The 72089-nt window shown below is 41.5% G+C and overlaps 1 pseudogene; it reads left to right on the top strand.

The window, feature by feature from the left end:
* Positions 1–38254: 38254 nt before the first annotated feature.
* LOC119540198 lies at positions 38255–62586 on the top strand (annotated as a pseudogene).
* The last annotated feature ends 9503 nt before the right edge of the window (positions 62587–72089 follow it).

Raw genomic sequence — 72089 nt, 5'->3', positions numbered from 1 at the left:
TATTCATATTGTTGCATGTAGTTGTAATTTGTTTATTCTTATTGCTGTATAATATTCCGTTTGGTTACTGTGCCACAATTTATTTATTCAATCTATTGTTCAGGAGCATTTGGATAGTTTATACTTTTTTTTATTAGAAAACTTGTTGATTTACAGAAAAATCTTGCATAAAATACAGAGTTCTCATATACCCTCTTATTACTAACACCTTGTATTATTGTGGTACATTTGTTGTAATTGATGAAAGCACATTTTTATAGTTTACTATTAACTATAGTACATAGTTTAACTTAGGGTTCACTGTTCATGTTGTACCGTTCCATGGATATATTTTTTTAATTTTCATTCTCACAACATATATGCAGCCTAAAATTTCCCCTTTTAAATGACATTCAAATATATAATTCAGTGCTGTTAATTACATTGTTAACAACAAATGTTGTACTGCCATCACCACTATCCATTACCAAAACTTTTCAATCATTCCAGGTAGAAACTCTGGACATTTTAAGGATTAACTACCTATTCAGTATTCCATCCCCCGGTAAAATTTATTCTAGATTCTGACTCCATGAGTTTGCTTATTCTAATTATTTCATACCAGTGAGATAATGCATTTGTCCTTTTGTGTTTGGCTTATTTCACTCAACATGATGTCTTCAAGGTTCATCCATGTTGTTGCCTGTATCAGAACTTCATTTTTATGGCTGAACAATATTCTATTGTGTATATATGCCACATTTTGTTTATCTATTCATCTATTGATGGACACTTGGTTGATTCCATCTTTTGGTAATTGTGAATAATACCACCAAGAACATCAGTGTGCAAACATCTGTTTGAGTCCCTGCTTTCAATACTCTTGGTTATATACTTAGAAGTGAGATTACCAGTTAATATGGTAATTCTATACTTAATTTTCTGAGGACCTACCAAACTGTCTTCCACTGTGGCTGCAGAACTTCACATTCCCACCAACAATGATTGAGTGTTCCTATTTCTCCACATCGTCTCCAACACTTACAATTTTCCATTTTTTAATAGCAGCCATTTTAATGGGTGTGAAATGGTATCTCATTGTGGTTTTGAGTTGCATTTCCCTAATGGCTAATGGCACATCTTTTCATGTGCTTTTTGGCCATTGAGGAAATGTCTATTCAAGTCTTTACCCCGTTTTAAAATTGAGTTGTTTGTCTTTTTATTGCTGAGTTGTAGGATTTCTTTATATATTCTGGATTTTAAATTCTTATTGGATGTGTGGTTTCCAAATATTTTCTTTCATCGAGTAGGTAGTGTTTTTACTTTTGTGACAAAGTCCTTTAATATTTAAATGTTTTTAATTTTTAGGAGGTCCCATTTATCTATTTTTCTTTCATTGCTTGTGCTTTGGGTGTTAAGTTCAAGAAGCCATTGCCTAATGCTGGATCATGAAGATGCTTCCCTACATTTTCTTCTAGGAGTTTTATAGCTCTGGCTCTTATATTTAGGTCTTTGATCCATTTGGAGCTAATTTTTTAAATATGGTGTGAAATATGGGTCCTCTCTCATTCTTTTGCATATGGATATCCAGTTCTCCCAGCACCATTTCTTGAAGAGACTATTTCCCAGTTGAGTGGATATGGCAGGCTTGTCAAAAATCAATTGGCCATAGATGTGAGGGTCTATTTCTGACTCTCAGTTTGATTCCATTGTTCAATATATCCATCCTTGTGGCAGTACCATGCTGTTTTGACCACTGTAATGTAATATGATTTGAAGTCAAGAAGTGTGGTTTTATGATTTAAAGTCAGGAAGTGTGAGTCTTCCAACTTTGTTCTTCTGTTTCGAGGTGATTTTGGCTATTTGGGGCCCCTTACCCTTCCAAATAAATGGGAAAATTAGCTTTTCCATTTGGGCAAAGATGATTGTTGGAATTTTGATTGGAATTGCACTGAATCTGTAAATCATTTTGGGTAGAATTAACATCTTAATTATATTTATTCTCCCAATCTATTAACATGGAATGTCCTTCCACTTATTTATGTCTTTGATTTCTTTTAGCAATGTTTTGTAGTTTTCTGTATACAAGTCCTTTACATACTTGGTTAAATTTCTTCATAGATGTTTGATTCTTTTAGTTGCTATTGTAGATGGATGTTTTTTCTTGATTTCCTCCTCAGCTTGCTCATTACTAGTGCATAGAAATATTACTGTTTTTTGTGAGTTCATCTTGTACACTGCCACTTTGCTGAATTCATTTATTAGCTCTAGTAACTTTGTTGTTGGTTTTTGGGGACTTTCGGTATATAGGATGATGTCATCTAGAAATAGTGAAAGTTTTACCTCTTCCTTTCTAATTTGGGTGCCACATTTCTTTTTCTTTTCTAATTGCTCTGGCTAGAACTTCTAGTACAAAGAAAAATAACAGTGATGACAGTGGGTATCCTTGTCTCGTTTCAGGTCTTAGAGGGAAAGCTTTCAGTCTTTCAACATTGAGGTTTCTCTAGAGAACCAACAGGAGATATCTGTAAATATAAGATTTTATAAAAGCATCTCACACAACTGTGGGGATGCATGAGACCAAATTCTGTAGGGCAGGATGCATGAGTCCAAATTCCATAGGGTAGGCAGTGAACTGGCAACTCTGATGAAGGTGTTCAATGAACTCCCCAGGAGACACTGGCTAGTTGAAGAAAAAGGTTCTCTCTCTTTCTCCCTTAAAAGTTTTCAACTGATTGGATGAAATCCAGCTGATGGAATTCTCTCATTGCAGAAGACACACCCTTTGTTGATGTAATCAGTCACAGGGGCAGTCAGTTGTCTAATGATTTAATAAACCAGCCTTCTGATTTATTAACCAGCCACAAGTGTCCTTGTAGTAATGTTTAGGCCAGTGCTTGCTTTACCAGACACCTAGGCACCATTACTGGCCAAGCTGACACATGAACTTAACCATCACAAGTATGATGTTAGCTGTGGGTTTTTCCATATATGCCCTTTATCATGTTGAGGAAGTTTCCTTCTATTCCCAGATTTCTAAGTGTTTTCATTAGGAATAGGTGCTGGATTTTGTCAAATACCTTTTCTTTGTCAATTGAGATGATCGTATGTTTTTCTCTATTTTTTTGATGTTTGTGTATTGCATTAATTGATTTTCTTGTGTTGAATCACTCTTGCATTCCTGGGACAAATCTCACTTGATCATGGTGTATAATTGTTTTGATGTGTTGTTGAATTTGATTTGCAAGTATTTTGTTGAGGATTTTTGCATCTATATTCATAAAAGAAATTGGTTTGTAATTTTCTTTCCTTTTAGTATCTTTATCTGGCTTTGGTATTAGGGTGATGCTGGCCTCATAGAAAGAGTTAGGTTGTGTTTCCTCCTCTTCAATGTTTTGGAATAGTTTAACAGGATTGGTATTAATTTTTCTTGGAATGCTTGGTAGAATTCACCTGTGACATCATCTGGTCCTGGGCTTTTCTTTGTTGGGAGGTTTTTGATAACTGATTCAGTCTCTTGTAATTGGTCTGTTGAGATCTTCTATTTCTTCTCAAGTCAGTGTGGGTTGTTTTTGTGTTTCTAAGAATTTGTCCATTTCATCTAGGTTGTCTAAGTTGTAGGCATACAGTTGTTCATAGTATCCCCTTATAACACTTTTTATTTCTGAGGGGTCAGTACTTATGTCCCTCTTTTCAGTTCTGATTTTCTTTATTTGCTTCTTATCTCTTATTTTCTTTGTCAGTCTAGCTAAGTGTCAATTTTATTGATCTTTTCAAAGAACCAACTTTTGGCTTTGTTGATTTTTTCTTTTTCTTTTTTATTCTCATTCTCATTTATTTCTCTTCTAATCTTTGTTATTTCTTTCCTTTTACTTACTTTGGGGTTAGTTTTCAGTTCTTTTTCTAGTTCCTACAGGTATGGTGTTGGGTCTTTGATTTTAGCTCCTTTTTAAAATGTAAGCATATAGTGCTATAAATTTCCCTCTCAGGACTGCCTTCCCTACATCCCATAAGTTTTTATATGCCATGTTCTTGTTTTCATTTGTCTCAAGATACTTACTGATTTTCCTTGCAATTTCTTCTTTGACCCTCTGATTATTTAAGAGAGTACTATTCAGCTTCCATATATTTGTGTGTTTTCCAGTTCTCCACCTGCTATTGATTTCCAGCTTCATTCCATTATGGTCAGGGAAGATGCATTGTATAATTCCAATCTTTCTAAGTTTATTGAGACCTGTTTTGAGACTTGTCTATCCTGGAGAATGACCCATGTGCACTTGAGAAGAATGTATATCCTGCTATTTTGTTGTGCATTATTCTGTATATGTCTGTTAGTTTTAGTTCATTTATCATATTATTCAAGTTTTCTGTTTCCTTATTGATTTTCCATTTAGACATTCTATCTATTGATGAGAGTATTGTACTGAAGCCTCCAATTATTATTATAAAGATGTCTGTTTCTCCCTTCAGTTTTGCTAGTGTTTGCCTCATGTTTTTGAGGCACCATGGTTATGCTCATAAATATATATGATTATTTGTTTTTGGTGGATTGCCCCACTTATTAATATATGGTGTCCTTCTTTGTCTTTTATAACAGCTTTCGATTTAAAGTCTACTTTGCCTGATATCAGTATGGTTTTTTTTGGTCACTATTCCCATGCAATATCTTTTCCATCCTTTCACTGCCAACTATTTGTCTCTTTGGGTCTAAGGTGAGTCTCTTGTCAACAACCTTTAGTTGGATCTTGCTATTTTATTCTGCCAACCTGTATCTTTTGTTTAGGAAGTTTAATCCATTAACATTCACTGTTATTACTGTAGAGGCAGTACTTACTTCAGCTGTTTTATCCTTTGGTTTTTTATATGCCATATCTTTTTATCCCCCTCTCTTTTCTTTTATTTCTCAAGCTGTATAGTTGATCTTTTGTGTTGTATCTGACTGATCTTTTTCTCATGTCTGTTTCTGTGTATTTTTAAAACACTTTCTTTGTGGTTACCCTTGGGTTTATATTAGATAACCTACTAATTTGAAAAGATACCAACTTAGCTTCAATAGCATACATGTTCTCTTCTGTCTTTTCCTTTCACCTTCCAGAACTCCCTTTAGTAATTCTTGTAGGGCAAGTCTTTTGTTGATGAAGTCTCTCTGTTTCTGTTTATCTGTGAATATTTTAAACTCTCATTCATTTTTGAAGGAGAGTTTTTCTAGAGAAATAATTTTGGGCTGGAAATTTTTCTCCTTCAGTACTTTAAATATATCATACCACTGCCTTCTTGTCTGCATAGTTTCTGATGAGAAATTGACACTTAGTCTTATTGAGGACTCTTGTATGTGTCTAATTGCTATTTTCTTGTTGCTTTTGGAATTTTCTCTTTATCTTGGCATTTGACATTTTGAATATGTTTCTCAGAATAGGTCTATTAGTATTTATTTTGTTTGGAGGATGTTGTGCTTCTTGGACATGTATATTTATGTCTTTCATAAGAGTTGTGAAATTTTTGACCATTATTTCCTAAAAAAATATTTCTGCTTCTGTGACACCCATGACACATATGTTTGTGTGCTCCATGCTGTCACTCAAATCCCAGAGACTCTGCTCAATTTTTCTATTCTTTTCTCTATCTGTTCTTCTGACTGCATGGTTTCAATTGTCCTCTCTTCTAGTTTGCTGATTCTTTCTTCTGCCTGTTCAATTCTGCTGTTGTATACCTCTGGTGTATTTTAAATCTCTACTATTGTGCCTTTTAGCCCACAATTTCTATGTTTCTTGTTATAATTACAAATTCTTCTTTATGCTCACACATTGTCTTCTTAATATCTTTTAGCTCTTTATCCATATTTTCCTTCATCTCCTTTAATTGATTTAGGAGATTTAATTGCACATCTTTGATTATTCCAATTTCTGAGTCTTCTCTGAAGTTTTAATTTGTTCCCTTGACTGAGCCATATCTTCCTGTTTCTTCATATGGTCTGTAATTTTTTTGCTGATGTCTAGGCATCTGTTATCTTGATGTGTCAACCCTGAAGGTATGTTTTTCCCTCTTGTCTAGTGTTTCATTGTTTATTGGCTTTGTGTTAAGGCTTTTCTTTGTCTCTTGGTCTAACTTACTCCAGACATTTAGAATAGTCCATGTTTTACTGTTCAGATTTTCTCACCTCTTCTTAATCTGATTCTTGCCCTTGATATGCAGTGCAATTTTTAAGATTACACTTTTTGTACAATTGTTTCAAATCCAGGAGAAAGCTTCCTTTCCTCTGTTCCTTCCCCAGGTATCTGATCTTATCTGTTTGTTTTTGTGTGGAATTTTCTCTCCAGTGCCTATGATTTGCTTAAATTCTCTCCCTCACTCAGTGCCCTGTTTTTCTTATACTTTTCAGTTCTGGGACCTGTCCTATCTTTATGGAGTTCAGCTTAAGCCCCTCCTTTTTTTCCTGTGAGGCTTTTCTGTCTCTTGTTATGTATTCCACCCTGGGGAGCCAGATGGGGTCAATTCAGAAAGGTGAGTCACTTCAGAAAAGTCCATTTTGCATTTATGTGGTCCAATCAACTACAACTGGATTGAGTGAGGCACAACAGTTGTATCCAGCAATTCTGTTGTGGTCTCTGTCTCTTTTTTATCCCCTCTGGGGACCTTTTGTATGCAGCACTCCTCAATGGCTTGTGTTCTGCCCTGGGTTTCTGAGGAACTTAGGTTCCTGTGCCTGGATATGCATAGAGTTCTAACTTGCTGCTGTGAGTTGCTCTACAGTCTCTGTCCATGGTGGGAGGTACCCAGTCCATGCTGCTTCTACACAACTCACAAGCTGCATGGGACTGAGTGAGGGGGAGGGGAATGGGAATGGACCAGTCATCTTGGATGGAGTTTTCCTACCTGATATTTTTCTTTTTCTTTGCTTCAATATTTGTGGAGTCCTTCTCCAGTCTTTACCAACCTCCAGAGTTCTAAGCAAGTGGGATTTGTCCTTTTATTTGTAAAATCTCTGAGGAGGCTTTTTCAGGAGATGTCTTACATCATCAGGTTTATCACATCAGTTTTCTAATTTATCTTTTATGCCCCAATCTTTTTCTCCTCTCCTTCTGGAAATCTAACAACACAAACGTTAAATAGTTTAATACGGACCTACAGTTTCCTGATCCTCTTTTCATTTTTTTCATACTCCTCTCTCTTTCAGGTTGTATAATTTCTACCGATCTATCATCAAGTTCACTGGCTCTTTCCTTTACATCTTCTTTCTGCTATTGAAACCCCTCCCCAAGAAATCTTAATTGCAGATGTTGTATTTTAACTTTAAAGATTTCCATTTTTGATGGTTTCTAATTTCTCCACCAGCAATTTTGATCATCCATTTGTTTCCAAAGTATTCATCTTTATCTTGTAGAGTATGGTTATAATAACTGCTTTAACAAATTCTTTTCTGTTAGTTCCAACATCTGAGTTGTCTCATTTGGAGGCTATTGACTGTCTTTTTCTGTAGATAACTTGGGCTGTGGTTTATATTATAGTCTGACTTTTAAAATCTTTGTTATGTTTCTTTGGGTTTGTTCCATGCTTGCACAACTCAGAGATGATATCAGGACTTATATTGGTTCATTCACAGAATTAGAAGTCGCACATCTCTATCTCTATCCTTACCAGGATTTCTCCCACACTCTTTTTACCAGAGTACCTATTTTCTGGTTTCTCTGGCTAAAGAGACAGGGTTTTCTTGTATTTCAGCTACATATGCTGTGGTGGAAGCAGTGGTACTATTTTTGCAACTGGGGCTGTCCTTGGGGTAGAGCTGCACAAGAAAGTGAGAAAGAATAAAAGAAGAAAGAAGTGAAAATGGGGTATAATCCCCTCACACTTAAGCTCACAAAAATCCCTTTTCCTGGTCCTCTGATTAGAAAGTGTGAGTGACTCATGGAGTTTTTCTGTCTGCACCTTCTTTGTAGTTCTAAGTCTTTGGCCTACTCATGGGTCAAAGTCAAGAGATAAAGGAACAAATAAGGACTAAACGCACTGCTGTGAGTTCTGACTCCATTTTAGCTCCTTGCAATTGCTATTTAGTCAGGATATTAGGGGTATCAGTTAGGAAATTGGCTTGGCTGTAAGTAACAATGCCCTGAAAAACTGGTTTTAAACAATTAAGGCTTTTATTTTTCTTCACTTAACTGAGTACCCTCAGTTACAAGGGACATTGGTACCTTTGTTTTTTTCAGCTGTGTCTCCATTGCCCTTCCTACCCTCAAAAAAAATTAAAGTTCTGTTGGTAAGAAAGAGGGAGAATGGATCTTGGGTTGACACCAACAGTCTGTGTCATATATGATAAACAAAAGTTGGCTCAAAATCTCTGGAATGGCTTGAATGATAAGAGGAAAATATGAATTAAAGTTTTAAGTTCAAAAAAGGGTTTTCAACAGGAAATAATGAAATGTTGGAACATTCTTGCTGATTAAATAATCGTTCTTCCTGGCTTTCTGGTCACCATTGGACATGTCACCAATCCAAGCTGGTCTTAAGATTTTGTTGGCATTGATCACCAGTGGAAATAAGAAATTCAACTCCAACAACCTAGGCTGTTAAAGTTCATTTGCAGTCATATTTTTTGAGGACTTGGACTACTATCTGATTTTGAAAGACCCTCACAAGGATGATAAAGGAAGGACATTCAGTGATCTGTTGATATTCAGAATGGATTATCTGTACCTGCTTCCCCTTTACCTCCTAGATAACACTTAGGGCTAAGCCATCCATACATCCACCCATCCACCCACCCACCCATCCATCCACCCATCCATCCATCTACCCATCCATCTACCCATCCATCCACCCATCCATCCATCCATCCATCCATCCATCCATCCATCCATCCATTATTCATTGAGTACCTACTGTGAACCAAGTCTGGGGCTAGACTCTAGGAATTCACAGATGACTGTGGAAAGCATGTCTTTGTTTCTGAGAACCTCACAGTCTACGAGAACCACTAAATAAATAAATTTTGTTTGGCATTGAGAGGATTAATGAGCAAGTGTATTTGTGTGTAAGCTCCTTTATCTCTTTTTTCCATAACCCAGGGTAAATGATTTCAGCCATAGCTACCCCCTCTATTCCCTTCTATTTGTTTACTCAGGGAGAGACAGAGAGAGAGATAGAGAAATTGAGGCTTTTCTTTTCTACATAAAACCCCTAAATCTTAAAATCCAAGCCAAAGCCAGTGCATTCTCGCACCTTAAAATGACAAGAGGGAAAGAAAGCAGCCAGTCTTAAAATCCTTTCCTGTTTTGAATGAGGATTGGATTTTATTTTTGTTCCACATTTTCCTTTGTTCTTTCCCCAGTTTCTCTGTCATTTTCTAAGGAAAGAGAAATCTCCTTCAATTTTCAACCCCAGCACAGTGGAATTTATACCCAAATATCCTCATGGGATTGACAAAGCATCCCACAGGAGCCTAAAGGAGCCTCGTTAGTTCCCTGATGTCCAGGAGAGATGGATAAGCATCACGGAGGGTGGGGCCCTTGCAGGGATTTCTGTTGGTGCGTGGCTGCCTTTTGTAAACAGAGAGGAAATGGCATCTCTGTTTTTTACCCTTTTATGAGTTTAAAAGCTAATTCTTAGACCCAATGGGGAGTTATTTCAGGAGCAGAGTTCCATAGTAATCTGAGAGCAAAATGAAGACAAATGACACTAATGATGTGTGTACCTCTTGTCTGGAAAGAAAGCTCTGGTTTATTGCTGCTGTTTCTCTTTTTATGCATTCTGTGTAACTCTAACAGTGACACTGATTGGGCTGAAGAATGAGTCTTCTGGGGGTTCAGGAGGGCCTGGGACAGTCAGTTTAAAGGGTGGGAGGCTAGAAGCCAACATTGCCTACTGAAAATCCGTAGGGTTTGGCAGTGAGACTAATTGAAGCTGAGGTAAGACTGGGCACTGTTGCAAGAGATTTCTAATGACCTCATTTACTCTTCACAACGACCCTATGAGGTAAATAGGATTATTAATTATATTTTAAAGGCCAGAAAAGTGAGGTATATATAGAGAGAAACTTGCCCAAGATCACACAGCTTGGAGGACCTTGTGTTCCAGAACCTACATCTTGAATCACGGCATCATAAAGAAGAGGATATTAGAGGGGGAAAAAAAGGCAGGGCTAATAACATATGTTGGAATCTCTGCAATCTTCAAGATACTTCATATCTCACATGGCACATTCATTCAATAATATTTATTGAGAACCTACTAAGTGCCAGGTACTGTGCTAGATATTGGGAATATAGTAGTGAGTGAGCAAGACAAGAACCAGGAAAACGTGTTTGTATGTGTGGGTCCATGGTGGGAGGAAATAGACATTAAAGTAACAAACACAATGCAATCATTAATCGCAATGGTGGTAAGCCCAGCTGAGAAGTGCAGGATGCTAGAAAAGTGTTTACAAGGAAATTGGCTGTTAATCTGAAGAACTGGAGCCTCACAACCTTGTGTGAAGATGAAACAAGAACTGTTATCCACATTTTATAACATTATTAAGTAAGTACTTATTGAGGTGTCTATTAAATATCAAAGCATTAGGAATATAGAGGTGGTGAAAAATTTGGGCTGTGCCCCCAGGTGCCTGTAGTGAAGCAGGGAGAACAAGACAACCAATGATGGGATGTTGTTGTCTGTGCCTCTGTCCTCGGGTAAGCCTGGAGGATGGGAACTCACCCAGCAGAGAGTGGTGATGGGAAGGGAGGAGCATCTAAGGGGGAGGGGGGGGAGCTTGAGGACCCAGGTGACTCAAGTGGGTGGGGTGGGGGCACGCTGGTTTTCCGTTTGGAGAGACTGCATGGGCCAGGACACAGGTGTAGGAGGGCCTGACATGTGGGGGAATTGCCACGTGTTTGCCTGGATCCTGGGCTCTTAGAGATGGAGGTGGAGGCTGCTCCGGACGAGGACAGTCAGGACTTTTGCTCCAAGGAAGGAAAGTCTCTCACTGTCTATGTTCTCTATTCTGATGGGTGTTATTTTACCAGCAGGACTCTCAGGGAAATGGGTATATGATATTAAGCAACAGGCAGGACAGAAGCATGACTGTATCCTGGTGGGGAGAGGGCTCGCCACAAACCAGAGTCAGTTATGGTGGGAAATGGACAATGCCTTGGGGTGTACATAGAGCTTCATGGTGGCATTGGACAAGGTAACTTGAGCCACAGTCATTGGCAAAAGCACCAGCTCCTTTTCCAATGTCAACATAAAATATAAGTCCCTTGTGAGTATGTTTTGGTTACCTACTGCTGAGTATCTAACCAACCCAAAGTTAATGGCTGTGCTGATTTGAAACTGTTTATGTACCCCAGAAAAGGCCATGTTCTTTTAATCCATTCTTGTGGGTGCAGATCTATTGTGGGTGGGAACTTTTCATTAGGTTGTTTCAATTGAAATGTGACCCAGCCAATTCAAGGTGAGCCTTAATCCTTTACCAGCGTCCTTTGTGAGAGTATAAAGACAGAAAAAAAGCCAGAGAGGTCAGAGAGAGAAATATCCTCAGACGCCAAAAGAGCCACTGAAGCAGAACCTGAAAGCAAGGAAACCCAGGAGAGAAGAACTAGCAGACGCTGGCCCTGTGCCTTCCCATGTGACAGAGGTGTCCCAGATGGCAGCAGCCTTTCTTCTTGTTGATGCCTTAATTTTGACATTTTCATAGGTTTGGAATTGTAAGGTTGTAAACTGATAAACCCCCTTTGTAAAAGCCAGCCCGTTTCTGATATATTGCATTTCAGCAGTGTTAGCAAACAATGGCTTAAAACAACAAAACTTATTATGTCTCATGATGTGGCAGATTGACCAGGAGGTTTTTCTGCCTCACATAGCCAGGTCCCTGGGACAACTTGAAGGTCCCTGTTGGTGCTACGGCTGTCAGCTGGGAGTCTTGGTGCCCTCTTCCATGGGCTTTTCCACATGGCTGCTTGGGCTTCCTTATTGCATGGTGGCCGAGTTCCAAGAAGCATTTCCAAAGAGGAAGACAGAACCTGCATACCTCTTACAGCCTTCCTTGAAAGTTACTCAATGTTACAGTCTATTGGTCAAAGAATGGCCTCAGGGCCAGCCCCAATTCAAGAGAGAGGGAAAAAGCTCCACCACATCATGGGAGAGTAGCTAGGTCACATTCCAAAAGAGCATTTGGAATGAGAGACGTTGCAACTACCAGTGGAAGCATACTGTACCACAGGGTCCTTCCAGGGTAGAGAAAGAACTTGGGAGAATGGGGAGGTCTCAGCGATTCTATCTGAGTAGATAAAACTTAATACAAGGAGTTAACCTATTTATTCCTCACATAAAATAGGTACTTCTATTATACCCATCTTACAGATGCGGAAGTGAGTCATAGAGAAATTACACAATTTTTAAGGTCACGCAGCTAGTAAATAGCGGAGTCCAGATCTCTACCCTACCAATAGGCTCACAAATCTGCATCTTCATAGCATCTGACACCATCTAGGTCCCTGATTCTTCACCAACTCTTCTACAGGTATTAATTGGGTTAGAGGAGGTAGCACCTGCAAACCTCAAAGCCCATCTCCTCTTCTTATACTTTCAGAGAGTACTAACTGCTATGTTTCTGTGACATCTAGTTTCTATGATGCTGACGCTCACAAGCTGCTCCTGCTCTACTGCCAATGTGGGCAGCTTTATCCTTATTTAAAAACATGTCGATGCTGAATTCCAGAGGCCCTCCGTCTGTGACCTTTACCTGCTCAGCAGGTATTTGTATTCAGAGATGTTTTCTGGCCTTGAAGGAGTAGCTGCTGGCAATGCACAGGGTATTTCAGGCTTGCTGGCACACAGCCTCACATGCTCCTGGAAAACTAAAGACTTTCCTCGTGGGAACGGCACAGGCAATTCATTGATTTCTGCTTTGGTAGTGAAAGCAGCCACTTCAGCCCTGCTTTGTAATACACAAACTCTAGCGAACCTTGCATTTTTTCCAAATGGAACAGTTTAGCAGGTTACTGAACCTACCGTTCAGAGAGGGGAGTGTGTGGGTGGGTGTGCTTTATATACAACAAAACATGAATTTTAAGAGGAAGTGGGTGAATATTCCCTTATTCTTCAAAGGATGACAGTGGAAGCTTGTGCTACTATTCTTGGAAGAGACAGAGGCATCCACGGTACAACAGAGCCTCTATCTGTTAGTGACCCGAGACTAAAGACAGGAACTACTATTACAAGAACAACAGCAATTGTCAACTATGCCCCATTTTCAGCTATGTTAAAATGGGGCAAAAAAGTATATTTTAAATTCACTGAAGTATAGCAATGAATATAGTATGGTACAATTTTGTGAAAAAATAATGAAATAAGCACGTATGCATATACATAAGCAGTAAAAAATCTCAAAGAATATACATTAAATTGTTAACAATTGTTACCTGGTGGTGGTATTATCAGTAGCTTTTATTTTCTTCTTACACATTTTTTTATTTTCTGAACTTGGAGAGTGGGCTCATGTTCTTTTTTTAATCAGAAGAAAAAAAAACAATTTCTTTTTCAAGAGAGAGGTGGCTGTAAGAATTGATAATTTTCCTTTTCATAGAATGGATTACATGGGTTTCATTTTGCAAATATGTTTCATGATGTCCTTTTCTCGTGCTGTCTTTGTGGCATATGGAGCTAGGTCATGAATATAAACTCAATAAACAAAAACTGTTCAAAAAAATGTGTACTTAAAAACAAAATGAAACAAATATTTACAAACAAAATGAAACCTCTGTCTCTCCTCCTCCTCAATGGGGAATGTGACACAGGACACAGGATCACCAAAGCCCATGTCTGGGAACTTTGCCTTTTATTAAAAGAAAGACTGACCCTACCAAAACAGAGAACAAATGTCATTCCAAATCATTAAAAGCAATAACTCTGATCAGAATTTTTTTTTAAATGAGAAAAGTGGTTTTAAATGAGTGGTTGTGGAGAGCAGTTTCCTATCTGTTATTTTGTTTTTCATCATTCTAATATCTTCATACCATTCTTGTTGTTTTTCTGTTATGGGTTCAAGCTCATTTTGTCTCTGCTGCTCACAGTAGGAGTTCACCAGATACACACTGTTCTAGTTTGCTAAGGCTTCCAGAATGCAGAACACAAGAAATGGATTGGCTTTTTATAAAGGGGGTTTATTTGGTTACAAAGTTACAGTCTTAAGGCCATAAAGTGTCTAAGGTAAGTCATCAACAATTGGGTACCTTCACTGGAAGATGGCCAATGGTGTCCGGAAAACCTCTGCTAGCTGGGAAGGCACGTGGCTGGCATCTGCTCCAAAGTTCTGGGTTCCAAATGGTTTTCTCCCAGGGTGTGCCTCTCTAGGCTGCAGTTCCTCAAAAATGTCACTCTCAGTTGCTCTTGGGGGATTGTCCTCTCTTAGCTTCTCTGGAGCAATAGTCTGCTTTCAGTGGCCATCTCCAAACTGTCTCTCATCTGCAGCTCCTCTCTCAGCTTCTGTACATTCTTCAAAGTGTCCCTCTTGGCTGTAGCTCCTCTCTTACAAAATGTCACTCTCAGCTGCACTGAGTTCCTTCTGTTTGTCAGCTCATTTATATGGTTCCAGTGATTTAATTTAGACCCACCCTGAATGGGTGGGGTAGCACCTCCATGGAAATTATCCAATCAGAGTCATCACCCACAGTTGGGTGGGGCGCATCTCTGTGGAAACACTCAAAGAATTACAATCTAATCAACACTGATACATCTGCCCACACAAGATTACATCAAAGATAATGGCGTTTTGGGGAACGTAATACATTCAAACTGCACACACACCCTATGAGTTAATGCTAATTTTGCTTTTTAATTGAAGAACTTTACAAAATACCATGTCAAGTTAGGCTTAGGTCCTTATTGATAAAGCCAATAAGTAATAGACTCTTCTGCAGCTGAAGTCCCGGCATTATCTTCCCATGTCAGCAGTTTTATCTAAACACAGTCTTGAAATGAAGCAGTCTAATCTGAGCCAATCATTTCCGCCACGTTAAAAATGACCACCAAATCAACTCTTGATCTGATTTGCCACTCGTGCTTTCATTCCCCAAAAGATATTTACTGGCCATGGTATACTCAAAGTATTTCCTACCTACACAGTCTCTCACTGACACACAGCCAAGAAGTATATAGCAGGGTTGAAGTCTGATTCCTCTTGTTGGCAAGTCTCATCTCTAGATTTAAGGAACCAGTGGAAATCCATGGAAAGGCATTCCTGCTTGACCTTCTGAGTTCCTTCCATGGTCTTCCTTGGTGAGGAAACCAAGTTCTGGAAACTGTTCACTGGTGTCTCCTGGCTGGGGACCTGGAACTTCGTGGTGGTAGTTTGCAGGAAGGAAGTGGCCAAACCCAGCTAAGGAAGGCCTGTCCACCTTCCTGGGAGGTCATCTCTGCAGTGCAATAACACGTTCTGGAACTTCCTGCAGCTGTTTCCATGGTCATCCTGATGTCCAGGCTGCTGGCTCCTTGAGGTGAGAAGTGTTGTGAAATTTCCTTTGGATGTTACTGATCCTTGCTGTTTTGTGACTGTGTTACTATTTCCAAGATGGTCCCTGATTCTGTCAAATAAACAGCAGCTACCCTTGCACACTCATTACATGACTAAGTGAGGGGCTCAGGAAGCAGACAGCCTCAGCCTGCCATTTACTTTGTAGTTGAACCAAATCATACTACCATGACTCTGTGCCTCGGTTTCCCCACCTGTTAGGTGGAAAAACATCACTGAACTTACCTTGTTAGGTTGTTGTGAGAATTAAATGGGATGACACATTTGAAAAACTGACAAACATCCAGTGCTCGATACATGTTAGTGATATTTTTCCACCTGGGTGAATGCATTTCATTTAATCCCAATAATTCAGTGAGGGAGTTATGGTTGTGGCTCCCATTTTACAGACTGCAAAATTGAAATTCAGTTACTGGCTCAAGATCACACAGGTGTAGGTTGAAGAGGAGAGGCTTGACTCTAGGGCTCTCTGACCAGAACCAAAGTTCTCAGTGGTGGCAATACTCTGCTGTACAACTATGGACCCCAGCAATGGGGTTAAGAGAAGTATGAACAGATAGATGGGAAGAGAGGATGCAGAACTCCCTATTAGACAACATTGACTTTGTTCATTCCTTCTGCCTTTATTCATTCACGCATTCATTCATTCATTTAACATTTATTGAGCCTGTAGCATGTGCCAGGTATTATACTACAAGCTGGCAAGGAACAATGAGCAATAGATGCTCCTGCCCTCAGAGAGCTTACAGTTTACCAACAGAGATAGATGTCACACACACAAAGCTTATGTGGCTCACATGATGAGTGGAGCAAAAGGATAGGACCATGGTGGTGCTTAGCAGTGGGAATTTGACCTAATCTTGGGAGCTACTTTCTTGAGCTGAAATCTTAAGGAGGAGGAGTAAAAAGGATGCAGGGGAAGGAGAGGCTAAACCTGCTTACAATTGTGCCTAAGAGTCTTCCCCTGAGTGCCTCTGTGTTGCTCAGATGTGGCCCTCTCTCTAACTAAGCCACCTTGGCAGGTGATCTTGCTGCCCTCCACCCAACATGGGACCTGACTCCCAGGGGTGTAAATTTCCCTGGCAATGCAGGATGTGACTCCCAGGGATGAATCTGGACCTGGCATCATGGGATTGAGAACATCTTCTTAACCAAAAGGGGGATGCGAAACAAAACAAAATAAAGCTTCAGTGGCTGGGAGATTTCAAATGGAGTTGAGAGGTCACGCTGGTGGACATTCTTATGCACTATATTTGGAATAGCTAGAAGTAAATACCTGAAACTGTCAAACTGCAACCCAGTAGTCTTGACTCTTGAAGACGATTGGATAGCAATGTGACTTACAAGAGGTGACAGTGTGATTGTGAAAGCCTTGTGGATCACACTCCCTTTATCCAGTGTATGGATGGATGAGTAGAAAAATGGGGACAAAAATGAAATGAAAAATAGGGTGGAGGGGATGATTTGGGTATTCTTTTTTTTTTTTTAAGTTCATTTTTATTGAAATATATTCACATACCATACAGTCATCAATGGTATACAATCAACTGTTCACAGTATGATCATATAGTTATGTGTTCATCACCACAATCTATTTCTGAACATTTTCCTTACATCAGAAAAAATCAGAATAAGAATAAAAAATAAAAATAAAAAAGAACACCCAAATCATCCCCCCATCCCACCCCATTTGTCCTTTAGTTTTTATCCCCATTTTTCTACTCATCCATACACTAGATAAAGGGGCTGTGATCCACAAGGTCTTCATAATCACACTGTCACCCCTTGTAATCTACATTATTATATAATTGTCTTCAGGAGTCCAGACTGCTGGGTTGGAGTTTGGTAGTTTCAGGTATTTACTTCTAGCTATTCCAATACATTAAAGCCTAAGAGGTGTTATCTATATAGTGCATAAGAATGTCCACCAGAGTGACCTCTCGACTCCATTTGAAATCTCTCAGCCACTGAAACTATTTCATCTTATTTTGCATCCCCCTTTTGGTCAAGAACATACTCTCAGTCCCATGATGCTAGGTCCAGATTCATCCCCGGGAGTCATATTCTGCATTGCCAGGGAAATTTACACCCCTGGGAGTCAGGTCCCACATAGTGGGGGAGGGCAGCGAGTTCACCAGCTGAGGTGGCTCAGTTAGAGAGAGAGAGGGCCACATCTGAGCAACAAAGAGGTACTCAGGGGGAGACTCTTAGGCACCATTACATACAACTTTAGACTCTCCTTTGTGGTAATGAGCTTCATAAGGGCAAGTCCCATGCTCGAGGGCTCAGCACATCAAACCGCCAGTCCCAATGTTTGTGACAACATCAACACCAGTCCAGGTGAGGAAGTCCAACACTTCTGCACCTTCCCCCAGTTCCTCGGGGCTGAGGCAGGGAGGCTGTAAATATATTCTTTATTATCTGCTGGGTGTTCTTTTTAACTTTTATTTTTTTATTCTCATTTTCATTTTTTTCTGGTAGAAGGAAAATGTTCAAAAAATAGATTGAGGTGATGAATGCATAGCTATATGATGATACTGTGAACAATTGTACACTTTGGATGATTGTATGGTATGTGAATATATCTCAAATAAAATTGAATTAAAAAAAAAGGATGCAGGGGAAGGGAGAGGGGATGCAAGGAAAGAAGAGGGGTCTCAGGACCAGTGTCCCTGAAACAGGAGGGCGGATGGAGTATTTGAGGTCCTGCGAACAGGCCAGTGAGGCTGTAACTCAGAGAGCTGGGGGAGAGTGGGCGTGGGGCTGAGAAGAAGGCAGGGACTGGATCATGAGGAATTAAAGCAGTTGAAAAGTAAGTTAATAAAAATATTTTCATGGAATTTGTCTTCATCTTTCTTCTCTCTCTTCCCCAGGCACCCCTCCTCCTGCCCTCCACCCACCCACCACCACTTAAGGCCTTCTCTTTCATGGATGAGCTGAATCTAGTCTTCAAGTGTCTTCAGTAGAGGAGGGGTTTAGGGATAAGGTTTGGATTTGTGTAGGATCACTCTGGCTGAGCTGTGGAGAATGGTTTGGAAGGGGCCACCATGGAAGTTTAGAGAACAGCCGAGGTCTGCAGCTTGCTGCCCATCAAAACCTTTGTTCCCAGAAGTTTCCAGCCTAGAGGAAAAATTCTAGACATCCAGGGCTCATCTGTGGGGCCCCCACAAACACCTGCGGAGCTTCAAAGCATACGTCCACATCCCTCAATTCCAGCCAGCTCTCTTCTCTTCACCTCTTCTCTGCTGGGCCCTTCCTAGTACCACAGGTGACCCTTATTTCCTCCTGGGCTGTACTTCCCTTCTCTCTCACCATCCCCATTTGTACCCACACTGCTGCTCTTTTTGTTGCAAAAATGTTAGACAGCACAGTCTTCCTGGAAATTCTTCTCCATTAACATTAGAATTAATTATCTAAATTTACTTTGCCAGGAGACTAATTTCATTTCATTTGAATGTTTCTTGCTTGATGAACATTTAAAGAAATGCCATTTAGTACACAGGTTCAAAATACAGCAGTTTAATTTATTAATACAAATCTTTTGCTCTCTAATAAAATGAAATAGAAAAGTCTTACCTATAAGAAGCTACTTGCCTCGATCATGTTCTCATGTGTTATTCTCTTAGCATACACAGTGATGTATTTTGTAAGGGAGAAATGAAAAAGAAGCGGTCACAAACGGAAGGGCTCAAAATCGTTTCCAGCACCATCCTCGTTCTCTAGTCCCCAGGGGAGTCAGTGGGCCCATGATGGAGGAGTTCCATCTGCTACTCAGTGTCTCAATCAGTGTCACCACTTCTCCCCTATGTCTTTGCCTGAGGAGTGGACAGTGGACACGACTTGTCTCATGTTATTCTAGAAGATGTGGGAAGGGGCTGTGCTCTGGCCTGAGATGCACATTTTTTGAAAATATTTTTTCTTTCATTGACTTGTATTGAGAAATAAAGATGCTTATAAGCATGTTTTAAGTTTTGCTCTAAACATTACATTTCGTGGCAAAATTACAGGTTTCATTATCCCAGTAACTGATGTCTGCTAAAAGCAACAATTCTGCTTATCATTTGTATTTGAGGAATTCTGACAAACAGGCTCTGGAGTGGTGTTCTGAAGCATTGCCCCCCTCTGCCCTCACTCCCCAGCCAATATGGCCCATTCCCAACTGCATATTGACCCTGGTACAAGATTCTTTCTGAAATGGGCAAATAATCAAGGGGAAAATGTGGTGTGATGGTTAGGTTCATGTGTCAACTTGGCCAGGTGATGGTGCCCAGGTGTCTGGTCAAGCAAGCACTGGCCTAACCATTACTGCAAGGACATTTGTGGCTGGTTAATAAACCAGAAGGCTGGTGTATTAAATCATCAGTCAGCTGGCTGCAGCTGTGACTGATTACATCAACGAAGGGCATGTCTTCCACAATAAGAGAATGCAATCAGCTGGATTTAATCCAATCAGCTGGAGACTTTAAAGCGAGACAGATAGAAGACCTTCATTTCTTCTTCAGCTGACCAGTGATGCATTTCCTGAGGAGCTCATCAAAGTTGTCAGTTTGTTGTCTGAGGAGTTCATTGAACACGTTCATCAGAGTTGCCAGTTTGCTGCCTCCCCTAAGGAATTTGGACTCATGCATACCCACAGTTGCATGAGACACTTTTATAAATCTTATATTTATAGATATCTCTTGTTGATTCTGTTTCCTTAGAGGACCCTAACTAATACATGTGGCCATACATTTCTGCCTTGAAAGGGCTTGGCATGTATCCCACCTGCCCTGCCTGAAGTCCACCAAGGAGCTGATGTACAGCATTCCATGTGTTTACTGCCTGTGCATCTGATGGTCTGGTCCTTCTGCAATTGTGCTCATGACTCCCTAGATGTCAACAACCTTGGCTGAGGGCTCTTACCTTGACCCATCTCTGGTCTTCTGAACTTGTTGTTTGTCCATGAGCTTCCTGTGTTTGAACCTCCCCTGGGAACTTTGGCTTACCTTGGTTCATCCATCTGGCTGGACTTTTGCTGTCACATGCTAATTCTGTGGAGGAAACCTCTTGTTCTTACTGGGACTGGGACCTTCTCCTCATTGCCCACTCCACCCCTACCTACACACAAACACTTTGTTGGCCAACTTGGTCAACCAGATGGGGAATCAGTAACTCTTTACCACGTAAGGATGCATCTGAGCTGAATTCTTGACTCAACAGTCTAGATCACAAGGTAATCTAGTGGTCCTCAAACTTGAGCCTGGGTCAGAATCCCCTGAAGGGCTTGTGAAACACAGAATGCTTGGGCTCCATCCCCAGAATTTCTGATTCATGAGGTCTGGGGTGGGCTGGAGAATCTGAATTTCTCAGATGTTCCCAGGGGATGCTGATGATGCTGGTCCAGGCACCACCCTTGGAGAACCACTGTTGTTGTGGCAGATTAATCCCTTCTAGACCTTTCTCCAAACTATCCCACTCCACCCCTTCCCCTGAGTGTTACTCTGATGGTTTATTGTGGAAAGAGTCTAGAAATCATAGGATGTGGCTTCAAACCTTGACTGGGACCACAGGACCTTGGGCAAGTCCCTTAATATCTATGCCTAAAGTCAAAATCTGTGAAATGTGAACAGCAGTACCCATCTTGCCAACTCCTGGGGCTACTTTGGGATCATGAGTAGGCTGATACATTCTTCTCTGTATCATTTATGAATCCTGACCACATTCCAAACAGCCCATGTGTAAAGACATGACTTTAGGGGAAGTTTTTGTATCTTCTTCTAGGGTCTACATGCAGCACTTTTCCTGGGAGATGGAAATAGAGGGGTAGGGGTGAGCAGTGAGGCCAGCAGGAGGATGGAGGGGCTGACGATGCAGTATCATGCCAGTGGCCTCATTTCACGTTCTGGTCTTTCTGCAGGTGGAGAAGGAAGGGTACAACATTGGCTTAGACCAGTCTCTTATTTCAGACTGCTCAGGTGTCTGAGAGATAAGCAGCCAAGCAGTCAGTAGAGGGTGGAAGGCTGGTCACAGTGTTCTGTGACCTAAAGTTAGAGCTGGTCACTCCCAGCATGCACCCCCTGATCACCCCATGACTTGCCATAGGCCACAGAGCATCTTTGGACAGCTAGTAAAAGATGTAACCAAGATGTTCCCCTATGCTTCTTCTAGGAGTTTTATACTTTTAGTTCTTAAATTTAGGTCATTGATCCATTTTGAGTTAATTTTTATATAAGGTGTAAGGCCTACTTTCATTCTTTTGCATATGGAGATCCAGTTTTCCCGGCACCATTTGTTGAGAAGACTATTAATTCCCCATTGAGTGGGCTTGACACTCTTGTCAAAAATCAGTTGGCCATAAATGTGAGGGTTTATTTCTGAACTCTGAATTAGATTCCATTGGTCAATATGTTTGTCCCTTACTTCAGCACCACACTGCTTGGATTACTGTGGCTTTTTAATAAGTTTTGAAATTGGGAAGTCTGAGTCCTCCAACTTTATTTTTCTTTCTCAAGAGGATTAGGCTATTCAGTGTCCCTTGCACTTCCATATGAATTTGCTGATTGGCTTTTCCATTTCTGAGAAGAAGGCTATTTGAATTTTGCTTAGGATTGTGTTGAATCTGTAAATAACTTTGGGAAGTTTTGACATCTTAATAGTATTTAGTCTTCCAGTCCATGAACCTGGAACATCTTTCCATTTATTTAGGTCTTCTTTATTCTTTCAGCAATGTTTTGTGTCCATCAATGGACACAACAGGCAAACGAAATATGGTATATACACACAATGGAATATTATTCAGCCATAAAAAGAAATGAAGCCTCAAGATGTGCTGCAACATGGATGAACCTTGAAGACATCATGTTGAGTGAAATAAGTCAGACACAAAATCTCATGATTCCACTTATATGAGAGAACTAGAATGTGCAAATTCATAGAGACAGAAGACAGATTACAGAGTACTGGAAGCTGGAGAGATCCAAGAATTGGGAGTTAATGCTTAAGGGGCACAGAGTTTCTGTTTGGAAAAGTTTTGGTAATGGATGGTGGTGATGGTAGCACATTTTTATGAATATAATTAACACCAATGGGTTTTATACTTGAAAGTGGTGAAATGGGAAATTTAATGCTGTATTTTTGTTACCACATGTGATGGTTAGGTTCATGTGTCAACTTGGCCAGGTGATGGTGTCCAGGTGTCTAGTCAAGCAAGCACTGGCCTAACTGTTACTGCAAGGACATTTGTGGCTCATTAATAAACCAGAAAGCTGTTTTACTAAATCATCAGCCAATTGACTGCAGCTGTGACTAATTACATCAGTGAAGGGCATGTCTTCCATGATTTAATCCAATCAGTTGAAGACTTTTAAGGAAGAGAGAGAAAGAGGAACTTCACTTCTTCTTTGGTAGCCAGCAAAGTGTTTCCTGAGGAGTTCATCGAACATCTTCATTGGAGCTGCCAGTTTGTTGCCTGCCCTATGGAATTTGGACTCGTGCATACCCACAGTTGTGTAAGACACTTTTATAAAATCTTATATTTATAGGTATCTCGTGTTGATTCTGTTTCCCTAGAGAACCCTAACTAATACACCACAATAAAAAGTTTTTATAAAGACTTGGCTAAGATATTGCTCTGGATTCTTGGCAGTGGAAGCACAACTGTTGGGAGAAAGCTTTTTGATCTGGCCGAAAGGTAGAGCCGCCTTTACTGTATAGGCTGGAAGAGCTGTAGAAGGAACATGGACTTTGGAGTCAAACAGACCTTGGTCAAAAATCTGCTTCTGTAACCTAAGGTTTATTTAACCTCTTTGGGTCTCTGTTTCTTAATGCATAGAGTAGGATACAAGCATCTACCTCATAAGGTTGTTGTGGGGTTTAGATGAGACACGGACAGCTCCTAGCACAGTCTGGGGTGGAGAAGGAGCTCATTAGGGGATAGCTGTTATTATTAATAAGTCTGTGGGGACATTCCTCTTAAATCCAGCTCTCTGATGAGTGCAAAGGGGGGTCCTGGTGGAGACCTTGCAAACTTGGTTCTCCTCCTCCTGCACCCCTACAGTGTTTCCATTAGGGGCCTTCTCATGGGCACTTGGAGGAAATAGAAACCAAGTGACAGTAACACCGTGGCAGTGTGGGGAGAGGAAGGAGAGGAAACAGCATAAGGGAGCCACAGGCAACCATGGGCCTACTATGCACTAGGCATCACTCCCTGGGAGGAAGGCCTTTCATTTCCAGTATCCGGATAAAGAAACTTGCTTTAGGGAGAAGCAGGCTCTGAGATAGAGGCTCAGACTGGTCTGACTTCACTGCACCACACTGTTGGATTTGCTCCAAGGCCCGTGCTTTAGAGAAGAGGGAACAGAGATGTTGAGTGACTTGCTCAGGGACACCCAGCTGGTTTAGTGATAGAGTTAGGGGAACTCCCTGCTTCTAAAAACTGTGCTTTCTCTAATTCTTTACACGGAGCAGTTATATCAGGAGAAAATGTGTGAATGATGGGAGTTCCAATGAAGGGTTGTTTTTTGTTTTAATTGAAGCCAGTGTTGGGCTTCCCTTTTAGGACACTAACCATTGTTCACCAAAGCAGAACTGGGAGAATCTCTTATGATAGACAGACTTTGGGAGGATACCATCATCCTTCCAACAGGCTGTCTCACGTCTGGGCAAGATTATTGACCAGGGAAACTTGCCCAAGGTTCCTGTTGCCTTCAGGAGATTTGGCTCCCAATGGTTTTGCAAAATGTCCTGTCTCCAGAGGACATATTTTCTAGACCAGATAATGCCTGCTATTTAGCAAAGTTGATTCAGGGCAAGTTGTCAATAGACAGAGAAGAGATTTCTGCTCTTAAAAATTAGAATTGGCCCCTGCAGAGCAGTCTGAGACTCATAGTTAATAGAGAAGCAATTCCTCTTCTTGATTTCCCCTCTAGACGATCCTCTCTGCTCTGTAACCTCTCTTTTGCTTTTGAATAGTATCCACATGCTATGATGGATACTATGAAATCATTCATTAAAATAAGTTAATTAGAGTATGAACCAATGCAAATTGTTCAAGTCTAATGTCATTTTGTTCTGTCTCTGAAGTTCATTGCAAAAATATTCACTGATCAACTTCTATAGTTCTAGATCCTCGGAATGTTGTATTAGTTCCCTGCAGCTGCTATAACAAATTACCCACACTTGGTGGCTGAAAACAACAAACATTTAATCTCCTACAGATGTGAGGCTAGAAGTCTGAAATAAGTATCACTGGGCCAAAATCAAGGTGTTGGCAGATCTGCCTTCTCCACGGAGGTTCTAGAGGAGAACTTGTTCCTTGCCTTCTCTACTCTTGGTGGCTGCCAGGGTTCCTTGATGCGTGACCCTTCACTCTACCCTCCAAGGCCAGACATCTTCAAATCTCTCTCGGCTTGGTACTCATGTCTCCTCTCCTCCATGCATATCTACTCTGCCTCTGCCTCCCTCTTACAATGTGTTGCATTTAGGGCCCACCTGGATAATTCACGATCATCTCATCTCAAGATCCTTAACTTAATCATATTTTCCAAGTAAGTCCCTTTTTCCAAATAAGGTAATATTTATAGGACCTAGGGATCAGGAGCTGAATTTCTTTGGAGGACATTCTGTAGAGATACATTTAGTGAAAAAGAAAAAAAAAAACACTTAGATTGCTGTCTACCTCATTTCAGCAGTGGTGAGACAGACAATGAACAATGTAGACTTAAGAAGTACATTTTTAAGGTGATATGTGCTTAAGAAAAAGAAAAATGTAGAGCAGGGCACAAGAGATTGGAAAGGCGGTATTGAGTCCCTCTGTGTGTGTGAATGTACTTTTAAATAGGGGGCCTTTTAAATAGGGTGTCCAGGACATGTCTCACTAGGAGGAGATTTTTGAGCCAGGACTTGAAGGAGGTGAAAAAGGGAGATTTCTGGTTCTGATTCACAGGGAAAAGCTCTTGAGAAGCAGTGTTGGAATCAGGGTTTTTTCTCAAGGAAACATCTTAGAAATCCTCTAGATTTTCTGGGTAGTCTTTAATTAAACACATCAGCTGCTCATACTGAATGGGATTCAGGTAAACGTCTTTTCAGAGACGACGCCAGCCCTCATCAGCGACTGATTTTGGACGTGGTGACTGGGGTGACTTTGGCTTGCCCTGGACCCACCTGGGCAGAGCTGGGCTACATGTGGGCAAGAGAAGGCTATTGCTGGTTTTCTGTACCCTGGCTGGAGGCTGGATTCACTGCCCGAGCAGGCTCTCTGACTGCTCCTTGTAGTCGGTGAGGGCAGGGGCAAGGACTGGAGGCAGGGACAGCAAATAGAAAGCCTCTAGTGAGTCTATGGTGGTATGAGATAAGCACTAAGAAGAACTATGTATCAGGAAAATGCAAAAAGCAAAACAAAACTCGCCCTGATGGCCGATGCCCATTCTCCAACCTCCTCCCTTGGAAACTTAGATTCATAGTGGTTGTGCTTTGTAAGAACTTGATCTTGTCACTCAAAAGGGATGACACAAGAGCCAATGTTTGTTTTTGTGGGGATCACTTTGTGCATTGGATGTTGACATACACTCAGACACCTAAGGCCCTGGCCCCGCTGGACTTAGGCCAGCCTCCAGATTGTTGGCTCAACTGGCAGAAATTAAGTCTCTGGGATGGGCTACTTTGCACAGCTCCACGGGGATGTGAAAATCCTCATGGGTGTGAAAATCCAGGGTGTAGCCATCAAGGGTTTATAGCCAGCCCTCTTTGCCATATGACCAAGAGCTCAACTGATTCCCCTTTATGAATTTTCACATCTTTACTACTGGGCAGTGGACACATGTGGTGTGTAGATGTATGTACCTTCCCTCCAGGCCCCAGGAGCCAGGAGCTGTTCTGCCAAGTTCCAATACCATGGCCTTTACTGTCACAGCAAGTGAAGAAATGGACCATCCGAATTCAACTCCCTGCTCTATCCAACTTGAAAGACATGCTTATAACAATTCCTGCCATGACTGAAAATTCCAAAGAGCCAGTTGGTGCCTTCCACACCATTAGAAAATTGCCCGGGGAGTTCTTGAGAAACATCAGAGAGATGCATGAAACAGGAAGCACAAATTGTCCACATCAAAGATATTCTCAAATTTCAGGTTTGACAGTAATGGAAGTCTTTTCTCTTTTGATTTTCAGTTTCAAGTTTAATGACTGCACAGAGGTATATACTTGACAAGTTGTGTGTATAGAATTGTTCTACATCCATTTCGTTTTTTGTCTTGACTTGTACCATGGAGTCATCCCACCCTTTAATCCAAGCAAGCAGGATTCTGCCTCTAGTCTCTGGTGTCTGGGAAGGGAACTGCTATCAAGACGGGGTGTCCTGAGCCTTTGCTGAGACCTAATGGGTTCCAGTCTTCATTTCTTCCCTTTGGGACAGACTCCAACCCACTATCAGGCCTCCCTGTATGTTGGGTCAACCAGATGCCCTGGAGCTCTGAGGTTCCAGTTTATTTTGGAGGATAAATAGGCAAGAGGGTCAGTCTCTTCCATTGGCCAGTATAGTATTTCATGGGATCCCATGAAATTGGGTGGCCAGAATGATGCAGTAGGATTGATTTTGGTTGACTCTAATTGTTGATATAGATAAGGCCCCCCACACAAAGCAATCTTTGCTGCCTTCCATCCCCCAGACATGATAGGTATACACAGAGTAAATTTCACATATTCTGAATTTCTGGTCCTTTGGTCAGGAGTTAGTTTGACACTTACCTTCTTACCATTGAACATAAATGTAAATTGGGTATATAAATGCAAGATAAAGGAAAATGGTGAAAGTACTTAAGAGAAAACAGTTATTTCAGGTATCTTTGAAATTCCCCTTTACAAATGATTTGTCCAAATTCTAAAGTATTTTCATCAATTAATTAATATGCATGTTATAAGGACCTTTATACTTAGTTGTATATTCTTAAAAGTCTTAAATGCATTTCTTTAAAATAGTCCCTTCAGACGACTTTTCAGGCCTCTGCACTGCCATTCCCAATCTAACATGCTGGTGATATTGAATTGCATTGTTAGCGATCCTGTATCTTCATTTTTGATTGATCTCCAGGAGGTTACTGGTGTTTTTAGAAATGCACATTTGCCTAGTTTTTCTTCTTCCCTTCCTGCTCCATCCAACCTCCACAGGAAGGTAGCACTGAAATATTTGCAAACCTGGGGCTGGGATTAGATGTGGGTTCTCCTTCCGATTTCTGAGCAAGTCTCTTTATTTCTCTGTTCTTCAGTTTCCTCACCTGTGTAACAAAGGGTGTTAGACTAGGCTGATGGTTTTTGAGAATATTTTAATCATAAAATCCTTTCTCCAAATACAATCTTACATGGAAGAACAGTGCAGAGAACAAGCATGGTGAAGCTGCTGGTGTGGAAGCAAGGGTTGGGGACCCCAAATGGTGGCTCCTAGAGCATCTCTGCAGAAGAACCCAACTTAAGAACCACTGGACTCAGTAAATAAGATCCTTTCCTTAATCCCCCTGATGGATTTAAAACTACTAATGGAGGAACTTCTATGGTAAGTACCCTTTATGATACAAGAAATTGCCCCATGGTGGTGGTGGTGGTGGTGGTGGTAAATTCAGTATTTTATGTTTTGAGTTTCTTTAAAATAAAGCACACTTGTAACATCTAGTCTGTGATCATAGAGAGATCATGTTTATAGTGAATAAAAGCATTTTAATGCTTGAAATGAAACAGTCAACCTTGTTGGAAGAAATCGGCATAAGGAAAACCCCTAAACCCTGCAGCCAGCACCTTCTCCAGCAAGGAGCACTTGGTGGTGGGTGGTGGGGTGATATAGAGGGGAAAACAGTGCCATATGGCCCCATGTGCCTTGAAAGGATTGGGCTGGAGATGGTCTCAGATGGACTGAAAGTGTTCCTGGAAGTGTGGACATAGTTGGGAGGTATCAGCCCAAGCAAGTCAACAGATTCATACCTGATAAGTGAACAAAAGCCTCTTGGTAGATTCCTCTCTTATTTAGTGTTGCAGAAAAGGATGAGGAGGAAATCATGTCGAGACTGATTATCTATAAATGAAGGCCTGGAGTAGGGAAAGGGAGTCAATGGCTCTTTATAATATATGATTATGACATAGTTGAGGAAAAAAGAGAAACAAAGTAGGCAACAAAAAATTAGGCTTTTGATATATATGTGCATAGATATGCATATATTTATACACACACACATGCACATAAATATATACATATAAATCTATCAGTCAAAACAACCCTTTAAGGTAGGTGGTGTTGTTATTTTTATATAACAGAAACAGTAAGAAGCCAGCAATATGCCGTGTGCTTGGCGTGCAGTAGATGTCAATGTGCACATTTTTATTGCTTCAGATTTCTCACCTTAGACTGTGGAGGGGTCTCCTCACAGCCCACTTTCAGCTCTCGCCTTGGTCCCCACCTCCCAACTTGATAACCAGCAACACAGCCACCCAACCTTAGGCTCGACCAGACTTAAATCTCCCCAGGCCTTAGCTGAGATCATCACCAGTCCTATGCTCGGGAAACTAAGTCTCCCAATGTGGAGTTTCTCTATCGAGATTGCAGGGATGTGGCTGCGAGCCCTCTCACCCTTCCACATGAAAGCAACGAGGTTTAAGTGTGTTTTCCCAGCCCCAAGCAGGGTACCCGAGAACTGGGCTGTGTGGCAGCTGAGCTGGAGCCACTGGCAGCTCCATGGGGAGACCACCCCAGCCGCCAGCTTTAAAGGGCCCATGATGCAGAATCCCATGATGCAGCACACTCAGGGGCTTCAGGGCAGAAACTTTGTTTTCCCACTGGTTGTACAGGTCAAAATGTATTCAAAGATTGGTGGACTCGGAGGAGTCCTATACCTGGGGATTGGAAATTAGATGGGCCCACGTGAAGTCACCCTCGGGGAAGAATCCAGAGGGAAACAGAAAGAGACTCCACTCTCCAGATGTACCCAAATAGCAACGGGAGGGTCAGGGGGGAGGAATTTGAGCCCATGGATTTAAGTGTAAGCCACATGAAAAGAGTGGGGTGTTCCCTGCAGACTAGGAGATTCTGATTCAAGGGTGCCAGGCCTCAAAAGTCTACACAGGCAGGACATCTCTGGTTAACATGCTCTGAAGGATTAAACCCATATGGCTCTGAAGCATTCCCAGGGAAGTTATGGCCCCACACTCCCTGGGCTTCTCGGGACCCTGGCGGGTGTGGAGTTTTGTGGGATGAGGGCGTTGTGTACCTGTGACCGTCCCCACCACCTCCAGAGGCAGATGGCACTTGGTGGGCATCATTATATGATGGCTGCCCCACAGTGACATTGGAGTTTACTCAATGATAGCATACATGTCAGCCCTCACAGCCCAGCTCAGTTATCCGCCCCCTTCCCCGGGGATCCCTTTCTCTCTGGAACCACTTGGATCTACCACAGGATGCATCGCAGCTGACCCCATGTTCCTTGGCCACCTCCCACCTCCACTCTACAGTACCTGGCTCATCTCTGATGGGTGGTGGGCTCAATGTTACTAACCTGACTGAGTTGACGAATTCCTTAACCTCTCCAGCTTTCCTCCTGGGAACCACAATTAATGGCAGTAGACAGCCTGCAGTGTGCTGCCCAAGCATAGGTTGACTCATTTCCCGCCTCAGCCAGTTCTCCCAGGTGACCTTTCAAAAGGTACAGGCTTTGGTAGAGACTCTTTTTTTTTTTTTTTTTTTTTTTTTCTGATGTCTGTGTCTTGCCTTCTGAACTGGACTCTGAGATCCCTGAGGGCAGAGACCCTGTGTTTTTTGCTAATTATATTCCGTATGAATCCTAAACCATTAATAAGCCTTCTTCCCTTCTGCCTCTCCTTAAAAAGAAGTTCATCTAAATGAGAAGAGAACTAGTTTCTTCAGAAGAATGTCTGACTTTGAATCTTCCATTCCTGAAATTCTAATTTCTAAGTGGTATATTCATGTTTAATATTATGTGCAAAGCATATTTAATCAAAAGAGATAAAAAGGAAATTTGAAGAGGAATCTGATGTGGAATAATGAAAGTTTGCAAATCCTTTAAAAATAGAACAAGTATCTTGCGCCTCATTATTTTCAAGACTCCCATTGATGAAACCACAAGGATGGAATCTTTCATGCCAAATTTGGTCAAACTTACATTTGTTGTAATTATGTTGTGTTGGTGGCAGAGTTCTCCCATGAAGATTTTCTTATTTAAGTTTTAAGCATTTTTCAAATTACAAGAATAATATGTGCTAGAAATCATTACAGTTTCCCACAGAGAGAGGACTGACTGGAAGGGGAATGAAGGAACTTGATTGCAGTGTGAGTTGCATGGGTTTATGCATTTGTCAAAACTCACCAAATTGCACACTTAAGATCTGTGCATTTCCCTATTTGTAATTTTGCCTCCGTACAAAGAAAATAATGTATGTATAAAGAGTAAAGCTTGAAAAACATGCAAGAACACAGAGGAAATATTCTCACAATATTCACATAGTTAAGATTTCTAAGGCTGGCGTTTGAAAGTTTATTTTACTTAAAAAATTATTTCTTTATTATACAAATACAGCATGTTCACTATTTAATGACTAAAAATAGCTTTTTCCACTAATAATGCTTTGTGTTACCTTTCCACATCCATCAGTAAAGAATGGTAGCATCATTTTTAGTGGATAACATAATTTACTTTACTTTACTTTGGTGACAGGGATCTAGTTTGTCCTTGACTTGAGAGGGAACGTCTGTATTTCACTAAGTTTTTTATTCCTGTTGATTTCAGATAAATGTTCTTTATCATGTTAAATAAGTGTTATTTTATTCCTAAATATTTACTAACACATTTTTAAATGTTCCTTTAATTATCATATATGGAAGCTGAATTTCACCAAATCCAGATTGTAATTATTTACATTATCTTTCTTTCTCATCTCTTCTCCTTTAAGAATAATGTTGACCTTTGTATATAGGTTTATAGCTCTATTAACAACTATTTTTAGGCCTTTCTCTATTTTGACTGATTCCAGTGCTTATTGAAAGTTGTTTTTTTTTTTAAATGGGGTTAAAAAAGCAGCTTTATTGAGATATAATTCATGTACCATACAAGTCACACATTTCAAGTGTATAATTCTGTGATTTTTTAATATGTTCATGGAGTTGCACAACCACCACCAAAATCAATTTTACAACATTTTCATCACCCTGTAAGGAAACCTGCACCTATTAGCAGACATTCCCCATTCTCTTACTTCAGCCCCTGCCAACCACTAATCTGCTTTCTATCTTTATGGATTTGCCTATACTGGGCATTTCATAGAAATGGAATCATACAAATGTGGCCTTTTCTTTTCATTTAGCATGATGTCTTCAAGGTTCATTTGTGTTATGTCCTCATTCTTGAGCTCTTAATTTGACTTGGTTGTCATACAGGATGGTATATTTTCTAAGCTTTTGTATGCATGAGACTATCTTTCTTTTGTCTTCAATGTAAGCTCTTTTTTTGAGTTGAGAGTGCTTGAGTGAAAAGTTTATCTTTCAGAACTCTGTAGATGTTTCTTAACTTCTTTTGGTACTTAGTATTCCTAGATTATAGTCTAGCTGGATTTTTTTAATTCTCTTATACTATATATATAGTTTTATTTTCCTGCCAGAAAGACTATAGGACTTTTTATTTTTGCTGCTTCAAATGTTTTGCAGGACTTGACCTGGTTTGATCTACCTGACTAAAGAGTGGTTCCTATTAATCTATGTTAAAGATCTAGGTTTCCTTCAACTTGGGGGAGTCTCACTTTCTCTCTCTTGTTTCATTTGTTCTGGTTTTTCCCTCAGGAATCTATGCACTGGTTTGCATCCACTCTTCTCCATAAACATCTTATTTCTCATTTGTTTCTCTCTTTGTCTTTTTCCTCTGCATTCTAAGCAAACAGCTCAGTTTGTCTACCACATTACTTAGCTTCCTACTACTGTAGTAGATTTTACTTTTGCTGCTGTGTTTTTAGTTTCCTGGAAATCCTTCCTAACCCCACCATCTCCTCTTCACCCTAATCTGGAGTGTGCTATTGCCACTTCATCCCAGCCTATGGCCCCCATATGTATTTCTAGTCTTTTTCATATAAGCCATGACTTCTTCTTTTTAAACTTCATTTTGTTTTATTTGTTTTAATCCTTCTTCACATTTTATCATTTAAAGGTAATACCATGAGGACCTTCCAGCTGGAAAGAAATTGATGCTCAAAATGTCAGGGACTTTAGATGCTCATCAATAATGCCTTTCACTCTTCTCTGGTAGGGTTCCTGATGTAGACGTTTAAGCACTTTGTAGTTCTTTAAGGTTGCAGAATATTGCAAAGATGAAATGTATCAGGGATACAATGTACAATCAGGCAGAGATGATAAAATAATGTCAGAAGTACTTAGGGGTTATAACTGAACTAAATTTTTTCCTTAGTGATATATATCAGCAAATTACCATATGTCTTAGTTTCTCAGCTGCTAAATAAAGCAAATACCATATAATAGGTTGGCTTAAGCAATGGGAATTTATTGGCTCACGGTTTTGAGACTAGGAAAAGTCCAAACTTGAGGCATCAGCAAAGTGATGCTTTCTCCTTGAAGACTGGCATTCTGAGGTGGGCTGCCAAAGATCCTTGGTCCTTGACTTTTCCATCACATGGCGAGGCAATTGGTGGCATCTTGTCCTTTCTCCTCTGATTCCACTGACTTCCAGCTTCTTCCCATGACTTTCTCTCTCTGTGTCTGAATTTCATTCTGTTGTAAAGGACTCCAGTAATCCAGATTAAAGTGCAATCTGATTCAGTTGGGCTACACATTAACTGAAGTAACATATTGAAGAAATCCTACTTACAATGGGTCCAGAATGCAGACCCAGACAAAGGACATGTCCAAATTGGGGTACACCATTCAATCCACCACACCACATGACTAATCAGTCGAAAGTTTGCCCCTCTTACCCTAAAGTTTGAAAACTTTGGAAGCATTTAAAGTTTATGGAAAATCTATGAGCCAAAGAGTTTTAGGAAAAAAAAGGTAAAATAAATTAGCTCTTGTTTAAATCTTATGGTTTATATCATATTAATCTAATTTCTTGACAACATAAGATAAGTAATGGGCTTTTATCTTTTTCTTAACATAATTTTATTGAGATATATTCACACACCATACAATCCATCCAAGGTATACAATCAGCAGTTCACAGTATCATCACATATTTGTGTATTCATTACCAGGATCATTTTTAGAACATTTGTTATCAAAGGTTTTTTTAATGCTTTTTAATGCAATTTTATTGAGATATAATCACATAACATACAATCATTCAAAGTGTACAATCAGTTGTTCACAGTATCATCATATAGTTGTGCTTTCATCACCACAATCAAACTTTGAACATTTTTATTACTCCAAAAAATAAAATGAAAATTAAAATAAAGAAGAATATCCAAAATATCCCATTCCCCTCCTCCCCACATTGTTCATTTACTTTTTAAAATACAGTTTAATTGAGATATATTCACACACCCTACAGTCATCCACAGTGTACAACCAACCATCCACAGCACCATCATATAGTTGTGTATTCATCACCAGAATCAATCCTTGAACCTTTTCCCCACTCCAAATTAAAAATAAAAGCAAAAAGAGAACACCTAAATCTTTCCATCCTCCCCATCCCACCCCATTCTTCCTCTAATCTTTGTCTCCATTTTCTCACTCATCTGTCGATACACTGGATAAAGGGAGTGTGAGCCACAAGGTTTTCACAGTCACACAGTCACACTGTGCAATCTACATAGTTATACAATCGTCTTTAAGAGTCAAGGTCACCGGGTTGCTGTTCGACAGCTTCAGGTATTTCCCTCTAGCCATTCCAACACACTGAAGACTAAAACGTGGTATCTATATAGTGCATAGGAATATCCTTTACTCCATTTGAAATCTCTCAGCCACTGGAACTCTACTGTGCTTCATCTTTCTTCCCCCTTTTGGTCAAGAAGATCCTCTCAATCCCACAGGTCCAGGCTCATCTCCAGGAGTCATTTCCCACGTTGCCAGGGGGATTTACATCCCTGGGAGTCAAATCCCATGTAGTGGGGAGGGCAGTGATTTCACCTGCCACGTTGGCTTAGAGAGAGAGAGAGAGAGAGAGAGAGAGAGGGCCACATCTGAGCAACAAAGAGTCTCTCTGGGGGTGGGGGGGACTCCTAGGCACAATTATAAGTGGGCTTAGCCTCTCCCTTGCAGCAACTATGGACTTTTAATGTGCCATTTAAACTAAAACTTGTTATTTGGAGAGACATTATTATGTAGGGAAAAAATAAACAGAAAACTAAGAATAAGGATTCTAGTACTTCTTGTGCCAATTAATTGCTTTGGATAATGGATTTTTTCCCCTATGAAAAAGGACTAATAACACTTTGCTGACCTATCCTATGGATTGGTAGGAATTAGATACAATGTCTGTGAAAGATTTTTGTTAAATTAGCAATTTCCATGCCCATTTAAAGCATTATCATTGTGCTGCCTTGCTTTCATTACAGTTTGAGAAAACTTTAGCATGCAATAATTATTCAAAATTTAGCAGTTGGTAGAAATAATGCAGAGCTTTTAATTCAATGCAAGTGTCATCACAATAGAATTCAAGATTTGTAATCCTTATCCTTTTTTTGTGGATTATGGGAGGGGACACCTTTCGACAGTACTTCAATGCCATGAGACTCTGAATAAAGGGAGAAATTATATATTGATTTAATTGTTATTTGAGTAATCTTAAGTATGCTTTCTTTTCTGCTTTTACTTTACCAAAGTAACACAATAGAGAATAGGATACTACATTCCCATGTACCCAAACAGCTTCCATAATTTTTAACTCATGATCAATTTTAATTTCATTTTACCTTCCCTACTTCTCCCTCCTGTATTAATTGGAAGCAAATGCTAGAGACTCCATCATTTAATCTGTAAATATTTCTGTATGTAACTCTAAAAGAGAAAGATTCTTTTATACCCCACATAACCACAATACCATTATCACATCCTTAAAAAATTAAAAATAGTTCCTCAATATCATCAAATAGCCTGTCATTCAAATTTTCAATTGACTCATAAATGCCATAATTTGTTTTCCTTTTCTAGGTTGTTTGCTTTACTCAAGCTCTAAATAAGATCCACAGTTGTGATTGATGGCTATGTCACTAAAGTCATTTTCCTCAGTCCTCTGTACTTCCTCTCAGTTGGTAGTTGCATCTAGAATCTTCATCAGATTCAGTTTCCCTTTTTTAACAGAATGGTTGGAGGGCAGTACTTCACAGGTGTTGATGTGCTCTTCCATTAGGATTTATTTTTTATCTGATTCTCTCTCTCTCTCTCTCTCTCTCTCACCCTCTCTCTCTCTCTCTCGCTCTCGCTCTCCCTTTCTCTCTCCCTTTCTCGCTCTCTCCCATCTCCATTTCTACCTCCACCACCACCTCCATCTCTATGTCTCTCCCTCCCTTATAGCAGCAATTGTTGAGACTCAATACATACATCCATTGATTCATTAGGAATTGCAAAATGGCGGTTCTTCATTTGTTGGCCAAAATATTTCTGTAAAGAGTAACTTCCCCTCTTCTACTTTTGGTTACTAATGGCACAGTTTGTATAGGAATCATAGATAAATATTTCTTTCCCTTCATTTACTGATTTTCCAAAATGACAAGTTGGTTCATCAGCTATTTAGCTTTTGTTATTTTCTTTTAACAATTATAAACTCACAGATTTAACTAGACTATGTGTGTTTCAATTCATTGAAACTATGTAGTTATGGATGTTTGAATTATCTCAACTTTGGCCAGTGGGAGCTTCTTTAGGTTGGCTCATGGCTCCTGGTAGTCTTTAACAGCTCCCTAGCCACCTGGGGTGACAAGCTGTTCTAAGCTCATCTTTTACACTCTCTATCTCAGACCTAGAATTATCCATTTCTCCAAGAATCCTTGTGAATTTTTGTCTTATTTGTTTTGTGGGAAACTTGGGAGCTAAGGAGTACCCCTTGCTGGTGAGTTGGTCATTGTTTCTAGTACATTTCAGTGGACAGAAGTAGGAAATATATATTTTTAAAGTTATTTTTAAGGTTTCATTTTCAAATTATTAACCACATGTCAAGTTAAGACAATGATAACAAGCCATCTTCAATTATATAGTTACCTAGTGAATATTGTGGGTTTTTTTCAAACCAAAAAAAAGCAATTACAACTCTGTTGGTCTGAAGCAGCAAATTCATAGATTTTCTTTTTAAAATTTGGCATACATTATGGACAGTCTTGATTCCACCTCTATAGAAACTTCTGTTTTTTAGCTTTAGAAGTCTGTCTCCCAGAAAAGAAGGGAACACAGATTCACACACTCTCCAGCCATGTGTTGAAATTAAGTTACTTTGTCCAATTTGAAAGCACAGAAAAGTACATAAGAGAAAAAAATGAGCCCTAGCTACCAAAAGGCTTTCCCATGCTAAGCAAAAAAAAAAAAAAAAGAAATGATCTTGGCTTTATTGAAAATAACATTCCCAGGCACTTGAATGTATTACAGTCTTGTGCATGCAAATATCTTTTCACTAACTTGTCCTGCCCCATCAGATAGTCATTTTGCCTTCCTTTTAATGAACAAAAGACTGGGGACTATTCATATAATTGAATGGCCGTGTCCTTCCTGTTCTGTTGTACTTCTATAGTATGAAAGCAGAACCAGAAAAGGAAAGTTCTGGCAACCAACTTGTCATTAGTTAGACACCAAATATTGAACCTAATGAGTTTCCAGAAGAGGCTCTGATTTGTATGACCACCCTGGAAACAACCTTCAGAGAATTTAGAGAACCTCTTTCCATCCTGTAAGGACAAAGGCATTAGTTTGAAATTTCAGAAAAAACAGTCAGCTTATTCTGGTTCTGGCTTTTCTCTCCCATCAGAGGACTTTCTTTACCAAAATGAGTAAAGGTAAGATGATGTAGAGATTGATGTATTGTTTCCATTTAGATTAGAGGGTTAAAAACTGGTATATCAGTACATGGCTTATGGTGAAAATACTGTATCTTACTTTAAAAAATATAATGAGGATAATAACCAAAGTAATATGATCTACTCTAAATTTTTTTCAAACACATAAGAGGTCAAGACTATAATTATACTTTTGATCAAACTATACCTCTTAGAGAAAACTTACAGGTTAAAATTGTTCTTATTATTGTTTTTGTTTCCACAGTTTTACTTGTCTTAATAATGACCCTCCACTTGATAGTGAAATACATACAAACTTTTTTCTCTAATTTATTTATTCACTGGGATTTTGATGAGAGAGTATAATAATAGAAAACACATATTTGACTGCTAAAAGCCTCAGGCAACTGAAAGTTCTTTTTCTTATATATTAATTTTTCCCTTCTAAAGTCTGTATGCCTCTATGGAAAATCATAGGTCTAAGGTGCATTAATGGTCAAATATATACTTGCAAAAATAATTTGACTTTTCCTTAAGCAGCAAGATCAGGATGCGGCTTCTTGCTTGATTTGTGGGACCATGGGGGTGGGCTGCTTCTGTGTTCCCTCGGGTCCCAGCCCATGTCTGTGAAGCAGTGGGTTGGGTGAGGTACTAGGAGACCTGTGACTCTGTGGTCTGCAATGATTATCTTTTTAACTATTTCTACAGCACTTCCTGTGTGTTTCCAGAAAAATGATCCTTTATAAAAAGGGAACCTTCCTTTTTTTCCTGGTCCCAAGCACTCCAGGAGCTGCGGGCGAGGGTGCAGACATGGTCAAGTCCAAGAACCATACCACACACAACCAGTCCCGGAAATGGCACAGAAATGGCATCAAGAAGCCCTGATCACAAAGATATGAATCTCTTAAGGGGGTGGACACCAAGTTCTTAAGGAACATGCATTTTGCCAAGAAGCATAACAAGAAGGGCCTGAAGAAGATGCAGGCCAACAATGCCAACGCCATGGATGCATGTGCAGAGGCCATCAAGGCTCTTGTAAAGCCCAAGAAGGTCAAGCCCAAGATCTCAAAGAGCAGCAGCCACAAGCTCAATCGCCTGCCCTATATTGCCCACCCCAAGCTCGGGAAGTGTGCTCGGGCACGCATTGCCAAGGGTCTCAGACTCTGCTGACCCAAGTCCAAGGCCAAGGATAAAACGAAGGCCCAGGCTCCAGCTCCAGCTCAGGTTACTGCTACTGGTCAGGCTCCCAAAGGTGCCCAGGCCCCCACGAAGTCTTCTGAGTAGAGCTCTCCGAGGATGGAAGGGATGGTGTGACTCCCAGACTGCCATGTGCATGGTGCTGGGTCCTCCTGTGCTATTTGTATAAATAAACCTGAAGCAGGAGCCATCAAAAAAAAAAAAAAAAGGGAAACTTGAAGGGTCACATGAGTATGGGAAGACGTATCATGTTGCATCCTCCCTTCTGGAAGCTTCCCACACACATGTATCTTTAGACTCTGAGAAACACTGCTTAAAAGGAACATGTTTGACTGTTTAGCCCAGTGTTTCTCAAACTTTTCTCCAAGTAACATCACTGGACCTCCCACAAAACCAGTGTTATGCAAGAGAGCACTCTGGGGACAGTTCCCTGCAGCCTTCAGTGAATGGTAGGTACCCAATAAAAATGTGTTCATTGGTTTGGATCTCACACCCATAGAGCATTAGCACTGAAGGGCTTTCCTGTCTACTAAATCTATACATATATGTATTTTCTAGTGAGGCCCCAAAATGGAAGAAGGCACAGAGACCATGATTCCCAAAGCAAGTTGTGGATGGGGCAAAGGGAAGCAAAAATGTCAGTCCACCATTCCTGGCCAAACTTCAGGCTGGAGTATGTTCAGGGGAAAAGGAGACCAGAGGTTGTAGCAGGCAGGGGTGGCTCAGCCAGGCACTGGGACCCACTATAGGGTCACCCCCCAACACCCCTCACACACATATAGACACTGTCTGGCTGAAACTTGTAGGGTTTACACAGAGCTTGGTTTCATAGCCACTCATTGTTGAAATTCAGGGCAAGTCAAGGACAGAATCAGCACCACAGATAAGGAAAAGAAAGGAAGGAATATCTCTTGGGACTTGTTCCCCTAGAAAGGATTGGGAAGGTCTGGGAATTGTCCCACCAGAGGGGGTCTTTGGGCTCAACTCATTCATTTTACAAATGAAGACACTGAGGGATGCTAAAGGTTGTATACCACGAGTTGGTGCCAAGTCTGAAATCATCCATCAGGTTTCCTGTCCCCCCGCTCGGGGTCCTCCCTGCTGTCTGACTCCATTGTCAGGGCTGCCAGGAGCAGCCTACAAGGAAGGGGTACATGAGCAAGGAAAGGGAGAGGATTCCGTTGGCCATTCAATTGTGCCCCTTTGGCTTCTCTTTCTCTTTATGTTTCCATCTCCCATGGGTTTTGCATTTGCTTTTTCCTATTCATGCTTTATTCTTTGAATGTTATTCTTTAAATGCCTAGAAGATGTGAACATTTTTTTTTCTTTATTTTCTACTGTTCCCCACCCAGACTTAAATCCAAGACTATTGTTTGAAATCGCTGGCTCTGATAAGTAATGTAGAAATAAATTTCTTTAGATATATTTATGGAGAAACACTCATCATTAAGCAAATAAGTGCCCATTACTTCTAGCCTCTGGGATTTGTCAGAAATAAAACAACTAAAGTCCTGGCCCTTGTGGAGCTAACATTTTACTAGAGAGAATGGGACTATAAATAATCAATGCAATAAAGAAGTAAATTATACTGTATGTGGGAATGGTGCTCCTCAAACTGCAATGGGCCTACAAATCCACCTGCAGGATCTCATTAAAGTGTAGATTCCAATTTAGTAAGTCTGGGTGAGGGCCCTGAGATGCTGTGTTTGAGCAAGTTCCCACATGAAGCTGGCTGGTCCATGAGTCACACTGTTAGAAGGTTTTAGAAGGTGAAATGAAATATGTAAGGGGAGCCACAAGGGATGAGAAGGGAGGCCTCACTTTAAATGGGGTTGGTCAGGGTCAGCCTCATTGAGAAGGGACATTTGAGTGAAGATTTGCAGGAGATGAGATATGAAGATGTCCTGGCCAGGGGCTTGGGGGTTTCCCGCCTGGAAGAAGAGCCAGGATGAAAACCCAGAGCTGGGGACCTTCCTGACATACCAGAGGGACCCTCTGGAGGCCAGGGAGACAGGGGAGGGAGTAAGGGAGAGAGTAAGAGATGGGACGTGAGCAGAGAAGAGAAGCAGTCAGAAGCCAGGCTGAGAAGGTCCACAGAAGAAGCTTTCATTATACTTTGAAGGAAATGAGGAGCCACTGATGACGGGACAGGGCAATTTCATGACCCAGCTTGCATTGCACAGCATAGCTCTGCCTGTTTTCTTGGGCAAGAGCAAGTGGAATCACTATTAGACAGCTATTGCAATAATTCTTGAAGAGCCGTCATTAGCTTGGATCAGGGTGACAGCAACGGAAGAGTGGAGAAGGGGTCAAGTTCCAGCTACAGTTTAAAGAAAGAGCCAATGGGATTTCCTGACAAATTATATAGTGTGTGAGAGAAAATGAGGAGACACAGATGATTCCGACATTTCATGAAAAAATGGCGTTTCATTAACTGGGATGGTGCAACCTAACTGGTATGGTGCAAACACTGGCCGTGTCAGAGGGGTGAGGAAGACATTCTTTATAATGTAAAATCAGTAACACATAGAAGTCATTGGTAAGTTCCATCAGCTCTTCCTGTTCTCCAGGAATTAAGTGCCATGCTTGCATCATTACTCATTGAACAGTTCTTTCTTAACTTGAAAATTATTTCAGTTTTAAATGGGTGGTAAGGAGGCTCAACAATGCAAAAATGGATTTGGCCATCTTGACGGTGTTGACTATTTATAGACAGTTGAGCCATCTCTCATCTTTCCGCTCGGATGTGGTGACATTTTTGACCCCCATGACTGAAAGAACGGGCCATTAGAAGGGCAATACTAAATCTGTCTCGGAGATGGTGGCAGAATTCCAACAGGGGTGGGAGCAGGGGTGGGGGTGGTTTGCCATTGATCCTAATGAGAATATCTTAGTGTAGAACAAATTGTTATTCTTTAAATCAATAGAAACTCCAATTTTATCTTTCTGACTTAGGTAAAAGTAAGAATTCCCTGAAAGGAGGTTGAAAAATAATTTTTTTTAGACTTGAAAGAAGAAAGAGGGGGGAAAAAGAGATTTCCACATGTCTGCTTCAATTCCATTGAGTATGTTTCTGTCCATTTTGACCAACATTTTATTTTTAGTAAACTTATTTTGAGATAATTTTAGATTCACAGAAAAGCTGTAAAGATAGAACAGCGTTTTCCTGTACACCCCTCACCCAGCTTCCCCCAATGTTACTATCTCATGTTGCTGTGATACATTTGTGGAAACTAAGAAATAGTATTGGTGTATCACTACTAACTAAATCCCAGACTTTACTCTGAGCTCACTAGTTTTTCCACCAGTTTTTCCACTCCAGGACCCCATCGGGATCTGGCGCTGTATTTAGTCGTGATGTCTCCCTAATCTCCTCTGGTCTGTAACTCCTGCTCAGCCTTTCCTTGTTGTCATAAACTGATAGTTTTGAGGAATGCCAGCCCATTATTTTGCAAAATGCACTTCAATTTGGGTTTGTCGGAAGTTGCACGATTAGATTGAGTGTCTGAGAGAGGCAGGGCATAAGGACCTCTTTTTCTTCCTGACAGGACATTCCCCGCATTCCCTGCCAGGCTGGCTGAGGCAGCTGGATGCCTTTCTCTTCCAGTCCCATTTCATCTCACCTCCTTCAAAGGGGTTGGTACCTAATGCACAACTTGCACCCAAAGCTCTTCCCAGCATCTGCTTCCAAAGACCCCAGCCTGCGGCTCAACGTTCTGAGCTCACTGTTGCTATTGCATGTCATTCTCTCTTCTAGGTTCTCTTTTCATCTTGCTAATGTATGACTTTAACTGGTTCCTTGAGTGAAGGTCTGTGGGTGGTAAGTGCTCTTACACTTGGCCTGGCAGAAATGGTCTTTAATTTGCCCTTAAACTTGCATAATTTATCTGGGTATAGAATTCTGGGTTGAGTGGTTTTTCCATTAGTGCTTTAAAGATGTTTCTGTATCAACTTCTAACACCTACTGCTTCTAATGAGAGTTCTATTGTCAGTCTAATTGTCATTGTTTGTTGATAAACTGTACTTTCCCTTTATTATCTTTGTTCTAGTTTGTTAATGCTGCTGGAATGCAAAACACCAGAAATGTATTGGCTTTTATAAAGGGGGTTTATTTGGTTACAAAGTTACAGTCTTAAGGTCATAAAGCATCCAAGGTAAGTCATCAACAATTGGGTACCTTCACTGGAGGATGGCCAATGGTGTCTGGAAAACCTCTGTTAACTGGAAAGGCACATGACTGGCATCTACTCCAAAGTTCTGGTTTCAAAATGCCTTTCTCCCAGCATGTCCTCTCTAGGCCACAGATCCTCTTCAAAATGTCACTATCAGTTGCTCTTGGGGCGTTTGTCCTCTCTTAACTTCTCTGGAGCAAGAGTCTGCTTTCAATGGCCATCTTCAAACTGTCTCTCATCTGCAGCTACCCTCTCAGCTTCTGTACGTTCTTCAAAGTGGCCCTCTTGGCTGTAGCAAGCTTGCTCCTTCTGTCTGAGCTTATATATAGTGCTCCAGTAATTTAATTCAGACCCACCCTGAATGGGTGGGGCAACACCTCCATGGAAATTATCCAACCAAAGGTCTTATCCACAGTTGATTGAATCACATCTCCATGGAAACACCCAAAGGATTCCAAAATCTAATCAACACTAATACGTCTGCCCACACAAGATTGCATAAAATATAATGGCGTTTTGGAGGACATAATACATGGAACTGGCACAATCATAAAATATGTTTTAATTATGTGGAAAAAATACACTGTGAGCAAAATCAAAAAACAAGAAATGGGAAAATATTTTCAATCCATTTCAATGTTAAAGGGTTAATGTCATTAATATATAAAGAATGCTTAGAGATTAAAAAAAAAGCCAACAATCATTAGAAAAATGGGCAATAGACATAAGCAGACATTTCAGAGAAAAAAAATTTAAATTTCCCTTAAACATAAAAAGAGGCTTGGTTTTACTCATAAGAAGAGCAAATTGAAACTATAAATTTTTAAAGTTTGACAACATACTTTATTGGCAAGGCTGTGGGGAAACAGGCCATTTCATTCATTGCTTGTAACATCACAAAATGTTACAATTCCCTTGGAGGAGAACTTGTTACTATATATGAAAAATATAGTTGAATTTACACTTGACCAGACATTCCACTTCAAGGAATCTGTCCTAAGTATGTGCTTGAAATATCTTACTTATAAGGTGATTTATTATAGCATTATTTGTAATAGCAAAATATTGGAAAGTACCCAATGTCCATACACAGGGAACTGATTAAATAAAGTGTGGTATGCCCACACTCTGGGGTTACATGAAGCTGTAAGTATTGACAAATATGAGGGCAATCTCTATATACTAATACGGGGTGTTCAGGATATACTAAGTGAAAAAGGCAAGGTGTAAAACATAGTACATAGTGTGCTACATTTTGCAAAAGAAAGGGCGTGTAAGGATATTGTATATATGCATATATATGTGTGTATTTCTGTATCTTCTTATTATTGCAAAAAGAAATATTGGAGAGACAAATCAGAAACCAATAAAAATAGTTTCTTACAGAGAATGAGGGTGAGACTCAAGATTTGAGTATTGGGGTGAAAGTAAGACTGCTCCGAGTTTACCTTTTTATGTAATTTTTATTTTGAACCATGTAAACATTTTATGTATTAAGAAAATAAAATAAAACTATGCCTCAAATTTAAAACAAATGGAAACAAAACCTAACTGTATTACAAATTGATAATATAATGGGGAAAAGGATTGTTTCAAGTGACTTGAGCACAGTGCTCTTTTTTTTACATTTTTAAAAATCTTTTTTAAGGCAATTTTATTGAAATATATTCACACACCATATAATCCATCAAAGGATACGATCAGTGGTCACAGTGTCATCATATAGTTGTTCATTCACCACCACATTCAATTTTAGAACATTTTCATTTCTCCAAAATAAAGAAAAAAATAAAAATAAAAATAAAAAAGAACAACCAAAACATTCCATACTCCTTATTCCTTATTATTTAAATATTTTTTGAGCTTAGTTTATTACTCATAATAGATTATTATGAGTAATTATTATTATATTACTCTGTATAAAAGATTGAACACAGTGCTTTGACTGTATTTCCCTATTGGATTCAAAAAGAAAATGCAAAGTAATATTAAACCTCTTCAACATTATATTGCTGGTAGGAATAGATTTAATGATTAAGCAAATAAGTAATTACAATAATGTTTTCAGGAACTAAGATTTGTCTGTATAAAAGAAGAGATAAAATACAAAACCAAAGTCTTTAGATAAAATCTTCTCAAGTTAAATGTAAATTAAATATATCTATATGAACTCAAGGTTTTTAATGTTTTGAAGCAGTGTCAAACTTAAATACAGAAAAAATGACTTAGTTTAAATGGCAAATAAACTATGACGGAATTGTGCTTGTTTCTCCCTCAACTTGATTTTGAACATTTTCACATCTAAAGGAAAGCGGAAGAGGTATACAACGGATGCCCAAACAGCCTTTAACATTTTATCCCCTTTGTTTTATTTTTATGTATGATCATTTTTTTTTTCCTGCACCATTTGTTGGTAGATTGCAGACATCGTTATCCTCTTTCCTGAACACCTTAGCAGACATCTCTAAGGAATAAGGACATTCTCCTACACAACCACATCAGCTCTGCTTGCAAAAGCACAACTTGAAAGGTGGAGGGGGTTGAATCCCGGTCCCCATATATATTCATGTCCTCCCTCCCAGTACCTGTGAATGTGACCTTATTTGGAAAAAGGGTCTCTGCAGTTGTAATTAAGTGAAGAATCTCGAGATGAAACCATCCTAAATTAACTGGTGGGCTCTAAATGCAGTGAGGATTGCACTTATAAGAAGAGGAAAAGATACAGACAGAGGACAGAAAACAGGAGGCGGCCATGGGGAGATGGAGTGAAATGGCCCCAAGTGAACAAATGCCTGGAAACTCTGGAATCTGGAAGAGGCAAGGAAGGGCTCACCCCTAGAGCCTTCAGAAGCAGCATGGCCTGCTCACACCTTAATTTCAGATTTCTGGCCTCCAAAACCATGAGAGAATACGTTTCTGTTGTTTTAAGTCTTTCCGTTTGTGGCCATTTGTTTTGGGAGCCTTAGGAAACTGAAGCACAAGCTTTCACCACTGAAAAGAAAATTTTTACTTTCAGAGACGTAGTTGAACCAAGCAGCCCCCAAATCTTCCTTCTAAATTTCCCCACTGCAAACACTCACACACACACATACAGCACTGGGCCTGCTTCTTCTTCATGGATTTTCCTCTTTTTCTTGAAAACAACCATGCAAAGAGGTAAAAGATCAAAGCTTGCATTTATAGACAGAAGGGGTTTTAGAATCACAACAGATGATGGGCGAACTTACTCATGATTTCTGAGCCTGAGGGCTTCTGTCAAATCATTAGTGCAACATTTGTCTAGACTGGGGCAGCTGGCACCCTTTTCTTCCACTGGTGGAATCAAGAGGATGATCCCATTTTGAGTGTGTCCCCAGCTTGGTTAGGATCAGAGCAGCTAAAGGAATCAGCCTGTGTTTTCCAGGCTCCCCCATCAGCTCACTGAACTCGGCTGGGTGGTGTGAGCTTATCCAGAGGCACCCAGATTCCAGAGGACAGGTGGCCCAATAACCTGCAGTTCCTCTTACATTTCTCCTGGGTGCCCGATGGGCCGTGTAGTCCTGGAAATGGGGCTGAGCAAGGTCTCTGTGAATTATTACTGAGATCCCTGGCTTGCCGGAATAGCTTGCCCAATGGAGAATTTAAATTTTATGGGCCTTGATTTTTTTTAATATACTTCCCTCTGGCCCTGAATTTGGAATTATGCCTTGGTAACTTCAAGAACATAGGTTTGGGTGTTTAAATATGCCTTAGGCATCGTATTCATGGAACTCTAAACCATAACTAATATCCAATTGCATATGCAAGAGGAAAGAGAATTAAAATGGCCTCAGAAATCTCTGGAAATCTTACAAATATTTTATGAGGCCAAAAATCCATAAATCTTAGTATCAAAATTTTAGGGCAACTTTAAGTATAGTCTGACACACCAGGTGCCAGTTTTTTGTTTTTTTTTTTTTTTTGCTTTTCTAGCAGTTTTATTGAGGTCTCATTTCCATATTTAAGCTGCACATTTTTAAAGAGAGCAATGTGATAAGTTTTGAGATTTGAATATATCCATGAATCCATGAGCACCATCAACATGATGAACAAATTCACCACCCTAAGAGCTTCCTCATTTCTAGAATTTTATGTAAACAGAATCACATAGTACATACTCTTATTTTTGTCTGGCTTCTTTCACTCAGCATAATCATTTTGAATTCATCCATACTGTTGAATATATCAGCAGTTCATTCCTTTTAATTGCTGAGTAATATTCCATTGCATACCATACCTGGTTTATCCATTGAACTGTTGATGGACATTCAAGATGTTTTCATATAAAGTTGCTGTCAACATTCTCGTACACGTCTCCTGACATAGTAGGCTTTCATCTCTGCGACAAACACCCAGGTGCAGATGCCTGGGTCATAAATATGGTAGGTATATGTTTAAATTTTTAAGTCACTGACAAACTGTTTCCCAAGTGGATGTACCATTTTACATTCCCACCAGCAGTGCATGAGATTCCCAGTTCCTCCATATCCTCTCCAACATTTGATATGGGCACTCTTTTTAATTTTAGCCATGCTAAAATGTGTGCAGTGGCATCTTACTATGGCTTTAATTTGCATTTAAGACTGCTTTTCAAATGTAGTTTAAACACAAATTCTAGGATTATCAGATATACTACAAACATACATATATATCCAAGTAGGACATTAAATGTTTTCCAATTATGTTTTGTCATCTAAAAATTTAAGATATCAATAACCTATGTCTTCTCTGAGCAGACTTATTATAAATGTAAAATAGTCTGTAGTTGCACATTCGGTGTGCATTGACTATGGTTTCACTTGCTCCCCAGCCCCCAAGTAATTGTAATCTCTGTAGGTAATTCTCACACATGCTTGTGCAAACTTTGCTAGTGCTGCCACTCTCCAAGCTGCTCTGCTGAGCACAAGCAGGGCATCTCTTTTGGAGGCCACCACTGCATGGGAGGTACTGGGGTTTCCCACCTGGTCCACTCAGCCTGCTGTTTCTCTGAGACTTTGTGAGACATGGTGGTTCCTCACTAGTGACTGCTATTGATATTTCAGTCCCCCCACTTTGGGATCCTGCACCCTCAGAACTGCAGGAAAGTCTTGGGAGAGGTATGTGCGTGGGTCTGCTATGTATTGAATTGTGAGCCTCCAATGGATATGTTTGAGTCCTCACCCCCTACTTGAAAATGCAGATCCTTGAGGATGTTGCTATTTAAGAAGAAGCCAACTCACCGTTAGGGTAGATCCCAATCCACCAGGACTGGTGACCTTATAGGAAGAGGAGATTTGGACATAAACAGTAGGAGACTGGCAGAGAGAAGACAGCCATGTAACAGGCAGAGATTGGGTACATCATGGACTGCTGGAAAGTCATCACCAGAGCCCAACAGATTTTGGAGGAAGCACACCCTGCTGACACCTTGATTTCAGACATCTGCTCTCCCAAACTGTGAGACAATTAATTTCGGTCATTTTAAACCACCCAGTTTGTGGTACTTTGTTAAAGCAGCCCTAGGACACTAAGAGGGGCCATTGGCTCACTCTTTATTCATACACTGTTAGAAGGTGCCCCAAAGCAGTGATCAGAGAAATCTAAAAAATGTTCCTTATTTAACTTTTGATAAAACCGAGTGTCAGATTGTTGAAGTGACTTGCCCAAGGTTACTCCCTGAGAACATAGTAGAGATAGGAAATAAATGCAGTGTAAAACTCATTCCACTAAACATCACTCCTTCTATTACATGTTTATGTATAGAAGTATGTCCACATATTATTTAAAATTGCCATAAAAGTTAAGGTACGCAACCTGTAGCATTTGGTATTTTTGTAACACATTGTAAAACAAGGCCACCAAGGTGATTTCATGACATTTGATTCAAAACAAGCTGTCTACCAGGTGACTGGATTACAACATGCTGATTAGCAATGATTTATAAAATCTGCTGAAGGCAAGTCATGGGAAATAAAGTGAATTTTTAATTAGCAACAGTGTCAAACATAAGAAAACAATACTAAACACAGATATTGAGGAATGTATTTTGGTTTTTATTTCTCAGTATACACACTGGACAGATCTGGACTCTTCTTCCTTTCTGGGAAAATAAAGGGCTTTTTTATTATACTTAATATTAGCTGTGGTTACCATCAGATGTCTTAGTTTTATTGTTGGAAAATGTTAAAGTACAATACTACTACTAAGAGCTCATGTAGCAATTTTTGATTGTCAAAACATTTTGGCAACAGAAATGATCCAAAACCTTAGAAAAAATAATTGTCTATCTCACAGAGCCCTGAGACTTCTGCATTTAATGAACGGAGCAACTGAGACTAACAGTTAATTTTCCAGAGCTTTGAAAGACAGTTTTATTAGAACATGGGCTTTTTACTCAGTATGTGCTCACATTGTGTATTTAGTAGAGTTTAAAAAGAGGGTGTTCCTAAGGAATTAAAGAAGAGAATCCAGAAACACGATGCTTACTTTCTCTTGTGCAGGTGCTTTGTAAAACTCCTTGAACAGACTTTCTCAAAGTGTGATCCGTGATCCATCTAAATCAGAGCCTCCCGAGAGCTTCAGAATTCATATTCTTGGCCCCTAGACCCACTCAATCAGAGTCTCTGGGTAGGGTCTGGAAATATGCATTTAAAAAAATTCTTTGGGGGCCTCCTATGCATTCTGGAATGTAACGACCTCCACGACAGAGGCATTCTTGCTTAAAAAGTCACGGAAACTGGTAGCGAGATGTGGCAAAGCCTGAGAAGGGAAGGGCTATGGTTTCTGGCAGACTGGCAAACACTCCCTGTACATTCTAGATTAATCTGATGCCGGCTCTTGAGTGTGGATATGGTCCAGCAGTCTGAAAGAGTGTGCTATCACTTTTAAACAATTCTCTACAGTGCAGTTTCTCTGTCTGGAAACCAAAGCCATACACACAAACAAGTAACTGAATTGCCTGATAAAATGCACTGTGCAGTTCCTGAAAATGGAGTTATCATTATATCCCTGAGAAAGCCTCAAACAGATTCGCTCACCAGTGCTCCAGGTCAACGATTTTGGATCGATGGGCTCTGCAGGGGTTCAGAAAACTATGTCATTGGGAAATTTCTGTTCTTCTTTTTCACCCTCTTATTCCTTCTTATGCTGAGAAACGATTTAATTAAATTCAACTCAGGATCCACTAAGAGCTTAGCACGTGGTCTTTATTTTTCATTTATTGTATTTAGGAAAAAATAACCAATAATAATAGCAGCAGTTAACATTGATTGCATACCACACCCTGAGCCAACTATTCTACGTGTGTGATCTTGTATAATCTTCAGGATCCCTGGGAGAAAGTACCATGACTAACCTCTCTTTATAGATAAGGAAACGGAGGTTGGGGAGTTAAAGGATGAGGCCATCAATCTTCTAAATCTTAGAAACAAGCCTTGAACCCATGGTTGTCTGATTGCAAAGCTTTTGCTTCAAACCACTGCAATGTACTGCCTCTAAAACAAATAATGAGTCAGCCCACTGGCTTCTTCTGTAGGAATTCCCTTTGTGGAAATATTTCCCCATTCAAAAAACACTTGTTGAGAACCTGCGATGTGCAAGCATGCAGGACAAAGCTCAATAAATGTGAATCAAACCGGATGGAATGGAATTGCAGCTGAGGAATGCAGAAGTAAGTCAAGTGCAGAACCCTGCCTCCAGGCACAGCTCTGCTCCCAAGCAAAGAGAGAGTGGGAAACTATAAATCTACATAAGTAACTCTAATTCGTGGCTGCAGCATGCTACAACCAAGTACATATGCACAGGAGTCTGGAAAAGTGAGTGATTAATTCTGATCTGCAGACAGGTTCTGCTTCACATGATGGCAGGCCCAGGGATGTTCCATGGAAAATGATGCAGAAAACTGCCTAAATGTCGAACTACAGGGGATCAATGATCAAAGGCTAAGCACCCATGCAATGCAGAATTAGACAATGTTCTAGTTTGCTAATGCTGCTGGAATGCAAAACACCAGAGATGGATTGACTTTTATAAAAGGGGGTTTATTTGGCTACACAGTTACAGTCGTAAGGCCATAAAGTGTCCAAGGTAACACATCAGCAATCGGGTACCTTCACTGGAGGATGGCCAATGGTGTCCGGAAAACCTCTGTTAGCTGGGAAGGCACGTGGCTGGCGTCTGCTCCAAAGTTCTGGTTTCAGAATGGGTTTCTCCCAGGACGTTCCTCTCTAGGCTGCAGTTCCTCAAAAATGTCACTCTTAGTTGCACTTGGTATATCTGTCCTCTTTCAGCTTCTCTGGAGCAAGAGTCTGCTTTCAACAGCCATCTTCAAACTGTCTCTCATCTGCAGCTCCTGTGCTTTCTTCAAAGTGTCCCTCTTGGCTATAGCAGCTTGCTCCTTCTGTCTGATCTTATATAGTGCTCCAGTAAATTTAATTCAGACCCACCCTGAATGGGCGGGCCAACACCTCCATGGAGATTATCCAATCAGAGTCATCACCCACAGTTGGGTAGGGCATATCTCCTTGGAAACACTCAAAGAATTACAATCTAATTAACACTGATAGGTCTGCCCACAAAAGATTACATTAAAGATAATGGTGTTTGGGGGGACATAATACATTCAAACTGGCACAGACAGCTGTTAAAAATCATGCTGCAACAGATTGTGTCCACTGCAAAAGTGAAAACCACACAAAGTGAAAATTCAGGTTACAAAGACTAGGTTACACATCATTCCATTAAACAAAAAAAAGATAAATACAAATACAAAGACACACAAGATGTTCATGTATGTTTACATGAACATGATATACATGCGTTTGTATGCATATGAATACATTATATGCATATATGTTTTGTGCACATGGAAAGCACAGATGTCTTGTGCACATGAAACACGTGTGTTTGTATGCATGTGTTTGCATGCTGTGAACGTGTCTATGTGCACATGGAAGAAGTGTATGTTGGTGTGTCTGGAAGACATAGAATGTGCACAATGTTTACATGTGTGCACATAGGATGTGCATAGATACATAGGATGTGCATAGATATTTTCATGCATATGGGGGACCCATATGATGTATATTTATATATTTGTATGCATATGGAAAAATTAGAATGAATGCACCAAGAGACAATCAGTGGTAATTTCTAGATGATTAGAATTATAGCTCTTAATATGGTTCATTTGCTCATCTATATTTTCTGGTGTTACAGTAAAGTGCATGTAATTGCTTTTGTAATAAACAAAACTTCATTTTAAAAAAACACCCAGCATTTCATGAGTTTAATATTGCCCACGACTAGGGCATCATTTGATTTTAAGACAGAATTAGGCACACCATTACAATTCAATGGCCAAGACCGCCAAGAGCTGGTCCACATGTGTTTTTTAAATCAAGTCCCTTTCTAAAGAATAATTTGCTTCATCATGGTTAACTGAAAGCATTTTTTTTCAGGGAACATTGGATTTAAAAGTTAAGAAGAACTTAAGATAAGTAGTTTGAAAGAGAGTTTTGTGCTATCCAAATACCTTCATCAATTTCCATGGATGCCTTTTATAAGGGTCTGATATAACAATAAAGTTTCAAGCCTCAGGGCAGATGGGGTAGGTATACATATAGAAGATATATTATTTTCTAGCTGATATCAGGGCTCTTTTTCAATTCAACTGCTCAGTGTTTCACACTTCTGTTTTATTTTAGCTTTTGTTTCCTTGCCAGTATTTCATTGTAGTGTCTCTCTTTCAAAGAAAATTGCCTAACTTGAATAAAGTTTGGTTTATTGCCAAATGATACCCATGTGTGTATCTTAAATTCAATTGAGGTGGAATCTTAAAACAATAGCCTGGCTGATACAAATATTCAAAGGCACCCACTCTCTATCATTTTCAACAGAGGTCAGTGGCACTGGTAGATGGTAGAGGCTATAATAATGAGTAATTACCCTGAGGGACATTTAGAGTCTCTAGGAAAGAAGTTTCATATAATTACGAAGAGAGGAGGCGGAGAACAACTTATAGAGAGAAGTGGGAGGATTCCCAGTCCCTCCTCATTTTTCTTGTGCTCCTTTTGTGTGTGCTCCTGGCAGACCTTTCGCTCCTATTGTGATTATAGACTGATGTCCCCATGGCATGGATCTACCGGGAGAGGTGACGCTATCATAGTTTCTGGGCTCTGCAGCAGCTGGAAGGCAACTGTGCCAAGTACAGCAGCTGTGGTGTAGTATTTACATGTCTTACAGAGAGAAATAGCTACCCGGCATAATTGAGCCTCTGGAATAGTAAGGCATTTTCTAACAGGATTGTGCTATCTTTTCTTACACAGAGCTCTGCCAATTTAATTTCTATTTCCTGGCTGCCAGACGGATTGGAGGATCTGGAGGTCGGGGCACCCCCAACATCCCAACATCACCCATACCCTTGAAGCTGAGCATCTGAGATGTTTGCTTTTCTGATGAAAGGATTGTGTCCCCTGATGGAACCACATCCCCTTACTATGAACATTTTTTCAGAAACTGTCCTTCCCTCTAAGAAAACATCCATGGGGCAGAGCATGTGTGGTTCAGCTTTGCAGAAGGGTTTGAGTTTTTTGTGGAGCTCCTGGGCAGAAAGGTCAAGCCAAGATAGCAGGAAGTGGAGCCAGGCAAAGCTTCCAGGGTCCAACTAGGGGAGCTCCACTCTTTGTGGAGACTTAGGGCATAAAAGACGGAAGCAAGTCAATGGGAACCGTGAATTTAACATCAAAAGGCCAGTAGGAGATTAGTTGTGGCTTCCTAGAAGATCAAACTACGGGAGGTATATGTTAGAACTCTTGGTAATTTTACACAAAAGCTCCTGTTTACTGAGTGCTTAACTCTTTGTCAGACGCTGCACTTTTAGCCACATGAAACGCATCCCCCTGTGAGGGAGCTGTTATCCCCATTTTGCAGGTGTGTAAATCGAGGCTCAGAGAAGCCACCTAACTTGTCCAGGCCACACACCTAGGGAATGGTGAACCTGGTCTGTCTGACTTCAAAGCTCATGTTTGTAAAAATGGTGTCGTAAGAAGACTCGAACACTTTTGAAGTCAAGAGAAACGAGCTCAATTGAAAAGGATATCTATAAGTACAGACACCTAGCTCTTGGCTCTTCATCACAGGGGTGTGTCTTGGCTTGCATTCTTCTCTGCTTCTCCTGAAGTTCACAAGGTAGCAAAGAAGATACATCTCTTTTTTTAAGATGAGGAAAAGGACATATGGAAAGAGTTGAATATATTTAAATAATTTACTGATTCCCTCAATGTGTAGGATTTACTATATAAACACAGCCTCCTCTGACCCAGTAGTTCTCATTTTCTCCCCACCTTCCAGTGACCACACCTGGGTGCTGTAGCAATTCTATATGTAGAGGATTTTTTTGCATATTAATGTGTGGAGGGTTTTGTTATGTTTTTCCCTCTCCTCCTCTTTCAAGCTGGAAGCCAGGTCGTTAATAGCTCCCTATCTGAAAGCAGAAACCTTTTGGTCATGTGGTCTTTTGTAAAAGTTGTAAGTGACTGGAAAGATGATCCTGGGGTGCTCAATTTGCCAGAGCTGCTTTGACAAATACCACACAGTAGGTTGGCTTAGACATTGAGAATTTATTGGCCCATGGTTTTAGAGTCTAGAAGACTTGTTTCCTCCTGGGGTTAGTAGTGTTCTTGCAGGTGGGCAGTCTCTGGGTTCCTTGGCTTTCCCATCCCATGGCAATGTCCTCTCCTTTTCTTCCAGGTTCCCACTGACTTCCAGGTTCTGGCTCCTTCCTATGGCTTTATCTTTATAAGGCCTTCAGTAATAGGATTAAGATCCAACCTCATTCAGTTGGGTCACACCTTAACTAAAAATAACATCTTTAAGAGGTCCTATTTGTAAATGGGTTTATACCACAGGAATGTGGATTAAGATGAAGAACGTGTCTAAACTGGGTCCATAATTCAATTACCACATGGCAGCAAGGGGTCTTTGAGTGTAACAAGGGAGAGAGTGTGTCCCCTCTCCTTACAGTGCAAATAGAATGGAGAGATGTGGTCCTGTGAGTGGCCGGACCCCACCCTACTGTCCCACACCAGTCCATCATGATCCATGCATGGAACTGGCTGCTGGGCACCCAATTTCCAAACCTCGGGAGCAGGGGAAAGCTCTGCACTGGGGTCTGCCAGGATAATGCAAGGGAGACTGTGGGGACGTCTAAGGTCAGCAGAAAGGACGGTGACTGGAGGGGGGGAACCTCCTGGCTTTTTGTTACTGCAGAAGCCCCCAAGGCCATTCATAATCCCAGTTGATGGAAAGGAAAACCCTACTAATAACTAAGCATGAATATCCAGGCAGATGAGTGGAATTGGGCTCGGAGTTGGAGTGATGTTAATTTAAAGGTGATAAAGACATACAATATATCTGGCATCCCTGGCTTTGCAGACTGAAATTGATACCTACTACACTGGCAACGGGAGTGGAGAACAGAGGAGCAGAAGGTTGTTTGTGTGTGATTGGGGTGCTTTTGACTTCATTTTCTTTCAATTTGTCTATATTTTAAAATTGTCCTAAAATGAATACATATTATTTTTATGATAAAAAATTTTAAAAACATGTTTTAATTTTTACATATCAACATAGTGGTGTATGCAGTGTGAGAACTGTTTTTTGTTTAAAAGCAAAATTAAAATACCCTATCCTAAACAAACAGACAAAAAGAAACCCATATACCCATTTATTGAAAAAAATGTGGAAGGAAAGAGATGCAAATCATGTTCAGAGAGACTGAACTAACAGAATATATATGTGCATGTGTGTGTTTGTATGTATAAATACATACATATGTGTATATATGTAAGTATGTGTGGTGTGTGTGTGTTTGTATAAGATTTATTCTAGGAATTGGCTCATATGACCATGGGGATCAGCAAGGCTGAAGGTGAAGTTTAATTCTCCAGAAGCTGGCTGACTGAAGAGGCAGAAATTTGTTCTGATTGCTGAAATCCTCAGTTCTGGCTTTTAAGACCACCGACAATTGTATGAGGAGACTCAGCTCATTGCTGAAGGTAATTGCCTTTGTTGATTGTAGATGCAATCAGCCATAGATCAACTGACTAATGAAATACCCTCATAATCAGACCAGAGTTTGCTTGACCAAACAATGGGACACCATAACCCAGACAAGTTGACACATGAAATTAGCACAGAACCCAAAAGAGAACGGAAGTTCACATATCTGAGATGGGCCAAATTTCCCCTTTCCCAATATTAAAACAGGGGTAGGCATGTCCCCTTCATTCCTACTTGCTTCTCCCCATTTTCTTGTTTTATTCTTTATATTTACCCTACATGTTTGTTTTAGCCTATTTAAAATCTTGGTAAATTGGAGAGGTGGGAAAGGCACAGATGTCTGGCAAAATCCTATGTACCCTCCAAGCCCAGCTTAGATTTCACCCCTCCTTACTTCCCCAGGTCCAATTAGACACCCCATTTTTATTATCCCACAGCAGTTTTATCTTCTTTAGTTCCTAACATTTATAATACCTGTAGCTTTCAAAGAGGAACTCAACTCCTTATGGGTATCTCCTTTTCGTTTCCCACCTGAGAAATGTTTGAAATTGATGCTTTCAGTCTTTGGGAAAAGGAGAACCAATTTTCTCATCTGTTGACTTGGTGTTTTATTGTTCTTGTGAAGGCTTTGATGGAAGTTAATAGAAGTTATCAAAGGTAAAGGAAAGACAATTTACATGTGCAACAAAAGGTTTTTAAGAAAAAATAAGAAAACATAGCAAAACGTTTTCTGAAAGTAGATTTTTTTTTAGCAATTAGCTTAATATAAGATTAAGACTATGGTGAAAAGATGTTAGCAGAAGACATTTGGAAGCAAGATGGTACAGTAATCAAAACCAGGGCTTTTCTGATGTGCTCAACCCACAACCAAGTAGATGATCAGATCTACCCAGCCTGGCCCCTGAGGTCCCCGGGTCCTCCTCTGGGCTGCCTTCCGTAATGGGAACACAAGTGACCTCTCACAAAGGTTCTCTGCCCCAAGCCTGACACCAATGCAGCAGAGGAGGTCCTGTGGGCTGGACAACATGGGAGACAAATCACTCACTGGCTTCCACCTGACCCATTCCATAGGTAGGCCCAGGCACCAAGTTGGGTAGCCCTTCTCTCTGGTTATGGCAGGAGTGGTGGTAGGTAGGTTTAATCCACCAGCAGCCAACCAGTTTTCCAGCTACAAGCCAACAGGATCTATCCCATCCATGCCTCAGAATATTGCTTGGTCCCTACTCAATTAACCACATCTAGACAAACCCTAGTAGAGCTCCATGTCATCTCTAAGCCCATCAAAAAGGGGCTTGACAATTAGGGGGTATAACCTGAACCACTGGGGATCTCCTTAGCTTCGGGGGGTCAAGGGCACTCTCACCACCAACGGAGAGTCCTCTGAGGACAGATGTATCTATAAATCCCCCACATCCAAAATGGCACCTGAAACAGCAGGTGCCTAGTAATGAGGACGCAAGAGGGGGAGGGAGCCAAGGACTGGAAGGGAATTCAGGAATCAAGGTAAAGAAAAGCATTGTTCTGCTAACGACACCCCCAGGGATAGCCTTGTTCTTGTTTCTAATGAGCAGCTCTTCTTTTGAAGCACAGTGAACCTGTGTCCTTGCTTCCAATGGGCGTGTTTCCTCTGGTGCCACAACCAGGGCAGACATTCTTCTTTCCAGCAGCATGCCAGGAAGATTAAACATTTATCTCCACATGGGACTAAAGTATGGATCTAACAGCATTTCATTTTCCTTCCCTTGGTCTGAAATGAGCTCCCAGCTCATACTCAAGCCCTTCTACTTTGAGGCAGCAATGCAAGTCATAAATGATCATAGTAATAAAGCCACATAAGCACTTTAGCAGGGGGAGGTGGAGGCTCTAGCTTTGAATCTCCAGGATGTAGAAGATTATATACAAGGGATGATTCATGCTGGGCATCAGCTCTGACAGGAGAAACTATTGTTCCAAATGCTATCTTAAAGAGACAGTGTCCATTTATTTCCTGCAGGCACATGATCTGCTTGGAGACTATTTAATTCAGTCTTGATCCTTTCTCTGGATGGTGAGATACCTTAAGAATTCTCCTCACTATTAGACAGTTAGTTCTGTGAGGGATCACATTAATCTTGTTCAATCTTAAAGCACCAGCACCTGCCACGGAGAAGGTGCACAGGACAGACATATTGAAGAAATCGTGAATGTGGTAGAGAAGTTCCAACTCTGATTAAACAAAGCAAATGCAAAAAACGGGGGTGAGGATTAGCTGAGTGATTCAGTGAAAAGGGGTGGAGTCTAACACTCATAGGACTAAGAACAGACACTTATTCACCTCTCAGAGTTTGGGCTGCCTGCACTGTCACTTCAGAATCTTCCCTGGGTGAGCCCATCCCAAATCCTGCTTTTGCAAAACATTGTTTTAATGCCCAGAATATGCCACTGTGGGCATCAGAGGCAATTAAAATTAAGACTAGGAGAAAGTTCTTTTCATGAAAAACTGATGAGACACTGAGGAGAGTATATGGAATAGACTGAAATAATGATCCTTTGCGTTTCCAAGCACCTTTCATTTGAGGATTTCAAAGGGCTTCTTTAATTAAAATTACCTTTCCATGATGAGGCTTCCTTTTGCAAATGGAGACCTTTGCACCTGGCTATTTCATAGGCACCACACACCCGACATACTCCAGTCACTCTCTTTCCCCCAAACCTGCTCCTTTTTTTCTGGATTTCCCTTCTTGGCAAATGGTCCCTTTATCTACCTTACCCCCAAGCCTGAAAGCTGAAAGTCATCGCATACTTCCCACTGTCCCTGACTTCCCTTATCTAGGAAGTCATCAGGTCCTATTGAGTCTGTCTCCCAAATGTCTCTCAAACCCATCCTTTCTGCCCATCCCGATGGCCATCAATACTACCCACGGTTATCTGTTCTCACCTGTCTCCCATCTCACCTGGACCATTACAGATCTTCTAACTGGAACTACCCACATCCCTCTCACCCTCTGCTCTGCAAGTTATCCTACACTCTGTTCCTTGGGTATCTTTCCAAAAGAAAAATCTGACGGTGGTAATCCCCCTGCTTAAAATCCTCCAAAGTTTCTCCATTCTCCTGTCATGCCTTGCAGGTCCTTCCATGCTCTCTCAGTCTACTTCATTTTCATCTACTATCAGCTTTCATCTGCTATCAGCTTCTTTCCCATAACACACACACATATACACTCACACAGGTTTACACACATTCACATGCACCTATGCCATAAATTGCAAACCTGGGACCACCTGTAAGCCTTAAACATTCCATGTTGTTTCAAAATTCCATGCCTTGTACTCAAAATCCCTCTGCATGAAGTACTATGCTTTTTTATCCCACACAGCAAACTGTTACCCATCTTGTAGGACACAACTCAACTCTACATAGCATCCTGCATCACCAGGAAAAATGGGTCATTTTCTTTTATACCATCCATATAACTTCAGCTTATTTCATTTGTACTGCTTATCATATTGCGGGGCCATTATTGGTTTGGGTCTATAGCCTTTACTAGACTGAGAAGTCCTAGAGGGGAAGACCCTAATCGAATTCATCTTTATACACCGAGAACCTACTGAGCTGGCATGTAGCTGAGGCTCCATAGATGTCTAATGAATGGAGCAACAAGTGATTGGGTGAGAAAACTGGGGCAAAAAAGAGAATAAAGACCTCCCTTCCAGGACAGAGAGTAAAGAGATGGATTGCAGTCATGAATCATAAACTCTTCTAGCCTGTCATACAATTATTGAAAAAGGAAAATCTTGCTCTTATGTAAGGATTTCAAACCAACACCCTATAGGAATGATGACATATCAAAACTGAAGACAATTTCTAGAAATGAGGGTGGGCTTAGGGAGAGGTAGGTAACAGGATAATCCCATGAGTCATGGGGGCTCTACATCATCTTTTGACAAAGACAGATGCCAAAATATTTATACGCCTGTAAGTGATGCTCTAGTATCACCACCGGCAACTTGTAAAAATAGATGACTCATTGACAGGAAAACTTCTTGGCATGGAGTGAATTCATTACCAGCTGGGCTAGAGCAATGGCTCGTAATGGCAGATGATATTAAGGGGCAATTAGGAGCGTGAGCTGTCTACTGGTTCAGAAATTGGGGGTCAAGGATGTTCTTTGTTATTGGCTGACTGGTAAGCTGGACAGAATAAGAAATTTCCTTGATTCTAGAGTTTGAGAGCTCGGAACAATAGTAGAGATTACTTATTTGATCAGTTCTCATCCAGGGTGTCAGCATACTCTGAGAAGTCTTGATCAGCAATGGGAAGCTAGAAATTGCACTTAGCTGGCAGATTAAATTCCCAGTCCCGTCAAAACTGGGTGTGTTGGTGGGAGGGTATTGAATGTCTACATGGGTCATAGCAGAAGAAATGTGAAAAACCACAGATTTGGTCTGATGCTAAGAATGCAGAGATGAAGGGCCAAAACAAGGTGACTTACTCATCGTTGTACTCCAAAGTCATAGCTAAGATCAGCACCAGGTGTCCTGACTTCTAGCCCAAAGATTTTTTCTGCTCTTCTGGGCTTATCCTCACATTACCTCTCCCTCATTCCACAGGTATGATATAAACTACCCTGGATTTTTAGAATGTTCCAAAGGCTTTGGGGGTGGGGGTGGGAGTGGGTGGAACTTGAAACCTTGAAATTCCTTTAGAGCCCAGCTTCTTTGCATGCCATCTAAAACCTTAGGTATTGCTTTTTGTATAATTATTGTTGTTAGGATAAAAATGGTTACCTGTAGTACACCTAAAACAATGCTTCTCCATCAAGGGTGATTTCACCCCCCCCTCCCACCCAGGGACATTTGGCAACACTGGAGACATGTTTGATGATAACTTAGAGGAGGGGTGCCACTGGTATCTAATGGCCAAAGGCTTGGGATGCCAGTAAACAATTCTATAGAGCACAGGGCAGCCCCCCTCCAGCCTCCCTAAAAAGAATTATCTGGCCCAAGATATCAGTAGTGTTGAAGTTGAGAAACCCTATCTGCAACAAACATCTCCCATTGGAACAAAGAACTAATCAGTGGTTAAACTGCTTTGAATAAGAGCTCCTTCTCCACATAGGGCCATCCTTCTAAGTAAAGTTGGCCAGAAAAAGGCATTTCAGGGAAGGTCTCCTTCAATATAAATTCTCCCAAACTGCAGGTGCATTCTAAGGTAAATAGACCATAGTGATCTCAACAGTGGTGATCGACTGCTGCAACAAGTCCCCGAATCACCCAGATCAGTGCAGGCCAGCAGGACAAACCTCAGGACAGGACAAGTTGGGACTATGAGGAATCCAAGGAGAGGAAGCAGCTCTTCCAGGCTCAGAGAACCTCAGGGAGAATTCCTGACCCACCGCTGAGCCAGGGCTTGGCAGAGAATGGTGTGAGAGGACAAGGGGCTGAGTTTGGGATATTTCCTAGATGCAGGCTCTGATTCGATGATTACTGTGATCTTGACCACATCTCCTTGCTGTCCTCCAGACTGGAGTGACATGAGACTTAGAGGTTGCCCAAATGTGTTGATATATAAGGTACTAGTAGAATGTGTAATGCTAGACTGAAAATTTATTATACACCTAAATGTATTCAATCTAATTTTCCTTTTGCCTCTGAGCATAACTTGCCTTGGGTTTTACAATCCAGACTCGGGGACCATGACAATGAGCTCATCTGACAGCTTGTGGCAGAGTTCAGCTCACATGCATATTAAGTGTGTGATGATGGTAATGAGGATTGTGGTGGTGATGATGATGAAGGATAAAAATGCACCTCACTGAAGCATTTCTCTCCTACATGAACAGCTGTCTTATTTGGTAAGTTCCCCATTGCTCCCTACTTATTAAGAGAAGAAAGAAAAGAAAAATTGCTCATTGCTCCTTGTCATTTTAACAAGAAGACAGAGTTGCAGGCTTCTTGCCCTTACACAACCAAAAATTACATGAGACTATTCCTTCAAATGTCAGAATGTCATTTCACCTGACAGCTTTCTCATTATTATGCACAGAGAGATTTTCTACCCAAACCCTGTCAAAAATTTCTAAAAAGAGGAGCCTCCTGAACTTGGAAGCCATGCCTCAGCCTTTGTGGTGTGGTTTTGAAGCTTCTGGAGGGTTAAGAGGAGAGAAACCTACTTGGGGGTTCTCTGATACCAGGAGAGCTTGGAAGATTCCTCCCCGCCGGGAAGAAGAAGGAGCAGGGCTACATGGAAGGAGACTAGAGGGATTCTTTCAAGTGACTACTTTGGAGCAGAACCCAGATCCTTCCCCTGCAATTAGTTCAAAGACAATCAGGGATGTCCAGTGGAGAATTTTCTGGGACCACCAATCCGGAGGGATGCTAATGCCTCACGGGGATAAACTGAATTCTGGTGCCAGTTAACCCAGCTTTCCATGTCAACGCCTTACATAACTGCTGATATGTATATTGAGTCCATTCTTGCTGAAGAGGACAGTTCTGTGACTTATGGAAGTGTATCCACAGACAGAAGCAAAGGATACAAGTTCCTTTACTCTAGGTAACACATCCAGCTTTCCCACCCAGTGACAGCTGCCCCAAACAGGTAGCACAAGAACTCAGCCAGAGACACAAGCTTCCCTGGGCCTTCACTTCCCAGGGGGAAGGCTGCCAAACTGGCATAGATACCAAAAGTTCAGGGTGAAGATTCTACCTGATCCTTCAAGAAGCTCTCTCTGGTGTTTTCACAGGGGTTTTTATATACCCTCCCGAATATTCTAGAGATTTCTGCTACTTGTCATCAGGGAGCTGATGACAACCTCACCGTTCCCCAGTCATTGACTGTGAAACTGGGTGACTCAGAGGCCCTTTGTGCTATGTCCCTTCTCCAGCTGGCCCGGGTGCAGCCTTTCAGAGGAAAGAGTTGTTGTGGGATCTCTCTCTGTTGAGTGATTACAGTGAGACCAGGAACCCAGCCACCAGTCTCAGATCAGGAGCTGAGAGTTGCCTAAAACCTACAGTCCGAGTCAGCTAAAATGTAAAAGATGAATTATGCCCAGTGTAGTGCTGTTTATTGTAAATGCGTGATTTATTTTATTACCTCCATTTTAGGCAGTTTGACATGCTTATGGCTGGCAATAAATTGTTGGTCTGGAAAATCACATATAACGAGTGCATGTAATAAATCCCTTATTCTTGACACAAATGAAAGATATATAATATTCATTTTTAAAAAATGACCACCTCTACCAAATAAACGTGTCATTATATAAAGAATGTTGATTTGACAAGGAAACAAATGGTCCTCGGGACATCCACTTGCTGTGGTCCTGCCCTAGGGGCAGGGATAGGTGGAGATTCCTCATAATTCAGGAATCTTTCGGGAATGATGGCCATTTCCCTTTCTGCTATTTGTGAGGTGGGGGTTTGACGGGGGCCTGAGGAGGGAGAGAGGGAAGGGGGGCAGAGCCCAGGCACCAGGGACAGAGCCGCTGACTGCAGGAAGGAGCTGGTCGGGTAAAGGTGGGGTTCCTTCTCTAGCCTCCCAGGGAAGACCCCTTCCGCAAAAGAATATAAGGAGGCGGTGAGGTGGGCTCCACCCTTCCTGAGGCTGAGAGGCAGGGTTTGGGGCGAGTCGAGCACCGGGGTCTGATATCCCGCTGTTGGGCAAGCCTGGGGATCATTTTAGGGCATGTCAGCTCCTCAGCACTGTTTTTAATGCCTGTCTCTGCAAGAGCTGATAGGGCTGTGAAAAGGCTTTTCATTGGGGAACATCATTGTTCATTTCTAGGATGGGGCACAGGACCCCAAAGGCGACATGTGGAGCCTCGATTATTCATTCTGCGTCGACCTCCCTCCTTCCCGCCACCCCGTTCCTTGAGTAAACAGGGAAAAAGGAGAATGCCTAAGACGAACTTCATATGCTGCAGCGCCGGCTAGGGCCAAGGGCACTTAAAAGATGCTAAAGCATCTCTGTCGCATCCTAAGGAAATGGAGGCTGTCCTGGTCAACTTGATCCTTCCCTCCGATTTTGGCTGGGGTGGGAGAATGTCCATTCAGGGCCAACTCACGTGCCCAGGAGCACCTTCCCCTTGGGGTGGAGTGCCCACCACAGTGGATCTGGGTGGAGAGGGTGGTGCTCATCCCCCATAAGGCTCTATCACAGATGTGGGAATTAACCTGGCAGGGCAGCTGCAGTGGATGGCTGGTGACCCTTGGAGTGCCAAGTTAAGGATTAGAACCCACAGCCTCAGCTCCAGGGAAAGAGTGCCGCGATGAATTAGTGATGTCTGCTGTGAGTGCAGGTAGGGCTGGCAGTGAGCGCCATGCTCAGAGTTATCATCCCAAGCACGAAGACAAGATCCTTCTTTAACTTCTTTATCCAGTTAATTTAACGATGTATGGGGAACACTTTGGACAATTTTTATTTAAATGGGAAAAGGGAAATGTACACAATAGCACACAACTGGATGATCTGGCTTAGATATGGCTTGTTCTCCCGGTTTAGCAGGGCCTGTTCTGTCAGGTTTCTACCTTGCTTCCAGGCATTTTATGTCATTTTAGCAATCTAGACCCAGAGAAACACTTGGGCTCCCTCCTGTCTTAAATGTCGCTCCCAAACTCTGGTTTCTAGAACCAGATGAAGAGACAGCTCTGCCCATAGTTTACTAACTTTGGAAATATCTAACTCCTTTAGAGGGAACCAGATTTATGGATGGGGGTAATGGTAGAGAATAATGATGTCAAACTGACACAGAATAGTGGGGGTGGTAGAGGGAGATGGGGAAGTGGGATTTGTTTTACTTGCCAGAGTTGGGCAACAGCTGCTGGGGATCTCAGTCCTCTAACTTTGAATCTCTAGCTCAGCTTATAATCAAGCAATTAGGCTATAGAGAGGCCAGATATTAAAAACAAAACAAACTTGACAATAAAAGAAGGAACAATAAGTGAAATGTATAATTTTTCTTTCATGCTGTGCTCAGTGCTGGCTTTTGCCACAGGCATTATTTTATATAATTTTTGCTACAATTGAATGAGATGGTCAGAATATTCCCATTTTACAGATGTGGAAGCTGATGCCACAAATAGTAAATAGCCCCGCTAGACGTCAAGCGCTTGTTCTTTCCACTATGGTATCTCCCATCTGGGCCTTGGGTATAAATTCTGCCAATAACCATACAAAGGAGCAGTTCCTGTGCCCCCAGTTTCTTGATAGGACCCAGACCCCCTCATGGTGTGGGTGTCAGAACACACAGGACAGTCAATAAGAGAGCACTTTGTTGATCATGTTAAAGCACAATACTGATTTTACTATTTGGGGGGAAGGAGCAGGAGGTTGGGGATATTGGAAGCAATGGGGTGAGGGTCACTATGGTAGACTGAGTTACATACTCCAGAAAAAGCAAGTTCTTAATCTTAATCCCATTCCTGTGGGTGTCAACTCTTTTGTAAATAGGGCCTTTTGAGGATGCCATGTTTAGTTAAGATGTGGCCAGCTGCAGCAGAATGGGTCTTAATCCTATCACTGGATACCTTATGAAGAGAAAGCCATGAGGAGGAGGCAGAAGCTGGAAGCAGGAATCAGAAAGTCCATAGGAACCCAGGAGAGAAAGGAGAGGACATCGCCATGTGATGGAAAAGCCGAGTAACTCAGGGATTGCCACCAGCCAAAAAACTACCAACCCCAGGAGGAAGTAAGCCTCCTAGCCTCTGAAACTGTGAGCCAGTAAATTCCTTTGTTAAACCAACCCATTGTGTGTATTTGGCTTAGCAGCTGGGAAACTAAGACAGTCATTCATTCAATGTGCGTTAGAAAAAAAGAAGAGAAAACCAACATGGTGCCACTTTCCAAACTGTCATCTCTGTGTTTCCTCTATCACCATCCTCCCAACCCCATCCACACCTCTGCCCTACCCCACCAATGTCCCAGCCTTGGATACCATTTACTATCTTCTGTCTAGACCTCAAAGCTCAGGTGAGGCACCACCTCTTTTTTGAACAGCACCTTTGAAGAGCTCTGGTTCATATTTTAGTGGGCATTCGTCCAGCACTGTGCAAAGAAGAGTTCACAGAGCAGGCCTGACTGCTCTCCTTAGAAAGGTTTGTTTGCAAGGTTGGCCATTGGCTGCCATCTGGGAACCTGGATTTGGGGAGTGTTCCCACCATTCCGAGAACTGGTAAGATGACTCACTGTGCCCAAACCATTTGCATAAACAAAGTGGCTGATGCAGAGCACCTGCTTTCCTTCTGGGAGTTTGGGATGCTTGGCAGAGGCTGCCTACATGACCAGACCCCAGTGAAAACCCTGGGCACTGAATCTCTATTGAGCTTCTCTGGTAGACAACATTTCACACCTGTTGTCACAACTCATTGCTGGGGGAATTACGCGCATCCTGTGTGACCTCACTGGGAGAGGACACTTGAAGCTTGTGTCTGGTTTCCCCTGGACTTCTCCCCGTACACCTTTTGCCTTTGCTGATTTTGCTTTGTATCCTTTTCTTTCAATAAATAAAAACTGTGAGCATAACTATATGCTGAATAGAACCTGAGCTGGTCTTGGGGACCCCTGACACAAGCACCCTCTCCCCAATCTGCTCCTCTCTGCAGTCCAGCTACATGATTCCACAAGAGCAGCCATGCACTCGAATGACTCCTCTCATGCACATTGGGGTTCAAGGGTGGGTTCCTGGCCCACTCAGTCCTGGCTTAGGATTTCTCAGCTGGAACTGGCTGCAGAAGGTGGGATGGGATGCTCAGCTGTTATCAGTGGCCATGCTTCTTGCCATATGGAGGAACCAGTCTGCCCTAAGAGAGTGGAAGTGAGTCCAGAGAGAGGCAGAGAAGGTCAAAGAGGTGGCAAGGGACACTGCAGATGCGGGAATCGAAGACCCTGGGTTCTGGCCAGGAGCCAGCTGCTGAGTGGCAGGAGGTCTAACGGCTGTGGTTGGGGTTAGCAAGTGGGCTCCTTCACCTGCTGGTGCTCTCAGGAAGAAGTCTGAGCATCTTCAGCTAATCCCCTGTCTTTCCAACATACTTCAGGAAGAACATTGCACACAGAAACAGGGGAGTCCATTTTCCCCTGGGCTGGGGGCCAAAACTCACATACACCCTGAATGTTCTGCAGTATCTTGGTTGTCAACTTCTTGTAGATTAAAGACCTGAGTTTTGTTGAGGTCAAATTCGAACCAAGTCGTACTGTTTGCGGTAGCTAGAAAAGACAAGGATGATGTTATGATATACCCAGATATGGTTGATGTGCAAGTTTGGGGCCATAGAAAGCGTTATTTGTGCTTTCTCATAAACTCTCCTGACTTCCACACCTAACACTGGACAGGGTGGGATGTGGGGTGCATTATCTGGACTCTGCTCCCATAGCCCATGTTTTTTTATAACAATGTTCTTCACCCTTAACCGGAATGTCCCCTGTGTACAGCATCTCCAGCTGTGTCCAGCTGATATTAGACAATATTCCCAAAGGAATAGAAGAGCCAGAAAGCATGAAGCCTGCACATTCAAATGCTTCTTGAGAGTTGAGGGGAATGAAATGATTCTCCTCTGGAAAATCTCTAAAATGTGCAGCTTTTGGCTCTTAAATATGGCTATTTTCTCACTGCCATCCAACACAGGTAAGGTTCCTTCTGGGCAAAGGCTGTCAAAATCTCAACAACTTGACCCTTCCAAGGAAGAGCAAAATCAAGTATGATGGTCAAACAGGGACCTGCAGAACCCAAAGGGAGCTCTTCCCCTGCTGTAGCCACTATGAGCTGAAGCTCTTTCCCGCTTTCCACCTGCTGATGGAAACCATTGTTCTCTAATTGTACTTCATAAACTCAGAAGAATGAGTCACTCTCCAGTAGGGGCACATTCCATGGTCACTGATCTTTTTGGTTTTCTTGCTGTCTGTTTGTGAAGATGTGTAAACGAATCAACAAATCCAAGCCATATAACCATTCTGAAGGGAACTTCTGCACAGGCAGGCAAGAGCCTTATCTAAAGATAATCAGCCACCAGACTTCCTTGTTCCCTGCGGCTCCTGCCCCCAGACCAAACAGCTTTCCCTTAGCTCCTCCCGACCTCAAAGAATGTGGCACCAAAACTCCACATCTTCTAGGTCAGCAGCTTTCAAACTTTTGAACCACAACACTTTGTAAGAAAGGTATTGCAAATCGTGATGCCACATGCATACACACACATCTGTACATACACCATAACAATCAAAATTACAGTGCACCCTGATATTTTCTCTTCTATGTTGCACCCTCAAGGCCAGCCATCTTTATTTAAGTGCTGATCACAACCCACATTATTGATTTCATGCATCACCCATGGGTCATGGCCTGCAATTTGAAACACACGGCTCTAGGTTCTACCAGGATCATCAGATTAGATGGAGCTGGAGCCATTCCCTAAAATGACCAGCTCAGTGATTTCCTGGTCTCTTTGCACAGCTATCTCTTTGACCCCCTTCAGACCGAGAGGCCTAGGTCAGTTCTCCTGGCTTGTCCTTACTTCTCTTCTGTTTCTACTAGTTTATCTTGAGTCAGTTAATTTACTCCCTTTTTGGGGCTCCCTCATCCCATATCCTCTCACTTGCCCACCGTTGCTCTCACAGCTTCTTTTCTTTCTTTCTTTCAGTCGTAACCTCCCACTCAGGACACACCTCCACACAATTCTGAGACCAGCGAAGAACAGCTACCTGTCTGTCACTCGGTCCTCGCTGAAAACTTAAAATTCTTACAATCTGAGTTTGGATTAAGAATTCTGCCTCATGGTTTCTGTAAAAGTTAAACATACAATCACCACATGACCTGGCAATCCCAACTAGGTATACACCAAAAGAGAGTGAAAATAGGGTCACAAACAGTTGTTTGTACATCAGTGTTTATAGCAGCATTATTCACAATTGCCAAAAATTGGCAGGACTCACTCTCCATGATTGGCTTGTTCTAACCAGGACCCTCCCCCCAACAACACCATTGGCTTATTCTAATCAGGACCCATCCAACCACCATCCTTGGCTTATTTTAAGCAGGACCATGATTGGCTTGACCTGTTTAGGCTCCTCCCCCAAGACATTTTTTTTTGGAGCGTATGGCTGCGTGGTGGAGGCTGGTTACTCAAAGTAGCTGGGGTTCTGTTAAAAAGGAGAAAGGATGGGGAAATTTTGAAGAGGGAACAAGGGACTTCTGATTCAAGAACTAAGAAACTGGCTAGCTACTTTGAGGTTGAACTTCTGCCCAATCCTCTCCCTCAGTTTTCTGAGCTATAAGAAGAAGGTGATGCTCTCTGCAGGGTGTTCCTTACAGGTTTCTGGTCTGGAATCAGTTGAAGTACAGAATGTGTAAATACACAGATGGCAGGTGTTTGTTAGGAGTCTTCTCACAGGGACATGACGAGTTCTCCATGTGGTGGCTCTTAAGCTTCAATGCATATCAGAATCACCTGTTTAAAATGCAGATTCAGGCCCTCGCTTCCAGGTAGTCTGATAAAATAGTTCTTAGTTCAATTGTTTAACTGTTGAAGGTTTTGACAGTTAATTCTGTCACAAGGCCACTTGCCTTCAAACAGTGGTAAATAGAGAGCTAATAGTTTCCAGTCAACTCCCAAGAAAGATGCAGCAAAGAATGAAATTTTCCTAGCGGAACAGGTGTCAGAATAAAAATACATCTTACAAAGTACTTTAGGCAACCAATATTTGAAGAAGGGATTGGAGTTGGCTATTGGTGACGTTGAAGAAGTTGTGGTGGTATTTTACAATATTAACTGTGGAGAGGCTGTGTTTGGCTGGCAGGATTCCTTTGCCAATTTTGTCTTTTTTGGCTCTGATTTAAGTACAGACAGAAAAAGAATATATCGAGCTGCCTCGAGGGCAGTTCAGACTGAAAACTCCATGGTTTGGAGAATTTCCTCGACAGCTTTATGGATGTCTTTATGTCCCCAGAAGGTTTTATGAAGTCCAGATTTGCTTGAATTTACCCTGAGCTAAGTTTCATTGTTTGAAAGGTAGAAATTACAGAAAATTAGAGAAAAATTAAGCAATTGCTTCTCTTCCTCTTCCTTCTCCGCCGTCATCCACGGACTATGAACCCAGCGTACCCACCGTGAACCAATTTATTCCTCTCAATTATGAGGATTAAACACCTGATCTGATTTCCAGCCAGTATGGTGTGACAGTTCCATGAGAAGTGAAACAGCCTGAAGAAAGGTAAGAACTTCCATTTCTCCCAGTCTTTGGAATCTGGGATCTAAGTCAAGCCCTTTGAGAATGGCGTGTCTTCTGCTTGGCTATCCCTAATCCCCCCCCACCATGGGACTGTTTCCTCCTTTTTTTTTCAGGGGGCCTTGTGTGGCCTGGGGCCCCCTGCCCCATCACTCCCACCAAAGAGGCCATGAGAGAAGGTGAGGCTGTTTGGGACCAGGTGCTCTCCTACTCTGATTCTAAACTGCATCCCTATTTCCAGCTGGCTGTACTGTCCCCAGCACCCAGAAACAACTTGTTGGATGATTGCCTCTTCTGCAACCTATTCTGAAGCTCTGCCTTTCTCCTGCTCAAGCCATTTTGATGGTTTCTCCAATAATCTGGCACACAGGATTCTGCAGGACAGCACTTGTTGATGGGAGCTGGGGATGATGGGGCTAATTGAGAGCACAGTAGTTATCCGATAACCAATACAGGCAGGCTGGCCGGGTGTGCCCAGGGGGCCTTCTGGGCCCCTCTCCTGGACCTACTTTCCCTGAGCTTGTAGGACTTATGCAGGCCCTGGGGACCCACTCAGAGGCCAGGACTCATCCGGAGCCCCACGAGCTCACTCAGTCACTTCGGAGTTCACCTGGATGGCATGATTACTAAAACAGAACCTGTCCTCTCCCTGTTTAAGGCACTTTTGTAATTGTGGGAAGGCCACTGCTAAACTCACAGGAAGAGGGAATTTCAGGGATGCTGTTTCTGGGAGCTCCTGCCCTTCTGTGGTCCAAATGTGCTGGTGGCCACAAGTAAAGCTGCATGTGACGGCTGGGAGGGCCGGCCCTGGTGGGGCAGTCAGAGGTGGTCCAGGCTGGAAAGAAGCTGGGTAGCTGAGCAGCCAGTTCTCCCCCACCCCTTGCTTGAAGTTGAGGGAGCTTGTCCCAGACCAACAAGATGCACGGAAACCAGGACCAGTTGCTCTCCTGCTTGGATTCTAAACTGCATCCCTGTTTCCAGCCAGCTGCACTGCCCATCCCCAGGGGGCTCATTAGACATGCAGAATCTCAGGCCCGTCCCCAGCCTCTGTGAATCCCAGCCTGCATTTTCACACGGCCCCAGGTGACTCACCTGCACATTCACCTCCGAGATGCGAGATGCGTTGATTTAGACAAGCCCAGGGCGTTTCACAATTTCACATGTGCAGAGCAAGACCGAAATTGCACTCACTGGAAAACAGCCAGGTTGAGCTGCAGGGGCAGAGACTCGGGCACAGTGCCGTGGAAATACGCTTGCTGGGGCAAGCTGATCGTGGGGTCCCCCCGAAATCCTAGAAGCGGAGAGATGGCGAGGAGCAGTCACACCCTGGAAGCTGTTGGAAGGGGGATGGTTATTTGGATAAGAGGTTGAGGATGCTCAGTGACAGAATAGGGTTGTCAGATTAAGCAAATGAAAATAAAAGCAATATTCGGACCACACCTACCCTTAAAAGGTATTCGTTGTTTATCTGAAATCCAAATTTAACTTAGCATCCTGTATTTTATCTAACAATGGAAGCCCCACCTCCCGTGAGCGATATTGGGTCTCCTTTTTCTTTCCTAATTTTCCCTCCCTTTTTCCTCCTACCCCAACCCCTGCCATCTTCCATAAAAATGGGCAGAAACAGGAGCCTGGAGGGCATGGGGTGACAAAGTGGAGGCAGTGGGGATAATGGCATGTCACTTCTCTCCGTGCATCTTGCTGGTCTGGGACAAGCTCCCTCAACTTCAAGCAAGGGGCAGGGGAGAACTGGCTGCTCAGCCACCCAGCTTCTTTCCAGCCTGGACCGCCTCTGATCTGCCCCACCCCGGTCGGCCCTCCCAGCTGTCACATGGAGCTTTACTTGCAACTACCAGCATATCTGGACCACAGAAGGGCAGGAGCTCCCAGGAACAGCATCCCTGAAATTCCCTCTTCCTGTTCAGCAGCAGCTTTCCCACAATTACAAAAGTGCCTTAAACAGGGAGAGGACAGGTTCTCTCTTAGTAAGGATGCCATCCAGGTGGACTCCGAAGTGAATGAGTGA

The sequence above is a fragment of the Choloepus didactylus genome, chromosome 7, assembly GCF_015220235.1.
Source record: "Choloepus didactylus isolate mChoDid1 chromosome 7, mChoDid1.pri, whole genome shotgun sequence".
NCBI lineage: Eukaryota > Metazoa > Chordata > Mammalia > Pilosa > Megalonychidae > Choloepus > Choloepus didactylus.
The sequence above is the reverse complement of the archived record's forward strand: the minus strand, read 5'-3'. Positions and strand labels throughout refer to the sequence as shown.